Source organism: Cyphomyrmex costatus, unplaced genomic scaffold (assembly GCF_001594065.2).
Source record: "Cyphomyrmex costatus isolate MS0001 unplaced genomic scaffold, Ccosl1.0 scaffold330, whole genome shotgun sequence".
NCBI lineage: Eukaryota > Metazoa > Arthropoda > Insecta > Hymenoptera > Formicidae > Cyphomyrmex > Cyphomyrmex costatus.
Genome location: NW_017277451.1, coordinates 1,461,257 through 1,533,345, shown reverse-complemented (window position 1 = coordinate 1,533,345; position 72,089 = coordinate 1,461,257). Strand labels below are relative to the sequence as shown.

Below are 72,089 nucleotides of genomic sequence, written 5' to 3'. Positions count from 1 at the left end.
CTTATAAAATTGATCGCAGTATATAAAACAGCTAAACGCGAGGAGTTCCGAAGAAGATTCCATCGCGCACCTTGGCCTTACGGTGACATTTCACGAAACATAAAAATTGTGCCATTCGCGACCGCGTGTGTCCATTAATCGCAAGTGCTTATCTCTCGTGTATACGACATACTGTGCTTATAAAATTGAAATATCCTTCGCGTTGCAGCGACTAGAATATCGATTTCTATCTCTTTCACAAACGCGTCGTTTCTCAAAGTATGCCACATCGTCGTACATCCGAAGAATATTAATGCACGGCGTAGCGCCGTAGTGACAGAAAGACAACACGTTCATTAATTTAATAAAGCTTCGCGAGTAACGAGCGAAGACGGGAGAGACACATTCGACACAATAGCGCTAGCAACGAGGCTCTACATTCAATCGTTATGTATGCCTCGTATAATTTGGCGGTTACGCGGTAATCTTGTGTATCTCAATTACACAATAAACTTCTGACTTTAGTGCTCTGCTGTTCAACAGGATGGAGTAAAGCAACCGACTCGGAAAGCAATGTTCCCCAATGTGAAAATTAATAATTATAACAAATAATTATAACACGCGTGTAATATAATTTGTATAATAACTAGGAAGGAATATTAATTCAGAATTATCAATGTAATTATCGTACTACTTCATTTATCTACTTATAACCCCTAACGTGTAAGGTACGTGTATTATTCGTGCTGCAGTACAATCAGATAAATGCAGAATAATGTGAAACATCAGTAAGTCGATATCTCATTTTTATCTGCGATAACGAAGTTACACGCTGTGACTTTTATATGGACTTCTTTGATCTCTAAAGTGCATCAAGGGGTTGATACTCAATTTTCTCGTCGACAGTAATCATCGCATAGCCAATTTGTGCTCTTTTATGTCGACGTCGCGGCACAACATGAGCGCATCGTGAACGTCTGACACGTGTTACAGCTTTACGACACAGCATTTTCATTCGCGTAATCGTGAAGAAACGACGCGATCGTCTCGATGAAAATTAAAAGCACATTTTATAGGATCGTTAACGCACGCAGCTGTTATCAGGAGCCGCGCACCGAATAGAACGTTTTCCGGAAAATAACGCCCGGCTTTGTGAAAACACGCTCGGTATCATAACGGCGATTACGTGACTCCAAGTGAGCATTGTTTGCGTCGCACCGCTCATATAATGAATATACGGTATTATTAACGCGATGTAATGGTACCGCGCGATAATGTAATCGAGACTCGCCTCCTCGACACGAATACCCGTTACAACGCACTGTTGTAATTTAATCTGACTATATCGCGTCGTCCCGCGCGAAAAGTCAAAGGCACGTATGTAGGTAAAAATTCAGCCTGTCGGTCCCACCAGAGGGGTGGCTGTCGCCACACCCTGTAACCCACATACCGAATACGCACGTGTAACACATGCGGTCTGCGTTAACCATCGCTGGCGACAACCGACCGCTGACATTTGTCAGCTAATTAACTGCGTACAGTACGCAAGATGATTTCGCATATATGTAAAAATCAAATGTTAAATTTATAATACGATATTATCAATGCCACGGCGTCATATTTGTTACGCAAATTGAAAATATGATAGTTTCAATTATTTTCTATTAATTCTTCATACATACTATATGTCATATTATTGCATTGAAAAATTTTTATTATTTAATTATCCTATACAAAACATTTGCAATATGACGCATTTTTCAAAGTAAAGTTTATATAAAACACGTTTCTGCGCTTCCTATGTATCGTGATACGATAATACATATATTTATCTTTCGAGAAGATAAAAATTCGGGTGTGTGAGTATGATAAATGTATCACGAAGCAAGTAAATATTTTCCCGTAAGATGTCTCGTTACGGGAAATAATCGAGTCACGTACAGCTTTGAATAGGTATCTAAATTTTTTGGCTCGGAATTTCGAATTAAGCAAATGGACGTTGTTAATGGTTGCAGATACTGCACGATATACGTATAAGTATTATTTAAACAATGTCTACATCTATCGGTAGAAAATACAGTAACCTTTATTGTCTCGTAACATCTAACCTTTAGCCGGACATTTTTACTTTAAATGGAACGTCAGGGAAATAAATTGACAAGTTAAGACGCAATAAGAATGTACCACTGCGAGACGAGCGATGGAATTTTTGTAGACGATCAATAGTCTATCGTAAGCGGCATTTACATGAAAAATTAATAGACGAAAATAATGGACAAATAATAGAAAATGCTTCTTTATTACTATATATCTGCTCAACAAATATTGTAACGAATGTATTAAATAATCGAAAGACAATAAAATACAATTAATTAAATATTGATCTAATGTTTCATTTATGTAGAACTAATGCAACAGATTATAACAAATGCAACGCGTTTTAACTGTTAAAATATGCGGGATGATCGACGACAATGAATTGTAATTTAAATTCATCCCAATCTAAAAGTCTGATATGAATCGGGCCTGTAACAACGGAATAGAAAGTACGATATGCAAGGAAGTGTGAAAATGTATTCGCAGCTGTATTTTTCACGCGCTGGCATCTATGTAAATGCCGAGCGGACTAAAGAGGCAAACAGAATTTCTCTCAATGTTCCACCTGGTGCTTCTATATGGGGTAGTCAAAACGCAGATCATATTTAAATACAGATTTTTATTAATTTATAGCTACTTTAAATCTTTTACTTATATGTGAGTACTGGAGTTTGGATCGATAAAGGATGTTGCAGCGCTCAGTTTTATAAAATGATATACTTCTTTGTATAATATCTCAACAACTTTTGTAAGACACGAATTACATTTTGTTTCGATCACCCTGTATCTTGCAGGCTCTATTCTCAAGAATTTCTACGCTAAATCCGCTTAAGCCTCAAATGTTCACGGCTGTGTCGCGTGCTTCATAATAGACTATTAATTTCTTCGTTAGGCTTCCTCAGCTTTTGCTGTTGTCGCCCATATCACTCTTATTGCACGGTTTTCCCAGCGGAAATCATCCATTTTCGCGCTACTAGAACAAGGTGCAAGTCGTGGGTCTCAACTGACACACGCATGGTGATTAAAAAAGACACGGTAACACTTCGGTGACCTGATACACGCCACGAACAAAGTTTCGCGTAATCTGGGTTATCGTCAAGTACACGAATAAAATACAGCAAGAACAGTAATAATGAAATAGTGATAACATTGACGTAGAAATTGATCAAAATTAATTAATTGTAGATCCCTCCCCATTCAAGATCAATTTAATATAAGAATTGGGCTCTTTATCAATTTAATATCGCTATGAATACATGATGAATTCGGTAACAGTTAACTATAATATTATAATAATTATATTATCATAATATAAATAAATTTGCCACGAGAAATTCATTTAGTTTCAAATGAATTTAAGCTCAACACAGAAAAATTTCAAGCTATTTGGAAACGCATTTCTCTACCGACGGGAATAATTTTCACAATCATAACAGAAGGAAGATAATAATCACAATAACTGTTAAATCTCTCCCTTTACAAAAGAAGAATTTCTAGCATGCCGAAGGAGTCCTCGATAGCGACTGTTTTGGACATCTCTGAGGCGTTAAATCTCGTTCCTTTTAATGGAAGGATTTAGCGTGCTGGAAGAATCCGCGATAAGCCGCATGTATATAGCCAGTGTCGTGGCTATATGTATAGATATAACGCAAACAATTCGCGCATTTCTCTAATATTTACGCAGGCAATATCGGAGACGAGAGCAGCACTGTACGTCCGATCGAAGATCGACTCGCACCACTAGCGACGAAGAGATATATAAATCCCGTAGCGCGAATGCGAGAGGAACAGCCGAGGATTAATCTCATTTGTAAACACGGATGCTCGTCCCTGCGGGAACGAGCAGACATGAATCATGAAACGAGCAAAAATGTTCGCACCTTCGAATGTCAGAGAATGCAAGAACTATCGCACTCTCGTTGCATTTCGGTGAAATAAAAGGAGTATAAAATTAAATATGAATATGAAGCCTGCCGTGATTTTTTGAACGCAACCGACGCGCGGAATATTTAATGTATTATAAATATTAAAATTTGAATGTTGAAACTTAAGTAAACTCAGCTTAGTATATGGCATAATAATGATAAAGTCTGCGTGGAATTATTTATTTTCATGTAAATCCGTCTATATCTTTTTTTCTCTTGATTTCTGAACTTTTTCGTTGCAACTTTTGTGTGCGTTCAAGAATTTTAATTGGAAAATGTGTTCTGTTAAAATATTACATGTTTTATGGCGTGTTATTAAATTGCGATAACGGCGAGCACAATGGAAAAATATCGCAGATTTTGATCTCTGATGTGTAATCGTTGACCATTCCGATATCAGCCAATCGCCCTAAATATCAATTGTCGACGCAGATACACATTATATTACTGTTTGCATCGATAAGCTACTATTTATGACTCAATCGTGAATAGAGTTGAAACGAAAGGGCAAAGGTTCGGGAATGTTTAACAAAAAATAACTAGAATGATATATAATTACGTGTGCATGAGAAAGAGAGAAAAAAAGAGAAAAATTGTGACATTTAATTAAAAATTACAAGATGTTATAACATTGTTTGGAAGATATTATGTAATTTAGTTTATGCTCTGTTTATAAATACAGTGAGTGCAATAAGAATTCATCAAAAAATTTTTTTTATAAAAAGTGCCTTATTTGTAAAAAAAATAAATATTAATTAGCAGTTTTATACAACGAATACATTCTGGTTTAACAAAAACAAACTTCGCATGTATTTTTAATTTTAAAAGTTAATTTTTTTTACTATACAAGTACTTTTTTTGAATGTCTAAACAATATAATTTTTAATTTTCGCTTATTTTTTAGATGATATATTTTTCTGTAATTAATACACATCCTTTTGGTATAATTAATTTTGAAAAACATACAGTTTATTTTATTATTTATGAATAAATTGTTAATTACTCAACAAAAAATGATCGCCAATTAGACGTCGAATCGATGTCGAGTTCCTTTTCAAAAGATTGGGTTTTTTATACGAATTTTTCTGTACGAATATTTTTTGTATTCATTATATGTCGTTATACAGAAAGAATTTCTCTCCACAAAAATATATTTCGCATCGATTAGTCTTGAAATCCGGCACCAAAAGAAAAAAAAAAACTGTTAATGGATAGTTATCGTTCGTCTGAACGTTGCAGAAGATTGAGTTCTAAACTCGATCGGTGCGTCGACATGATGTTGACGAAATTAGCATGGTCGTTGTTGACCGTATCATTTTCGCAACGCATCCGCGACATTATCGTGCGAAACGTATATGCCCGAGCAAACAGAAAACTGTCGCAAGCATACGTTACCCCCGGGGTTCTGTCAACATTGCTCTGCCACATATCCGTCCACCTCGATATATGTAACTACGAAGAGGACGGGTCTGCGTCCGCAAACTAAATTCTCCGAAACAACACGCTTGTCCACGTTAAAGGATACTGTATTAGGACGCAAAGTCGGCATCCCTACAGACGGCTTTCTCCCACAGATTAATGCATCTCGGCGTCGCAAATGTTCTAATTACGAGAAAAGTGTCGCGGCTCTCGAAACCCGATCGAAAAGGAAATAATAGAGAAATCTTACCCCTCTTAGATAATTTTAATTATACCTTCAAGTAACTCATTAATTTCCAGCAGAAAAAAATAATCGTAATAATTATCAAGAAATAAGATCTTATTCCTGTTTTGCAACTTTGCGACATTTGCGTAAATAGCATAATTTTTACGTGTACTTATTTCAATCATATTGTATAACAAGAAATATGATTATATTTTTTATAATTATATAAATGAGAATTATTTCAATGAGATAATTATTTTCTACTTCAGATTAAAGATTCAATTGCATTTGCATGGCACTTAAGGTAAAGTAATAGGACTAAATATAAAATTCGTTTAATTTATCCTTGCATAGTTTCTCTTGAATTTATGATACAATTTGTCATTCCGCGGATACAGGGGGATTAGTCTTAATACCACAACGAACTAACGACTCCTAACGAGTGTCGAGAAATTCAAACGACATCGATTGTTTCCATCTGTTATTCTGAGAATGAGCAACGTTTTGTTTCTCGACGCCTACATCATGTCTCGAACGAACACGGCGTCGAGACGTTAAAGATCGGAAGGTAGAAAACGTTGCGTAAAAAAGTCGGTTGAAGAACACATAAAAATGTCACTGTAAAATATCTAAAAGACAGATTGCAAAATTTGTTGAAAAATATATTTCGATATTCTTCTACTTTTTCTGTGTGTTTTAAAAAAAAAATACGGAAATTCTATATTTTTAAAATAAATCCTTTTCCTATGCATTTTTTTGAAATGTACATATTATTAAAATATACATAGCGCGAAATACAAACGATGTTCAGAATGTGCTTGAAAATGCGATAAATACTGAATTTGATTTGAAATGTAAAATACACGTGTAATATACGTATGTGTGTATGTATATATATATATATATACATATGTATGTACAAACATATATTCTACTTTAAATATCCATGACTACTACATATATATGAAATAATGCTGAAAACTTGTTTTCTCTCTCGCGTACTGTCTCTGCAGCAGTGAATTAATTTAGAGGAAAGATATGTTACATAAAATAAAGAGACGCAGGCTTTATGATTTAATAATCGTAAAAACAGCACCAGTAACGTCCTTACCGAAACTGGTAATATCTATTTGTATTCGCGCTTCAGATGAATGAACATAGCGTAATTGTAAATATTGTAAATTTAAGAGAGAGTAAAAAGTATAAATTAACCGAATCTCAAATATTAAGAATATTTTGTATTTAAATTGTTCGGAAAATAATCGAATTCAATCTACTCAATTTTTAATACGCATTATTCTATAAATTAAATTTACTAAATATTAATTTCATATAAATTAATTTTAAATATTGTGAAAAATTTTTGTCCTTTCTCATAACTTTCCAAGATTTTATGTTATTTATAAATGTTTATATTTTATTAAATGGCTAATTCCATATAATTAAAATATTTTTATAATATTTCCTACAATATTTTAATCTTACTTCACTTTTTACAATATTCATTATGAATAAAATAATAATTTTATTCATTAATGTTACTATTTATTTTAATTTTTTCTTAAAATGTCTTAAAATACTTTTAAGTCACGTATCTAAATAGTATAATATCTTTTTATTTTATTAATTTTGCTATTTTTGCTTTGTATTTTTATTTCTCCCCTTAATATCTTATAATATTTCTAAGTCACATACTAACCACGTATATAAATGATACACCTCTTTATTATTTTTGAAAAATAATGGGTGGCTATTATTTTCCGAGCAACCTACATCAATAAATAAACTCACTCACCAGTCGATGCACTGCACTGCTCTGCTGGACCTCTCCTCTCTCTCTCTCTCTGCTCCATCTGGCTGCTTTGTTTTTTCTTGCTAAAATCCACAATTGATCATGATTACACACAAATACTTCACTATAGATACTAATAATACTCAAATACTAAATTTTACTACACAATTGTTCGTCATTCTATCCAGTACTCTCAACCGATCACTATTTATCGTATTTCAATGCAAAGCGATGCTCAAACTAATTTTACCATCAAATGTGTTCAATTTCCATCCTAAATAGGACCTTATGTCTCTCTCTAAATTCTTCGAAATGAAATCTGACTCTAAAAAGTGAAAATTTAACTAATCTTGAGAAAGCCTTTTGTGTCCACGATGTTAAAAATCGATCCAAGATCTCAGACAGCGAAAGAGAGACTCGACAATTAATCACATTTGAACAAATCGATCACATAACCAATGCGACTGGTCAGTCTTTTCTCCGCCCAAGATTTCGGAGCGCAAGACTAGACGTGCATCGTAATCTGGATCTATTCAGAACATTCTCGATTTATCACGCGCGCCGTCCTTTCAACCGTCAAGATTTGAAAAGTGTCATGGCGGACGCGTGCACTGACCGTAACGCAAATATCTCGGGCGAGTAATGCATTACCTGCTTTTCGGCGAATCCGTTGCAACAATCCGTTGACACTCCACCGTCGATGTTCCTCGACGTGATGCTGACGCTTGCCGGCGATTAACACGAAATACGTATTAGAGCGACAGGGTCCGCTTTTAAATATCGACGGACGTGCCAAGGCCAGGATACGATCCCGCGCGCGGGTGGATTATAATGTCTCGAAACAACGCGGCCCCGACTGAATTCGGCACTCGACTGACCTGCATACAATATCCGTCTAATCGCGTCCGAGACGATATTTCGATCGAGAGGGATGCGAGGACGCGGAACATTCGCGATTGAATTCGACTCCGGGGACGCTCCGTCGCGAACTGACCGGCCGCGTTACGATGCCGTGTGACGTCGCACTGTGCCTAATTTCACGCTGCTATGCGGCAAACGGACGTCCTCTTGCGCGGGAAGAGATTCTCTTGGGCGAACGATCCGTTATTGCCAGATTCAGCATTTCTCCAAATAGCAAACCGACGTTTTGTTTGTCGTTAAGTAATTGTTGTGTTTAGCAGAAAAAAAACAATTTTGCAGCTGTTGTAAGACCGTTAAACTAGAGATCGAGGATGTGTAACGTGATGATACAAATGTTTCTTTGTTGTGTTGTCAATTTGTAAAATTCTTTCTGTCTTCTAAATCTAAATGATTATAAGCAAAAAAACGTTTCAAAGCGTTTATAGTGAGACTTTACTACAACCTGAGATTGAGATTAGATTGAAATTTAATCAATCAAAGTAAAGTTCACTAAATGAGATTGCGGTTTTCTTTCTTCTGATTAATTAAATTCTAATCTAAATCTTGTGAGTTTTCTACAATAAGCCATTACCTCTAATCTTTAAATCTTAAGTCATAAGAAATTGAATATAGTCAATTATTCTTCTCACATTTGACTAATTGATCAATTTCTTATGGCAAAAATTTAAAGCTTAAATAAACTTATTGTGGAAAGCATATCAATTTTATTCTCTAGTTTGATCACGATTTAATAGTCTGTAATAATTATTATTAAAGAATCTTACAACAATTGTAAAGTTGTTCTTTCTGCTGAACACCAGCCATTAGCGACAATTAATAATCAATTGCTTAATGACTAATTAATAAAGCATCTTACTCTTCAAATTTTTTGTAATAAAATCTCACTCTTAAAGAGATAACGAAACTTTCAAAAGTGACAGAATTTTCACTTTTTGGAACGAGATTCCACTTCAAAGAATTTAGTGCAAACAGCAGTTGCAAAGCTCTGTTTTTCCGCTACTATTTTTTTTTATGTCAAAATGACGAAGCTCGCTACCTGGATCGGCACTTCCAACGCTCGCGAACGATCAACGCAAAATATGTGCCAGAGGTGAAATACATATCCGATAGCAGAAAACCCGCTTTCGCCGAATGTCGAATGGACATGCCAGAACGCGATCCGCGTGGCCGAGCAATAGATGGATTGATGTCACGACAGCTCGTCGCCGCGAATTCGGCACTTCTGACCTACACACAAATACATATATAATATCCGTCTGCGACGATCGAGGAGAACACGAGGACGCGCAGCGTTCGCGACAATCGCGACTCATTACGATTCGACTCGTCTTCGGAAATGCTCATCGCGAACTGCCGCCGGACGGTGTGACGTCAAGCTAATATGACTAATTTCACTCTACTACGCGGCGAAAACTATTCCCCGCGCAAACAGAGATTTCTTTCGACGATTTTTTACGTTTTATCAATATACCGACAGAAGAGACAATTGTGTGTGAAAATTTAATTGAAATAAGCTGAAACAGGATCATATTCTGTTTTGATACAGAATACGAAATTTAACAATATAAAAAGACTTCAAGAATCGTGGAACGATGATATGAAATTTCACTACGCGAGTCAAATTTTAACTCACTCCGGTAGAAATTCTTCGACGAGATGCAATATTCTACAGGAATATGTAACTTTTATAGGAATACAAATTCTTTGGCGGTGCTTTATTGAAATATTAATAAGAATATTAAATATTAGAATTTGAGCCCTTCGATATTTGCTTTTAACAATTTAGGATACGTAGAAAGAATCGCACTCTCATTTGCGATCAAATAAATTATACTCGACTAACATATGTAGACGATTAAAATGCTTAAATAATTATTTCCATAAATATGGGTTAATTGTAATCTTGATTTAATTTACTTTCATCTTTTTCTAATTTTTTATAATTAGAAAAATGAAGAGTAAATTAAATTAGAATTAAAGTTAATCTACAATGGTGGAAAGGATTATGATAATGCAAGCTTTGGGCCTCAGTATTCTTCTTCAGCAAATCACGCGAACTGAGATAATACCGAATGTCGTGCTTTTTTTCATCAAGATAAATAGAGATAATAAATTATTCGAGATATGTCTTAGCCTTTAGATCACATGATGATTTTTCGGTCCTTTACTACACGGTGGATCGTGCATGTAGTAAAGAGATGTGGAAGTTGTTAGATAAACGATTCTTACGCGTACTTTTATTTCCTTAAAAAGTTGCAAAGTTGTGTATTAAAAAAAAAGACTAGAGATCATTGTTTAATTTTATGCTCCTATTATACTAATTGTAGTATTTAAAAAAAATGAGCTTCCATACGCACACACAGAATTCGATTATTAGTTAATATAAATATAATATAAATTATTCGAGATGTATTAACTCTTTAATGCATAATTTTTCACTTTTTTACTGTTGTGTTTCATAAGATTCCCGCAAAAAAATGTAGTAGAAATGAGAGAAATTTAAAGCAAAACTAACTAAAACAAAACTAGCAACTAAAGCAAAACTAATCTTTACTGTTTGAAGGACAAAATACAAATTTTTAAAGCATCATAAAAACTTCGTACAAAAATGTAGATCTTTATTATTCACTGTTTAAATTTCAATCTAGTTTCCCGGATACCCGCCGTGCATTAAAGGATTAAAGTAATTAATCCGATATAATTTGCAGCATTCGATATTCTTTACGACGAGTCGTAACAGGGAAAGCTTTCTCAAATTCAGTGAACCTATCGAAGTGAGACGACGTCTTGAGATTATTGCAAATTTAAAATTGCGGCAAGACTTTTCACGACACGAGCAACATGAAATATCGTTTCTTGATCCTCGCAGATAACGCGACACAGTCGAGCATTCACCTTCCTGTGACACGTTCAAGGTTACACGCCTCGTGCTCGAATTCCGGGAAAGTCGCGTGACAAAAACAAGGTGCGTTTTCCAACGAATAAAACGCCATACAACTCTCCTTGTTTTCAAATCTCGAACTCGACGTTGAATTTTTCATGTGTCATGATACGTAATAGTTTCTTCGATATTCCGCGCTTCCGATTTCCTCGACGAGTAAAACGTATCGTCTTTTCTCACGTGCATCTTACTCGTACATTACAGATATGACACGCGACGACATATTCATATATCCTTCGTGTATTAGTCATTTTAATTTTAAGTCATTTTAATCAGTCAAAAGGTTATTGTCCTATCAGTTAGAGACATGGATACTGAAGGAACGAGTTCAATTAATTATATAATTTAAAAAATAAAAATTATTGACACAATATGTTTTTATATAATTGACTTAATTCTTTTGTTGGTTGTCTTTTCACTATTGAGTGTAACGAATGCTTTATGTCTGTTAATTTGTAAGTGGCTTACTTTCAATGGTGATAGACTTTAATATTGGATTTCACTGAGGATGACTCCAAAGTGAGTTGAAACGTTTGAAAAGGAAATATATACGAAGAATTCATAAAGAACTTAAGTACAATGTTTATTTAAAAACTTCGCCATTATATTTGCGGTGTTGAATCTCATTAGCCGTTGTATTGTTGTAACATTATTTTTGTCATTCTAATTGTTTTTCATTTTATGAACGTTTCCGCAGAAGCATCAAAGGACATCGTATTTGCTAAATTTTCCGGCATGGATTTTGATAGTGGTACATTTATGTTTTCTCTTTTGATTTATATGGGATAAAATGTAGGCATAAAGCATATGGTCATCAAATATGTACAGAGATACATATTTGTGAATAGCAAACTTGTTAAAATTTGTCAGGCTTTAAAATTTTACATTAGTTTGCTCATATACTATTTACTCTGCACATCGTTTGAATTTAACTGGAAGTTTTTGCATCAACGAAAAGCATAGAAATAAAATAGCGCGTACGTTGAAATATCGTTAGGGAATATTGAATCCATGCGGTTACCAGGCATCACACTGCATGATTGCATCTCGCACCGGTGGCTTTTATGTGCACTCGTTTCGTTTCTACAAGCCTAACATTGCAATTGGAAGACGTAATACTATTTTATAGATACATAATATTTACAACGTGGAAAAAGTTCAGAGCTTTGCTCGAGAAATTATAATCTGAAATTTTTCGTGATGTAAATATGATCAATTGTGATTACAAGTTTCTTTCTATAGACGTTAAACTCGATTATAATAAATTTGACAAATAACGCATTACTCCCCATAAATTTAATATTTTACAAATTAACATTTACCTCTCAAAAAAAGATATATTTTTTGTTAAAATTTATTTCATGCTTCTCTTAGTTTTTGTAATACAATTTTCGAAAAATTTATACAAATACAATACAAATTAAATATCTACAAATATAATTTGTATAAATATTTTTGATGTATGATATATATTTATTAAAATACTTTATTATATTAGCTAAATAACAAGCCATTCCAAATAAATCTGATTATATGAAATAGTGAAATGTAAAATTTAACCTTTCGCCTGCGTGAGTTAAATTTTTTTAGAAAGTCCTGCAGATTTCAACAGTTTTTCTGTATTTTGTTTTTTATAAAAAAGACAATACCTATAATATTTGAGTTCAAAAACGTTTAGAATATAAAGTACCTCGAGATGTAAAACAATAAAGAAAATTTCCAATTTTTCACAATTGATTTAGTAGGAAAAATTTAGTACTGGCATGAAAGACGTGCAGACGACGTTAGTGAAAAATAGCGATGCAAATGAAGAGTTAATTATTCGAAATAAGAGCATTTACACAATTAAGGAGAAAGACCACTAAATGGTCTCGACTAGATCTTAATGCCTGATATTTTTACACCTTTTTAGTTCTTTAAATTACGCGCCGAATGTGGTCGGACTTGCAATCATAAACTGATTAATAATTTCACAAATGGAATTGATCATCAGTTTCGCGATGCTAATAGGAACTTCAATCTGTAAATCATTTATTACAAAAAGGTATTTATTTAAAGAAATATTAATTATCGGTGTTTGATGTTAAAACGTTGATGTTAAAATAAACATAATGTTAATGATGATAAGCATTAATTAACTATCGTCCACCGGGAAGAGGCAAAATTAAGGAAGCAGTTGCGTGTGTTAGTCGTAGAACGATTGCGATATGAAAACTGGGCCATGTTTACCGAGACTTTGATTAAGTCTTCGGCACCTTATTGCCGGTAAAAGCGCGCCGTTGTGCGGTCGGGGTCCGTGGGTAAACTTAGCTTAGCTGTGAAGCCAAGAATTGAACATAAAAGTCGAGTTAAAACCAATTATATCAGTCGTTCATCAGAAAGATGGGCGAGGGAAAAAATCAATGATCATCGGGGCACCACCTGCGTATCGCACGCGAATTCTCATCAACACGTTATTGCCGCAACCCAATCGATATCGTACAAATTAACGTACCGCGAGAACAATTGTCCTTGTACATAATTTATTTGCCTAATTTATTCGTCCTGGCGTGGGAAAGGAACGCACCGCGAATTAGTTCCGCTACCGGGCGCGCAGAGAAATTACGTCCGCCGCGTATCTAACGAAGAGCGAGACTCGGCTGGCATGCAAGTTTAATCGCAAGCTCCTAAAGCTGCCGTAATCATCTTTACGACTATTAGAAGACGGCGCAATCTCCCGTTGTACCCAGATACCTGCTGATTTGAAATTACGAGTAAAAATTAAAAAATTATTGTTTTCAAACTTTGATTAAATGCATTTTCCAAGTCTGAAAAAAATCATCTCTGCGGTGACTGCGCGATGACCAATCAACAAATTAATATTTAAAATATATGTTTTTTTAATATGGCTCAATAAATTTAAAACTAATAAAGAGAAACAGAGCTACGAGCCAATGAATTCGTTATAATCTTTAATTTATTCTAATACATTGCGAAGAAATATATTAGAATAAATTAAAGATTTTAACGAATTCATTGGCTCGAAGCCCTGTTTCTCTCTTTATTAGTTTTAAAGTTATAATATTTATTACATCTATCCATTAAATTAGTTCGCACCGATCCTGTCGTTTATTTCGCAATATTGAAAATATTTTTAATGTATTCATTTAACTTTATATTCTTCTCGCTGTTAATAATACAAAATGAATACATTGGAAACGATAAATTTTGAATGATACGTTACAAGCAATATATTTTTTAATCTAACTAAAATTGTATCATATACATGCGAGTTTATCTCTCGTCGGCTGAAAATAAACGTCGCGAGGTGTTGGCGAGGAGCAGCGAGATGGACATTGCGAGACAAAAAAAGAAGGAATTTCATTTTAATGAGTAGGTAACTAACTCGCCGTGCAAACAAAATTGAGATGAGTCGCGTCGGAAGATGAAGAAATTGTGTGACGTTCACGGCTCATGCTCTACCGGAGGAGAATATTTCTTGAAGGAACTCTTTATATTTCCGGGATGATTTTGTTACTTTGTGATGTATATAATACGATTCTTAGAAAAGTTTGTTATATTTACTGCGAAATGCAACCGGGTGCATTGTTGCGCGCCGCTCCATTAACATGGCTTGCCGTATACCATAAAATTTAATGTACATCTCGTACACGGTAAGCGAATTACTTAAGCGCGGCATTACGATACCGCCCGCAGTATTATTCACCACGGATGATAAGACCGATTACCTGAACGCGAATGTAAAATTAATAATATCTTTTGACTCTCTATTCTATTTAGCAAAATATCGTAATGACTACCATTAAAATATATCTGTATAATAAATATTTTATAAATATTACAATATGTATACAGTTCTGTACGTAAAATATACTTCTCTAATAAACCAATGATAATTTATAATATTTATATTATATTAAAATAGAAATATACTGAATCTAAAATTTAATTTATTATAGAATAAATGTAAAGTATTTATGAGATCATTATCATTTTTCGATTATTATTCGATACAAAAATGAATTAGATTTTAATTTATGTATCTATAATATAATCGCCACGGAAATAATTGACCTCAATTATAGAGACGTATGCAATTTTCGTTACCAAAATCTCAAGGTAGCTATAAACTCAAATTTATGACGAACTAGTTATTTGTTAGGAATGTATTAAACAGAGTAATATATCGTGCCAAATCATTAGGGTAATGGATGTATATGCGAAATTTATTCATTTCCCGCATCCAAACTCGCATGACTTCTCGTGAATTCGATAAACTCGAAATTATCGGTTTCCGCAAGAAATATCATGAATACGTAATTAAATAAAGTTAATTATGAAGAGAATGATTTGTCATATAAATTCTGTTTTTATAATACACACATATATTAAACATTCTTTTAAAATAATTCTCCCTCCAACGTAAAAAATATACGTTCGCGACCAAATGGAATAGGGCCGTAATGCAATAGCAAGTCTCAAGTGTTTACGATTTCGTTTCTCACCACATACGTTGTAGCACGTACAGCATTAACGCACTACGCCGGATATTACCGTGTCGATGTTAACGAGGCCGTAAGTTCGTCTCTTAAAAGGTGCGGATACTCGACAACCGCGGAGTTTTCCCGTAGAGCCGCGTGTGTCGAAGTGTCCTAAATATAGTTACGGCTATTTCGGAGTACGGGAGATGAGAAGAGAGGTCGGCCATCGGGATAAGAGCGGGAAAATGAGGAAAATCCAGGAGGGAAAATAAAAGTGGGATAACAGGCGGTCCTCGTTGTTATTTATCGGCGTCGCATGTACGCAGGTGTCTCCGCTTCGGGATCTATAGTGCTCGCCAGTCGCGTGCACCACGCCAGGATCATCTTCTTCGCCAAGTGTCACGACAATAAGCAGCCGCTCTTTCCTCCCTCCCACCTCGAGACCTATTGACACACGTGTTTCATATCACATCGGTCTGTCGCCCGTTCATCAATACGTCAGCTTTAACAGATCGCCAGTATTAAATATCAGAATGTTCTCTGTGTGTGCTTTTTTTTTTTTTTTGCATACACGATCGACGGCGTATCTTTCACATTTTGTGAAGCGAAAAATTCGCGTGAAATTCTTCGATAATGCATTGTATAAAAAGCAATAATCTATATATCGATCTTTATGAATTAAAATAAGTACGTTATTAAGGGAATGTTGTGGAATGTCCGTTTTACCAACAAAATACTATTTTTATTCCATATTAATTACTTCGTATTACCTTTCAAAATTCCTCTTCCACGATTTTAAAATACACGTGCTAATATATCTGATATATATTTTGTGTCCAAAGCAGAAAAAACAAAGCAATTTTATAGATTCCTTTATTCATTTTTTATATGGCGACCAATGTTGTCAATTTACTGCAACATTTTACTTTGTGAAAAAGTTATGCAAGCTATTATATACTCAAAATAAAGAACAGAGCCAGATATGAAATAAAGAAATAAATCGTTAGAATTTTTAGAAATCTAAACAGCAATAGGCAACAAATTATGTATTGTACATGTGTGCGTGCGAGTAGTATATATCTCGTAAATTGTATGTTTGTATTGTAAATTGTATGGTAAATCGTATTTAATCGGTAAAACAGCGATGCCATCGGAGTTTGGCCATCACATCAACATCCTTTACCTACGAGATTTTGCACAGCTTGGAGATTTTCTTGTATAAATATTTATTATATTTTAATATGTCTGAGGAGGGCTCAATCTGAGAGCCGAAACTTGTAACTTATTTATATTTATTAATTATCATAGTTATTTGTTTGAAGGCGAATTAGCGCTAAGTAATGTTTATTAAATTAATTATTGAAATTAGTTACTAATTATATGTATTTTATAGTTGAACAAAAATCTTTTTTTGACTCTTATATCGCCCTTAACTTCATATTGTTTATTTTTATATAACGATCCTTATTCCTTTTTCTATTAATTTGTTTATTATATTTATTATAATCTCTTCATATCTGATTTGTTGGAACCGCGTTGAAAAAAATTTGTTTAATTTATACTTTAATAAAGTAATTTATATTAAACAACTAATAGTATATAGTATTTGTAGTAAATAATTAATTTTTCCAAATTTTATTTTTCAACATATACGTTATTATATACGAATATATATTATACATTAGTTCTTAGACGATATCAGGGGAATTAAATAATTTCGATAGATAACGTCTTCAAAATTTTTAAGTATATTACGCAGAGTCTAAAGGGATTAAAAATTTACTAAAAACAAAGACTGTTATTTTGTGTCGAAACTAACGTGTTCATATTAGAACATCAATCGGCACGATTGCATGTATAGTTCGGGGCGAAAAAAGGGACCTTCTCTCGAGATCGAGGCGCTAGGGCTACTATACGCCTACGCGTTGTATGGCTGCTCGTATCGTGTTCACGTTCTCCATTTTCGGGAATTGTAACTCGATGTGTAAATACGAGGTTTCTACGTATAACGATCCTACGTATACCTGCGTTCATGAATGCATACGTGCGTTAGCATTACGAGCGTATCGCCCGCATGAACTGCATTGATCGGCCCGGACAGATTCTCGTCTCTCTATCTCTTCTGCATTATGCACGAGGCTTAAGCCTTTTCAATGCTCAGCTTCGACACGCCGTAATTATTCGACACGATCGAACTTCATAAAGTCGGTTGTACGAGCCATTAGCCGGAGATTAACTGATAGTTTGCTGCCGAAAATTCGTACAGCGGTTTATACCGTTTGCTGTATTATATTATTATTAGTTCTTAGTCCGATTACACCATCAATTAGCGCCTTTGCTGAATAATTTAATTTTTCTATGGCTATTTATAAGGCTTATACAATCCAATATTGCATGTATAATTTATCTAATGTACCTAAAGTCACGTGTTTAAATATTCAAATAAATATTTATGATTGAATTGTTTAAACATATATTCAGATAAAGAGATAATATAATAAGTTCATTTTATTAGTAATTTATTACGTTAATAATTCTATGATTTTAGTAAATTAAATTATTCTCATTATAATACAATTTTAATATTTTTAATACGAATAATGCGTGACATTTAATTGCAAAATTATTGTAATATTTAACTGCAATATTAAAAATGATTGCAAAATAGTGAGTTAATTTCTTCACAGTAGCAGAAAAATTTGTGTATTAAGATTGAAATTTATATATAGAGTACTTAAGTATCTTCTTCAAATATCTGTACCTTCTATTAAAATTAAGATAAGGTGATAAGACGTTTTTATAGCTGAGCTTACTTCATTGTTGCGGCGTTTATTATGACATCTTTATAGCGACACTAGATGAAATGTGATAAGAGTAGCAGAACAGTAAAGAAGACGTAGTGTACGAACGTTAGGATGTCTCTCATGGGATACGTACAATATGAAAAGCCTCGAGTGATGTGTAAGAATATTTGTATTGTACGTATTTCTATACAGAAACTGAAAGATTTATTTAAATAGTATTCTCTGTTTGAATGAAGTTTCAGGAAATAATATATATTTATGTTACAAATTATATCAACATAACATATTTTACAATTTTATATGTATAATATTACGAACAACGTAAGAAACGGAGTTCAGAAAATTGTTTTACAAATTAGACATATATTTTAGGATAATTAAAATTAAAATATATATATAAAAGTTTAAAATTTTCTTTTCTTTTAATTTAAAAGAAAATTTTTTCTCTACCTTTTGGAATGTATAAATTTAAAAAAATATGAATTAAGGCAAAATTTACATTATTATAGGATTTCAGACAGTTTGGAAACAAGCTCTTCAATCATGCCCCACTGCCTCTGAAAGAAAAATCGTCCAGGAAATTTTCTTGCCAAGTCAATAATGGTGTTTGCGTTGCGTACTTCAACATAATATATATTTCATGAATCCATCGGAGGTTGGTGTAAAAATCATACGAATGAATTGGCGCTTAATATACGGTCTTCCGACGTTATAACGAAGTGTCGTGATGTAGAAAATTCTATAAGTGGCATGAGCCGAGCTCATCCGCCACTTTCGTCGTTTGGCGTCGAAAGCCCTAAGCGCTACCGTCTCGTAAGTCAAATCGACAATCCCGCACTTAAGGATACGAGCGTTGCAGTGTTCTTCTTTTCAATGCAAAAACTTTTTTAAGCAGAAAAAGCCTTCCATGAATATGATCGGCTTTTTTTTTTCACCACGATAACATATCATCGCGAGCGTTTAAAGCCGGTACTTTAAAGCGTACGCATTATCCCGACACGTTATTAACGCGCAAAGTTTTATATCGTATAACTTTGATATCTTGAAAGTTTAACGATATAATCGCATTTAAATCTTACTTTATAAAGATTATCATATAAGAAAGATATTTTAAATAAAAAAAAGCTTATCCTTCAATTTTTAATTACAATTTAGATGTTATGGTCGCCTCGCTATCTTTCTTGCTTAAACTTCTTACTCTGGTATAATACAGTGAAACCGTTCTAGGGCTTGCACGGCAATATACACGTAATTCATTCCTGATCCCCGACGAAAGTCAGGTGGATCTCGGTTTTCCAGAACAGGGACGAGCTTGCATCGAGAGACAGACGACGCCATAGACACGTCGGGCAAAATGGTTTAATAAACGACCCGTGGTGTCGTTTATATGTCTCGGGGTGGGCTCGGACCGCGGAATAAACAATTCTGGGCATCCGAGGAGAATCCCTGGGATTAACGTTCCGCCGTCGTACCAATAAAGCGGGGTTATAGAATGTCATTATGGTAGACAAGGCGGCAGAAATACCACGCTACCTACTTCATCTACTAGACGAAGCCCCTTTTATTTTCATTGCCACCTCGAAAAATTACACCGCCGACCACGCTATTTTTACGACTCCTCGAAGCTACGTCCGCTTTTACCTAAAAAGCGCGAGGAGCCTCTGAGAACGAACGGTGCGGTAATCGACAGTGCCGGAATTAAGTTTAGGCTCATAAGCAAATATCACACTTTGTCACAATTTAAAGATTATAATAAATAAGATTATCGTTGTAGATCGAATTATTTATAGAAAAATCGCGCATGTTAGATAAAAAATTCAAAAAGAAATCGTATTTGTTCTAGATATGAAAATAAAGTTTATATAATAATAATTCCCTTTTAGGTAATATTTGTGTGGAATGGACTTTGACTACCGCATTGAAATGCAAATTAATAGCCTTAACTCGTCCAATATTACCAGAAAATATTGAATCGATCGATCGAAGAGGATAATGAGAAATGTGGCAGCCGAAGTCCATTAGGCTTTGTTCCACGATTACAACAGAAACCTGTAATGAAATGGTCACTGTTAGGCCTAATGCAATGCACTGTTATACTTACTCGATAGCGTCCGGTTATTAGTGGACATTTATCAAGAAAGCTTATTTCGCACAGCTGATTCCCCAAGATCCGCAACTGATTTACGACTCGCATAAGCGCAAATCGAATCCATCCATTGCGAAAATTATCGTACGCGGAATTCTAGTAGTATTCTCAGAACTATTTTACGTAAACCACGTCTAAAATTCGCATATTTAATAGACTGCCGATAAACATAAGTAAAGTCATTGCTAGCTGCAGTAAATCTTCCTGACAATTTTATTTCTATCTAAATGGGGATAATATACAAATTAAAAGGTACTTTTATTCTTATTTTATAACTTATTTATTATTATTTTAAAGTATTTGTTTTATACATATATTATATTTTTAATTTTATATCTTTAGAGCTTACAATATTATTAATTTTGTTTATTATATAAAATTTCTCCTTTATACAATATATAATATACATATTATGTAAAATATTTTCTATTATAAAATTGTATCTCGAATATGTAAACGTTCAGGTCTCCAAATATTCCAATAATGCAGCCTGACATTCGGTGCGCGAGAATTCAATTACAGGAAAAGACACAGAAGGAGACGTCTCCGAGACGTATCTGTCTTGGCGGTGTTATCCACTCTTGAATATGCAAACGCTACTCCGTGCGACGTTTAACACGCCAAGAACTCCCCTACGGTCGATCACACCTAGAGTACAAACGGCCTGCAGCGGATGTACCTAAATGCATGTGCAACTTAGGTACGTGTTTCGTGATACAGTGGGATTTATTCGACGATAAAGTACCGTAGTATATAGTATCCAAGATGGTATCTCACGAGTATCTTGAAATGAAAGTGCTAGAAGTTTCATTCACCATATTTTTTCTTTTAGATTTCATCGGTTTTTTATTTATTATTATTTTATAATGTATTATTTTGTGTTTTGCTGTTCCACAGATTCTAGAATTTTATAAAGTTATTAATATACTTCTTTATAATATATATTCCAATTTTGTTAAAATCTATGTTCACATCTTGGAAGAACAATATCGAGTTCATTTTATAATTCGAGAATATAATTGAGAAACTATTCGATGTGAGAATATAGAACATCGGTTCTTTGTTTCCGTGTCGCTGAATTAATTGTTCTCTTTCCAATGAGAGATAGGAAATTACTATTCAAATTAAGAACCCATGCTAAATATGTCTTATTGATAATGTAGTAGGAGGATAAGAGGGAGTACAAATGGTAATTTACACACTTGCTACACAACAAATTAGCATCTAGATAGATGTATTAAATATGAACACGTGCAAAACATTTAATTGCTTCAAAGAATATTTCGAGACTAACCATTATATGTCATATATATTGATTTTTGATACTCGGTGAGAAGAGAATAGCTTTTAAATAAAACTATAAAATATTTTTAAAAAAATAAATTTTGAAAAATGTATACATCTTAACAAATAATTTTATATCTTTAAGAAATTCTTAAAAAATAAATTTTATAAAAAGAGCGTTAAAAAGTTCAACTTTTGAAAAAACTTACCTGTGAATGTGTGTTATCTGTAAGATTATTTGTAACAGTGTAATGAGATCTTGCAATTAAATTGTTTCGCGGTAGTTTAATTTACAAAAAAGCCTTATTTTTTCCAAATGTAAATCATTGATTATATAAATATTTTAATGGCAATAAATTTTCTTTCAAGTTATTAGTAAATCTATATAATTAACATTGATGGGTTTTGGAACACATTGTACTCTCCTGTGAGCGTCCAAGAAATATCTTTCGAGGGTGGTGTGTGTCAAGGAACTTGCGTGGGAGGAAGGGCGGGTTGTAAAAGTGCTCGTAATCGTTCCGTCTGTATCTAACCGCACACGCGATCCATGGATTAAAATTAACAACTGCTCCGACATATATTGATTGCACGCTCACCTTGACATCGAGCGGGAGGTTCGTTCCTCCAAGTCAGCAACGATAGTCGCACGCGAAGGTTTCGGTGCAGAGAACCTCGGTAATGTCTCCCTCTCTCGATATTGAACCTGCTCGCGTAAATACCGAAATTAGCCACTGGCCATCGGAAAATAGGATCGTTGTGTTTCAGTATTTAAAGTGACCTCTTCGTAACAATCTCTTTTCGGATGAGCTTAAACTAAAAATCTAGTATGGCTCATTGTTAAGATCCAAATTGAGACAGTTCTTTAATAATTAATCCCTCGATTAACTCTAACTTTATGTTAAATGCTCGTGTAAAATTGTGTTAAGAAATATGATGGAAATGTAACAAAATTATAAATGTATTCACACACACAAAAAATCTAAATTTTTATTTTTTTTATAATACAACTTTTGCAGAAGCGAGGCTTATGAGATAATTTATTATGTTAATTAAATTAAATTAATAGCAGTCCTTTATATTGTCAGAATTCTATAATAACTTTTGCATAACAAAATAAATACATAAAATATACATAATATAAATATATAATAAAATATATTGTATTGAATAATATTTATGTAAAAGAGAGTTTAGATAGAGAACAATAAAATAGAATATCTGAATACCTATGTTTTATCAACAATGTAGTTGTTTCTACAATACGTTTTATATGTTATGTATATCTTATATTCTTATACTTAATTATATACAAAAGACATTAATCCTATCATTATAAAGGATCGCTATAAATATGTAACGGCTGTACTATTTCTTAAATCCCTCGATCCTCTTTGACAGTTGCACTTAGGGGAGCAATATCATCATTTCACAAGAGCGACGGAATATCTCCTGGCACGATCGGGACGATACAGACTCTTATCGTCAAGTATATAGACTATCGTCGAATGTCCATTCCAATAGAAATTGGAAACAGTCGTCGAATAAAAAGAAATCCAATCATACGAAATAGAACTGAAACCAAAACATGCTTTCTTTCGTTGTTTCTCGCATAAATATGAACCAAATATTTTTTTATTTGCAAAATAAGATGTTTGCGATATTTTTTTACATAACACGTATTACGTAGACATTTTTTTAATTTTGTGATTGTAGATTTAATTTCAAATTTGCTAAAATAATATATCGCATTATGTTTCTTTACATTTACATACATTTTGTCTGAAATTTATACACACACACGTTTTAAGATTCATTAAGATTAGACTTATATCGCTTTTAAAACAAACAACTTCTATTACATTGTTATATTTTTTCGTATCTCAGATCTGAAATTACACACGGTAGAAAAGAGTTTTTCCTGTGTCTCGTGGGCGCTTATCGTCATATAATTTATAACGTATGACAGGAAGTATGAGAGGAAAAGTCGCGTCTCGACGTATAATTTATTCGCCGGACGTGGCGGCGACGATCTCAAGAGCGTGCTCGACGTAAGCTCAAACGTAGAAACCGCCAGACGATCGGCTTCGACGTATATATCGGTAACGTATGCCTTACGCCAGACGGCCTTTAGATCGTCTCGTGGCATATTTTATTCAGCAGAGTACATTTTTGCGGCTGAACACGTTTCTACCGTTTAGAAACGCAAGACTTGCATGCACATACCGGAGTACTTATCCCACAGCTTGCAAAAAGAATCCTTGTATCACGAGAGAAGATAGAAATAGAAAGGAGGCTTGACCAGCCTCCATTCTACTTCCATGAAATTGGTTTCGTAATATTTCAAACAAGAACACGAGAGCTATTGAATATTCACCTTTCGGCAAAAATGTAAATTTTCTTACTGCTATGAAATATACATCAGAGAGATAGACTTTTCTTCGATGTCATTTATTTCTTTCTTTCTCTTTTCCTCTCTTTTTCTTTTTACACAAAACAGTAAAACTGAATTCAGATTTTGATAAACAATAGTATTCGATTATTTATACATCAAGCTATCTTTTTTTGCAGTATTATTAAATTTCCATTAATTCGATGACGGATTTTACTCTCGCGTTTCTTGCACTTTTTTAATCGAAAATTAAACGCCCTCAATTTCACACACAGAAGACTCCTGACAAATACTTATGGTATATAATAGACTCATTTGGAAATATTCTTTGCAATTTGCACGATCTATTCTTTGTGATTAAGAGAAAAAGTGTTGCAAATATTATTTTCAGAGAAACAGAATTAATAATAATAGTTAATAAAATCGTTATCACATTAAGTAAAAAAAAACCAAGTAAAGAAAATGTAATAGAAGTTATTCTTTTCATTTTTATTCGATTTGTTGATATTTCTGCGCTGTCACCTATCAACTTTTAATGCGGCAACGATGGCAAACAGCGGCAAGGTGTACGTGACATTTCCAAGTACTAAGTAACTTGTGCGACGTGTGCGTGAAATTGTCAGCAAAATCGGTGGAACTGAAGTTACTACATCACTATATAACATACATACCATTACTACTATATTCGCTTCCCGAAATTCGGCAGTACTCCTACGCTTTCGGCGAGCCATTGAGTTCGTTTTGCGGAAGATTTACGAGTGGAAGGCCATTGTTCTGGGACGCGACAACTTTCAGGAACGATATCCGATATAAGTCAGCCTAAGGCAATCTGAAAATCCTATCCAGAAAAATTGCAGACGAAGAGGCTACTGATAAGAAACGAATAAACGTATTTCCTTTTGTTTCAGGACTTTACTTCCCGCAATCGAATCTCACTTTAAAGCTCCCGTACTTGGCTCGACACGACAAGGTCAAATTAATCGGCCTTAGGACCCTTCGGAACGATTCTACCGTACCGAAAAATGTGGAGTACCAGATCCGCATGCCACGGGAAGAATCCATAATTTACCTTAGGAATTCGAGCGATGTTGTACTACGAAATTTTCCGAAAAGTGGTAGGAACATTTTTACTTATTCTCTCTTTCTCTCTCTCTCTCTCTCTAATCTTATTTAATATTACCATAAAATAGAATAACTTTGACCCATCAATCGGGATAACTTTAACTTAAATTGTAAAAGTAGCCAGAACAGCAGTATGTTCAAAATCAAGATATAAGTAAGGAGTCGTTAAACTTCTTTAAAACGTTTTCAAAATGTCTTACGTCCCAATTTTTTGACGTGTGTCTGGACATTATTAAAATTTGAGCTAAAGTTATCTCCATTTTGAACCTAAATTATTTTATTTTATGATGTAAAAAAATAATAAGAATATGTAGATAATCTTAACTAAAATAGTTTTTATTTTTTATATTGTAAGGCGCATTTAACATCGTTATCAAAGCGAAGGAAAAAAATGTTGACGAAGCAGTACTCGAAATAAAAGTACAACCAGTACCAGTAAAAGGAAAAACAATCAATTGTGCAGATTTCGTACAGGTAAATTCTCGTAATAAACTACTTCCTTCTGAATATTCGCACGAGTCCCATTTATAATAACCCATTAATCATCGCAGTTGTCGTTTGGAATTCATACGATGCGCATAAATAATAAAACTAATCTGGTTAATGAAAACATTGAATAATAACCTATTTATTATTCAGTGAATATAAAACCGTCACAAGTAGTCGTAAAAATTTGTTTCATGTGATTGTTTTGTAATACAAAAAAGATAAACGACCATTAAAGCGTCAAGGTATAGTTTATCTATGGAGGTGTTAGTCTACAAAGTTTCCTCGTGTTGTAGGACATGTGCTTCTGGAACACGTCAAGATACAAGATTTACGAGAATCAACCAGTCACCATGATTGGCATGTTCGGCCCAGAGGCATACAACTACGTATGTCCCGAATTTCGCGTCACCAGATATGAATTATTGAATGGCAAGTATCTTCAGTGACATTTCAATCCTTTCAGTTTCAATCCTTTCATATCCAATCTCGTATAATTCCATTCGATTATTTTACTTATATGAATAGAAATGGTTCACGTTTTAAACATTAATTTATCTACAAATTTTCAACGAACTTGTAACACAAATGATTTTCTAACATAAAACGTCAAACGTAAAAGTAAACTCATGATAAATTCGGAATTTGGAAACTTAATTCTTCTCGCATTTGAGATTTTCATTGTCCTTCATGTCCTCGATAAATCGTATCATCGCCCTAGCGGTCTTCGTTAAACCGTCAGGTTCATGTTTACGAGAGATAAATCCTCTATCAAGGATCGAGCATTTTTCACTGACAATGCCGGGAAAGCAACCAAACGGTGATTGATTGGAATCATTCGACGTAAAATACGAATAAATCTTGCCGCTGCTGTTCACGACAGCAAGCGACACTATAAAGCCGTCGTTGGATCAGAGCAAAACTGTCATCATTAAAATTCGCTGAAGACGTCGTTACTATTACAGTGATATAATACGTAACGGTAAAAACCTGTGGCCGTCTTTGTGTGCGTCAAATCATATATCAAACCCCCGAATCTCTTCGCCAACGATTTAAATTTTATTTTTCAGCCGTTGAAACAATAGAAGTGGCTACCGGGAAAATGTTGCAAGCGCCATATTTCAAATGCGACTTTTTGGGAGAGAAAGTTTAATCTAACAATAGTGGGATATAAACATTAAACTTTTATATAAAATTGCGAAAAAAAATACACCCACGTATACAAATATATACACACATATAATTTATACATTAAAATGCTAATTTAAATATTTTGTTAAGATTGTATATTATTTGTAAATGCATCAGTATTGCAACATTGATTAATATTAACATTGATTGATTCCAAAATTAAGCATATAACAATAACGAGATAGGAAATTAAAAACAACAATAAGGTTTATTAATTTTTTAATAGATAATAATTTAATATTTTAAAATCATATATGTGTATTAACTTTTTGTTATTATTATATTACAACAATATTGTTTCATTATAGATTCTTATCTAATAAATTTGGCGATTGCAGCATTGTTCCTGGAATCTTCGATTATGTTAATTTATGCTAATGATGTAGGTGCTTTGCTAACATAGACCACTTTTGAATAACGTTTTCACTATACTACTTGATATTGATCATAAATCGTGTTGTTATATAGAAACAATAATATAAATTTTATTTTTATCCTTCAGGAACAGACTACTTTCACGTAGTCGACGGTAAATTATTTGCGAACGCGTCCTTAGATCGTGACGTTATCGGACCTCCGGGAGGACCCGGACCTTATATCAAGATCCAGGTGAGATGTGTCATTTGGGAAGAAAAGACCGGGATGCAGCACGTGCAAACGGACGTTCTCACCATCGACGTCCTGGATCAAGACGATAATCCTCCGACGGTGCAAGGCAACACTTCCATCGCTATAACGCTTCAAGAATTCTCCAAGGTAACTTTACAATATCAAAGAACGAAATCGAGCCAATCGAAATCAGACCGAATTAACGCTTGCCAAGATCGTTCGAGTAGCTTAGGACCAATTAACTTCCTGGTATTAAGGAAGTCAGATTTATCGTCATCGGAGCATAAGGGCGCCACTGATCTACATCGAAATCCCACCCGGTTTAATTCTAATCTAACTTTATGATCCTGATAATATTCACTTTTCGTTACATTTTCCTGAAAGAAAAATTAAATTGATATTAAACTGAACTTTAAATGGCGCTTTTATTTGTAAATAAATATAATACAAAATTTAAAAAGTAGTATAATATATTTATCTAAATTATATACATTTTGCAAAAATATCATTCAAAAATTGATTAAGAAATATAAGTAAAAATCATCGAATAAGGATTTACCTTTTAGCATGAACGACTTTAACTGTCCTTATTTTTTTTACTGACACATTCAACATCGGGCATTTTATTTGGCAAATTCAGCGTTTTTTAGTGAACGAATTGAGCTTCCTAACCATGGTGTCACTACGCTGAAAACGAGACTTAATCAAGCGCTCATTGTTCGTATAATTACTGCGTTGTTTTCAACGTGACGTACATAATAAAACGGAAACGCCAAATGCTCTATGAGTATTACAAAAGATATGCGAGAATGATGAAGTATACTATATATATCTATGACGAGAGAGGAATAGCTTCTGAGATTGAGCCTGATTAAACCTCTCTGAAAATGCTCTTTTCTCTCTCTCTCTCTCTCTCTCTCTCTCTCTCTAACTCTTTCCTTTCAAATTCTCTTTTTTCTTTTTTACTCTTCACAATCCTCGGTAAACACCTTTTTTTTCTTTCATTTAGCTGTTACTTTTTATTGTTCATTTCACTTCATTGAAGAAGTAATTGTTTTGTTCAAATACCGAAACACCTGAAAATTTTCTACGAACCTAGTTGGAGAGTTTTAATGGATGAAGTTCGATCGGTTAATCGAAATCTCTAGTCTTTTTACTAAATATAATAAAACTACTTAAAACTATTAAACTCATCAGTAAGGCATTGTAATGGAAGCCTACCTTATACGCCTGTGTTAAATATTAAGTCGAAATTCTATATGAAGAGATATACGCGTATCTTACCACTTACGAGAACGTCGATAGACCTCTGATGGCGGGTCGACGTAGTGATATTTTTCACAATGTTTATTTTAAGTAGGAATAATGTTTTTTTACACGTAATAATAAATACTAAATTATTTTGTACGACCGTATATTGTCAAACAAACAAAGAAAGAACTACAACCTATAATGGTCAAAGCTGGACAAGGCTACAATGCCTTACTGATGAGTCCAGTAGTGGAAGCCGAGACGAAACGCCAAAAACTATGTGATATTTTTCGCAACATATAAAGAATAAATTATAAGGATCTAATTATTTACAAAATTTTAATTTATCATCTTCATATTTAATATGTAATTAATCAAAGTAAAATTTGTGATATTACTACTGTAATATTTATGCGTTATGCCTGAGAGTTATCAGCGCGCAATTATGGGGGGACTACATATGTAGTATATAAAAATCACGCATAATTATAATAAGCACTTTGATCCAGCTTTGACCGTTATAGGCTGTGTTTTCTTTCTTTGTTTGTTTATAATTTTATTGCACATCAAATATATTGAAGTAGTATAAACATTTCTTTAAAAAATATTTAATGCATGTACATACGTAAAATGTTCCTCTACAGTAAATTTATTTCTCTTCTCGGAAGCCTTTATCAATTAAGATTATATTATATTTTGCGTCACTACGTGCCTTTGCGTAGTGCGTGCTGGGACTACTTGGACATGACGAGAGATGGTTCACATTGTGATCACCATAAGACGAGTTCCTTTTCTTTAATTATAAACAAAACGTTGTGACAAAAATGTTAACTATAGTGTTGTAAAGTATATATACATATAGAGCTACAATAATCTGAACTACGAAAATTAATAATCACGTTCTGATAATTATAAAAAGCAATTACTTACCTACGAAATATTATAACACGATCACGTCGTATCACTTTCTTCTGTTTTGCACAAACAGAATGAGTAATATGACTTATAAATCGATGCAATCGAGTCATAGGGATCGTCTGCACGATTTATTACTGCCATCTGTAAAATTAATCGTATAATTATATGCAAACAGCGAGTAGTCCACATTAGGAAACTGTCCAAATTGGGTCCGATTACCTTATATGTATTCAGTTATAATATACCATAAAAATTACATTTTAGTAATAAAGAGCATTATAAAAAGAAATATTTATTTTAATGAACGAAAAATGCCATATTTAGTCGAGCCATTTTAATGCCTAATAATATTGTAAAAATTTTTACAATTTCTAGTTCAAACAAACTGTGTACGTTGATTATATTTATTAGTCTTGAAACACAATTTTAGACTAAAGTTGGAGTAATATCACAAATCAATTTAATATTATTGAAGTTAATAATCTTTTAAGTACTGTAAATAATTTAATGTAAAAAATATTACCTTAAGATTTGAACCTGAATCTTCCGAAATTCCGTGCGAGCATTTTATTTATTAATCCTATAAAATATTTATTTCACAGGGTTATTTGCTGGTAGATGAGAATTATTTAGTCCTAAGGGACGCGGATGCGGTGACCAGCAACCGTTACAGCGTTCGTCTGCTTGACGATACATCTAAAGCCTTGAACATCACTTACAGTATTCTGCCGATCGAACATCACATGCGTCCGGATCAAGTGCCTTCTACCGGCATTTTTCCCAGTAAGTATGGAATATTCGTTCCAACGAAGTACCATCCTGATTTTGCATTTTATTTCAGTTGACAAATGCTGGTGTGTACATGCTGCGTTCGTAATCGGAAACTTGTTTCGTGTATTTTTCAGGGATCATTACAGAGAAGACGCTGCTACCGAAATCACCGTATCGTGTAGTCCTTCAAGTCAAGGATGAATCACTTCTCGCAGGATATGGGACAAATTCGGTGAGTTAGTATCGATTCTACGTCATCAACACTCATTGGCAAGATATTTGAAGTACTTGCTCCATTTGCAATGTGTCAAAGGACAGTGGCCAAGTTAACTTAACAGCCGATTCCGAGCATGGTAGCATGTGGTAGAGTAAAAGCCTAGTTCCTTAACTTTCCCCGATGCACTTTAACGATCAGAACACTCCAAAGTGCTTCGCTTCCATAATCTCTCTGATAGTTTAGAGACCTAGAAGGATATTTTTTATTTTACTTTACTCGTATTCAAACAGTTTATTTGAAAATTAAAAAAATTAAATTTTCATAGTATTCCTACAGAAATTTCATCGGCCAATTAATTATTGAAAAACAGTAATTCATTACTTATTTAAAGTACTAAAAATGCTGCGAGCGCTTTTAATACTTGAACTAATTAATTTAAATACTGTCTTTCAGTATTGAATTGGCCAACATTATATTTCTATTACAGTAACAAGACGAGTACTGGCATTAATCGAAATTGCAAAAAAGAATTATGTATTTGCAATTCTGCTTGAAAAAAACATTTGTTAAAAATTAACTGATGTATACCAGAGAATCAAATCAGAACTCTTCGTAATGCACTGGCTATTCATTCGAAATGAACGAAGCACATGTGCAACGTGCCGCGTTGGAAATCTATTGTTCGATTAAAAAAGTTCGCGCCGATAAATTTCGCAATATCGGCAGAGGTCCCCCGATATCTCACCGCCGTATGTCATTTGTAAACGGCATTGGCAAAACTCGAGGCGAAAGTGCACCGTACTGATGTCATAATTCGCGGAGAGCCTGGTTTAATATATAGGAAGACTAAGACGTCCGTGATATCTCAAAATAAGATCTATGACCACTTTACGTGAAACGTGGAGCTTTCATCCATGAAAGATGATTTCCATTCATTTACAGCAAGTATATAAATCTCCAATAATCATAACGACTGCTGAAATTTAAGTTTGATTGCTGCAACGAGATAAAACTGGAATATACTAAAATTTCCATATATATATAATATTAAACTGCAGTTAATTTAAATCCTCTCTTAGATATTCTTTTTTTAAAGCACCCTTTTTGAAATAAAAGTATTTATCAATCATTTCTTAAGACTCGTCCCCACTGAAAACGATCGATATACTATAATATAATAGTTTCCTTTTTTATAAAAAGCAGAAGAAGTCGGTAAACAGCACGATCGATATTTTAGTAGGGACGAGCCTTTACTTGTTAATTTCGTAACTAAATTAATTCCAACGTATTCTCAAAGATGTACTCAATATTTTCATAAATACGAGCGTTCTCTTTTAAATGCAAATTTCCTCTCATTTCTGTCGAGTCCACTCCCAATCGGCATAAAACCGACGTCAATCTAAGCTTGTATCGAGGAAGTCGAAAGATAAGGACTCATTAATGGCCATTAGTCGTGTGCCTTGCATCCGTAATCCTCGCTTCGCCGTATAATCGGAGGCCATTAAACAATTAGGTGGTGAAATCTCGCCTTGTTAGAGGTTCCTTTGGGGTGCGGCATTGATTTCGCGGAGGCGGCTAATCGCGGATTAAATACCTGCGCCATCTGAAATTGGCGTGTGGGTGTAAGTCACTTATTGCCGAGCTTCGTTTCGAATAATGCGAGTCGTTAACGCGGCACTCGATGTTCTTCTTGACAAACGAATGAACGGTCTTTCTAGAAATTTTTCCGTCCTCGAAAAAAAAAAAACATTCGCTGGATCGAGATAATCTGACTGACCGCTCGACGTGTCGAAATTTCCAACGAAACTTCCGAAATTGCGACATAAAGCGCAATATATGCACGAAATGCATTGTCCGAGTAGAATGCAATCTCTAAATATTTTGTCTATTTTATTTTGTTTTCATGATGAGAATGCTTAACCATTCATGTTTAGCAGAATTTGTATAGTCAATTCGCACAGTTTACGTGATAACTATAACATCAAATAAGAAAGCTCCTTAAATCTCTTTAAATCTTGATGAATTCCAAATTGCAAGATTTTTTTCTAGTTTTCTAACATAATTAGGTAATTGCAAAATTATTTAGTATATAAGTTAAATATGTCACGTTGAAAGATAAGATTTTAGATTTGATAGAATAAAAATAGAGAGATTTGATTTTTGTCTTGATAGAAATATATGTGTAACACTATTATATTTATTTTTCACTATATATACAATGATGGATTCATCAAGAATTTTTAAATTCTGCTCGCACAACAGTGCCACACGTGTAGAACATATGTCACTCTGATATGTAATTGAAAAGAGGACAATAATTGTAGAACGGTATGCGAAAGCGATAATAATCGGATGGTATTCGTTCTAATTCGAGCCGTGCTCATCGTGCACCTTTAATGGATACCCTATATCATTCGCGGCGCGCACGACTAGCTGCTTAAATTGAAACCACGCGAGAAAATAAATCTCGACGCCGATATCCAAGCGACCTCGGCGACCTGCTCTTGATATATCATCCCGTGACCCTTAAATCAGGCCGTGTCTGATGTATCCTCTTGGGTAATCATGTCTTTTCTCGCGAAACGCGATCGCTTAACACTTTCGTAATTCAATGTTGATTTTCAGGAATGTGTGTGTGGAAACACATCCTTCAAATTACTGTAATTAAATATGCGTTCAGAGTTATGGATTTTCTCTTTACCTTTATTTCCTGATACATACATCGAATTATAAAAAAAATTGTAGCAAGGATCTGCTCACAATTCCAATACGCGTTAAAGAAAAGATTGGTAAGCGTTTAAATGCTAAGGAGGATTTTTCCCACTGTAACCGTTCCATGAGTGTACCAAGAAATGGACGATAAATTCTAATAAAGAGCGTCACGTAGCAATCGCACCTGCGGTGGTCATTAATATCGATTTTTTGCGGTAAGATATCGTTTGAATCCCTTTCGAGATCCTTTCTAGTCGTGACGAGAATTGTCCTAATCTCATTTTATGTAACAATCCATTACACATCTTAGACGTGTGATAAAAAAGTCTTTTTAAAATAATTACAATTTATAATATTGTAAAAGAAAATATTATGTCAGTTTTTAAAAAATAATAAATGTAATACGTGTGGAGAAGTATTATATTAGAAAATTATATAGACTGAAAGTTACATTGATAAAAATAAAATATTTAGGGCAATTCAAAGTAATGATGTTTCTTCTCATCTTTTTTTGAAATTCTCTGTGAGCGAGCCAATGCTTCTCGTATCATTAATCATTATGTAAGACTTCTATTCTATAAGAAAGGCTTCCAACTATACGAGTATCTATCTTTATATGATTAAAAAATATTTTAAAGGATTATACTCGTACAATAGCATTATAAAATATCGTTTGATAATAATAAGATAATAAATGAGTCAATTTAATTAGAAACATGGAAACTATTAAATACAAATATTAAATAAAAATAAAAATAATATAATAAGCATCTACATAATTTTTTTCTTTCAACATTTTAGTCGGACGTGCAGACAGTAATTCATACTTTTTTTTTTATTTAGGTGAATATCAGCATAACTTTGTCAGGGCCGGTGCATCAAGCTCTAACAACTTCAACGCCGTCAACTGTCGCGACGTTCTCGTATCCGGCGAATGCGAAGATAGCCCGGATTTCACCCAGATATCTACGCGTGGCGAAACCCACCACGAAGCCGCATCCTTCGATAACTTTCGTCCTGAACGGCTCCAGTGCTTTCAACGTCACTCAACGGGACGGCATCATTTACGTGTCGGATGAAGCTAAGCTGCGATCCGAGCCCAACACTGTTCAGTAAGTCTGTCCGTCTCCTGTAAATAACCCAATGTGCAAGAGTGAAACTATTTCCAATAGTCACGGATAGCCACTTCTACATATATAGGAGAAGCTACCTAAATGTTATTAGCGTTATTCCCGCAAATACTTCTACAGAACATATAAATGAAGTTATAATATTTTCTGTCGGTCGATTTCCTTTAAATACCTGAACTAAGTGCAATTAGATATTTTTGCTAACCTTTCGGATATTTTTACCAAAAGATCAATAAAATAAAACTTTAATAGTATACTTTATATTAGATTCTCTCGTCGCCTTAATTAAGAATATACTTGCTGTTAAGATTTTTTAATTAATTTAATCGAACATCGCAAAAATTATAAGCGCGTAAAATGATAAGGCTATTGGTGCGAGAAGATTTTGGTCTCTCGATCATGCCAAGTCGACGGGTATCGACACTTCGCTCGTGCAGAGCGAACCTTCTTGTCGTGTGAGCGTAATACAATGTATCGATGTGTTCACCAGATTGAAATTAAGATGGATCGGAGCAGATGGTAACACGACGACGAAAACGCTGCGAGTAAATCTAATCGATGTACCACAATCGAAGAACGACACGTGCAGACAATCGGCTCAAGAAAATATGCACACGTGTGCGAACGCGGAAACGCGTGAGGAATGTGAAAAATCTTGTGGAATCGGCAGCGGAGTCTTAAGGTACGTGCCATTTATTTTTCCTCAGACTGAATGAGTCTCTTTAAACAATATCCGTAATCCATTTAAATGACAAATACTATAAGAATCCTCGATAGAGTGAGAAATTTTCTTTAAAAGATTCAATGTTTTTAATAAATGCGATTGAAATAATTTATAAATTTTTGTATAAATATTATAATCAAATATTAATAATCTTGACAAAAGTTTATAAATATAAAACAATAATTGAATAAAGGCCGAATGACGGTCAAGCAAGATTTAGGTTGCTACAGTAATGTGTGAATTTTATTTACCACGTATGTAGTCTTCTTTAATCGCGCGCCGAAATATTTTCAGTCTTTTACAAACGCAACTCTAAATAACTACCGTAGTAATATCACTAGTTAAATTAACACGCAATCTAACAATATTTGATGCTTATAGCATCTTATTGGATCTTAATAATATGTTGAAAGACATATATTAAATTTTAATGATTTGTTATTAATTAATGTAAATTAAATTAATAATAAATCAAATTCTGTGAAAAATAAGATTGCGAAGAATATCACAAATTGGCGTTTCGTCCCGGTTTCCACTACTAGACTCATCAGTAAGGTAATTGTAATGGAAACCTACCTTAGACGCCTGGGGGAGATATTAGAAAGAAGTTCTATATAAACAGATACTTATGTATCTTAGCACTTGCGAGAGAAGCAAGCGTGTCAATTTAACTAGTGATATTACTACGGTAGTTATTTAGAGTTGCGTTTGTAAAAGACTGAAAATATTTCGGCGCGCGATTAAAGAAGACTATATACGTGGTAAATAAAATTCACACATTACTGTAGCAACCTAAATCTTGCTTGACCGTCATTCGGCCTTTATTCAATTATTGTTTGAAATTCCAACGGTCTTACAAATATTGTAATTTTATAAATATATATACAGTCAATATTAAAATCATCAAATAATGATTATATTGTATATGAACAATTAGTAAATCTTGTATGTAATGTTAATTATTATTCGGATTATATAATTAATTTTAATTGTTTGTAACTCTCTCTCTCTCTCTCTCTCTCTCTCTTCTCTCTCTCTCTCTCTCTCTCTCTCTCTCTCTCTCTCTCTCTCTCTCTCTCTTCTCTCGAAGATTATAACGTTTGCAGAACTTTCTGTTGAGCAGTTTTTCTTATTTTATACGAGAGAAACTTCTCCTTTAATTTCCAAGTGGTGTAAATTCATCATTAGTGAGTTTAACAGCAGAGGCGCATTCCACAAAGTGTTTACGTTCCATGCCGCATATCTTACTTTATAATTACACCTCTGCACTGGAAAATGCCGCATAGTCCCACTTGCTCCTATGTATCAAGAATTTTGAAAATGCTCTTGTGTTTAAATCTTCATTTTATAAAAATCTAAAATGAGATCTTACGTTGCTTGAGAAAAAAAATACGAAGGAACATGTTTAAGTCATTAGAGACTAATAAATTTCTTAAAAAATCACAGATTTATGAACAAAAGCTGATGAAGAATACTATCGATCGACGACGGATCCTTTATACAAAACAAATCTATTTTATATCGAATCCGTACTATCATTGTGTCTCGAAATGACGGTGATTTTCTATAATGAAATGAAATGGGAGACTGGGTCATTACTTTCGTTCTTTTTCCCGGAAAAACGTCACTTCGCCACGAGGCACAATTTTATCGTAACGACTATTTCGGATAGTAGCGCGTCCAGAGGTTTATGGCTCTTCCATTAAATTCCACTTGACTCGCTCTCTATGTCCCTCTTGACAATTATCGTTTTCTGATATAATAAGGTAAAAGATGTTAATCGACGATTTTTTGGTTCTCTCTTTCTTTTTCTTTGTAATAAAAAATACTTTTTTACATTTTAATTTATTTCTTGCATTAAAAAAAAATTTTTTAGTACTATTTTGAAAAAAAATGTTGTTTACTATTCTTAAAAATTATTAAAAAATTATCCCATGTCATTTAATTCAGTACTACAATTTTAAATTTTATACGATCCTTTTTTTGTCATTAATTTTCTTTACTAAATTAGATTCACATATTTTATTTTTCTGAAAATAAAGATTTGTGAAATAAAGTATTAATAAAATTTATTTTATTAATACTTTATTAGTTCGACAGAGTCTAAATTTATGATAAAATAATCTAGAATTAATAAATGTGTCAAAATCATTTTTTTACCCTTTTATACTATAATACAATAAGATTTGTATAATAGAAGCTACTTCTAGTAATTCTGAGAAGATAACATTTTATATATAAATCTCTCTCTCTCTCTGTATGACTATATTATATAATTAAGAGGATTTTAATAATAAATTTATGCACAGCAAGGGCAATTTTACTGATCGATGCGTTTGGAGGAATAGCAACGCTACTCAAATGTCGGAATATTATTCCACTTGTTCTCCGAATTTGTCGTATTGTCCGGACAACGAATGCGATGAACTGGAACTCAGCGTTCCGCACATATGTCCGCAAGACTGCATCTCTGAATGTGAGTCGCATGTATTGTTTTGTCGATCGGATTAGTACAGTAAAGCCGGTCGTGTAAAAATGTCACAATATCGATACGTGAAGGATCACTTTCATCATAGTATTATAAAAAATGAATGATCGAATAGTAAATCTTTTGCAATAAAAAATTAGAATATCTTTAGAAAAAGAGGAAAAATAGAAAAGTTCTTTCTAAAGGGCTCTTAAATTCAGAATCTCTAAATTTCTAAATGTTTCTAAGACTAAAATTTCTAGATACGTGTAAAAAAATACAAATATGTAGAGTCGTGGTTTAAATCTTCAGTCTTGATACACGGTTTGCTTTTGGTTCCTTTCGTTCAAAAGCCTTCTATATAAAAGGATTTTGCGTTGTCGCAGTAACGTCTCGTCCAAAGAGCTTAAGGGCCATTGAAGAAGGATTACTATACTCGTCCCCGAGAGGCATTCGATCGATCTAAAAGTGGTTGTATTCGCGTTTTTAGCTGACGTTTTTCTCGCTCACATGAACAGCAACGGCCGCGGCATAAAGAGCGGCCTGAATATCTGCACCTGCAACGATCTACTACAATGCACCTGTGGAATTGATTCCTTTTTACAAGGAAATGACGTGCTCGGAATGACAAGGGAGGAACGACTGGGTACCGGAAAATTACATAATCGAAGAAACGAGGTTGTGTCAGGAGCACGCAAAGGTCGGTCATCGCATCTTTTCCGCCATTTTTTTTCCGTGAAAATTATGTGTCAGAGAATATTAAATCACAGAGAAGAATCATTGATAGCCTAAACGTAATTATTACAATATTTATAGAACTATTGAATTATTGAAATTAAAAACTATAAAAGATATTATATTTTATTCAAATATTCCACATTAAACATTCCACTTAGAACGCTTTTGGTTGAAAAAATAAATTTGTACGATCTTTTTTCTTAATATTGCGATTTTATATCAAAAAGTTTATTTTATACTTTATCAAACAGTATTAACCTTTGTCCTTTACGCTTCTGCAGCGTCCAGCGGACCGTGCGGCCCCACGTGTATGATGGGTGTCATTGGAGCTAGTCTGTTTGTGTTGCTTGTGATTGTAGGATCATTTGTTACGTGGAGATATAGGTAAGAAGTTAAAAAATTAATTATATAAAATGATAAAATTATTTATTAACATGATTTAAAAAATACAACAATTATAAACAATTTTTGATCTAACTTTTTCTTAACATACAACTTTTGTCAAGCTTTATCTTGCACAAACAAATATTATACAATTTACTTATACATTATATATGTATGTATTTGACTTATTATTTATTAGTAGTTAAAATTAAATTAATTGTAAGAAATATTAAAGTTTGCTTGGAAAGATTTTATATATACGATATACTTAAGATGGTAGAACGTGACAATATCTTATTACAAATCTTTTCGTCCGTACGGATCTTAAAAGGATTTAGTGAATCGCTTCTGGACTAGTGGCTTCCACAGAGCTTATCAACTTGAATCTTATGTTTACAAGGAATTAAGGGCATTGCGAAGCTTGTAGTAACCGAGATTTAAACATGGTTCATTTAATCTCGGCCTTTCTGGATTATAAAACATAAATATAAAATAAAGATGGTGTCATTCCTAAAGTAATGCGCGGATAGTACGAGTTTATAATCCATGAAATTTTTATTGTTATCTGCAAGATAAAAATTTACCGCTTTGCGTTAATTCCATTTAAAATTTCTGCAATTAATTGATATATAATGATATTTTTTTATATTATATATATATAACTAGAAGTATTTTTAAGTTTTATAACTTTTTGACATTTATCAAAAAATTTATTGCAGAAATATAAATCGAAAGAATTTTTCACAAGAAGAAAGAATATATTTGTTTAACTCGTCCAGATAAGGTCGAACTCGAAAGTTTCTCGCAAAGAGTGGAATTGAGAAAGTTTCAATGATATGTACGTTGCAATGGCACTTTTTTTTACATTCGCAGCTTGCAATCGGTTACCCTCACCTCTTTATTCCTTTTGTGAATTTTGAATAATTTGATTTGATTAGTTTATGTCAGTACGTGTTTTTTTACCATTTTTTTCCTCGACAATTTTAAACTAGAAGAAAATAAAGTTAATTCGAAAATTTGACGTTTAACTTTTTTACCAAAATAAATTTCTGTTAAATTAACGAGAGGTTTTACGGACACTGACATACTTTGTATATACAATTCAAACTCACAAACCTGCATGTTATCTAAACTTTCGAATTTGGGTCAATGTCTACCAGAATTTCTCTCTCCGGGTAACTAGTGACCACAATGGACCAACTTTTGCTAAGCTGCATTAATATATTTTTAAATGATTCGATCAAAACGAAAGGATAAAACAAAATTAAGTATATTTTATTTTGTAGTAAAATATTTATTGTAATATTTTTTTATTTAAAAAAACATAAGTTTTATATTTAATTATGCAATCACATTATAATTAATAATTATTGGCGTATAGAAGTGTAAAATAATTTCCAGTGCTGTAATTGATAATGGCACGGAGAGTTAGCTTAACTCCAATTATCCTATTTCACTCCACAAACCAAAATAGCTTCATAAGCCAACATAACTCGTCTTCCGCATCGCGATGCTCTGCGTTCCAGAATGGCGGCGAAGGGCGCTCGACGGGAATGCAAACACAGGGCGGATGATGCTGCAAATGGTATTGGTATTTTGCCGTCCGACTACATCGATCGCGGCGATGGTCTTCTGATCGGTCTGGATACGTTCACGGCGGCGAATCGTCATCTATTGTTACCTAAGACATGCCCGGTAAGAAATCTGACTCGTTCAAAATATTTATCGATACTATCCACTAGAAATAGAAAACTTAGCATAAGGATGATATATAAATCCAAGAGAGAATTATATAAGTTTATTTAATCCTTACACTAGAAAATCTTTAATTAAAATTTATATAATTTTAGGAAAATTTTCGTATACTATAAGATCTTTATATTCCATGTCGTAAAAAGTCTCATGTTTACAAAAAAAAATATTAAATAATGTTTATTTTTGATTATAAAACAACAATTGGTAATAAGATACATATCTTTACGTTTATAACAACTATTAAGATCACTGAAATTATAATAGATCTTAATTATATTCTGATCCTCGATATATTACTTGAATAGACGTTATCTAAGATATAGAGTCTGCAAAGTTGCTGAAACTTTCTTATTACTTTAACGCAAGTGTTATCTAACCATGGCAGACTTCCCAGCAAATGATAAAAAAGATAAAAAGGCATTCTTTAATAGTTCTTAAATAAAATTATTCTTTAGTAATATCAAAATTTAGTATAATTATTCTATAAGCCGCTTCTATTCAAATTATCACGTCTCTAAATTCATAAATTAATCTTTTAATTCGGTTTGCAAGTAAGTTTTCGGACATAATTTAATAAGTATTTCTTATTAAAAAAGAAAATTTAAATTTAATATTAAATATTTATTTTTTAATTAATATGTATGTTTAATATTTTATCAATATATGTAAAAGTATTTAATTTTTCTACCAGTTTGTTTTCAAGATACACACATTTGTATTGCGCTTAAAAAAGAAAGAAAGTGCCAAAAAGGAAACAGACCAAACGAATTATATATTTCACATATGAATAAAAGGCTTCTATTTTTCATTCCTTTTATTCATTTTTTTCTAGTCACGTACATTGATATGATAAATAAAATCAGTATTTGTGCGAATAAGGCGATCATATTATAACTTCATCTTTACCAAAGAGCTTTGCGTTATAGAAGATTTTTCTACTGAAACATAAATTTCTCATTTTATTTATTTATTTCTTTAATAAATTTTCTTCTCGCGAGAGAAAAATCATAAAAATTGCCCTTTTCCACAGCTGTGTCTGCAACTGCACGACACGATCTGGAGACTTCTCCGTGCAGTTGCCTTCCGCACGTGATACGTCGTACGTGCGTGCTCGCGTGTTGGCGTGCATTCTCGTAATCCTGCAAGCAGCGTGCTAAAGCGCGTAAGCTCTTTTCAGCTTTCCGCACGGAGAAGCGCGAGACTTCAAGAGGGTTGGTTCTCGGAATCTAAACGCGTCTCAGAAACTCGGTCAAGCTTCGAGGTCTTCAAGTTCGTCCAGGATATTTGTTTAGTAATGGCGTTGTTCGTGCTTGATCGCCCATTTCTTAGAATCAAGTTAAACCGCGGAAGACGCGTTTCCGCAAAGTAGATGTTGCGTATTCTCGAGAGAATTAATTTTATTGGATTCTCTCTCTTGGAAAGATATAGTACTCCAGCTGACTACTGATGAGTGAATAAGAAATCGAGATTGCTTCAATTTAAGAGGTTTCCTCTAAAATTTTGAAGAAAATCATCCAAAAGTCTTGGATATATCTGTGAGAAATGTAATACTTTGCGAATTTTGTGAATTATATGAGGGGTCATATAGAAGATGAGATTCGCACATTTTATTATTTCTCAGAAATAAAAGCTGGTAGTTTTTCATTTTGTCGTTTTCTCATCGTCGCTTTTTTGTATCTCGGGCGATCGCGTGTCCCATTGCACTCTTCTCACTCTGCAATCGTGCGGATACCGTCCTTGGCACGTAGAAACCTGTAATTTACTTTGAATGCACAGGAATCTTAACTAGTCTGCACTCACCCCCTGGTTGCAAAAACTTTTTAGCACCACTCGTATTTGCTCCGAGAGTTACACCGGAATTAAAGTTCGATTCGGCATCTCCCGCATCTGGGAACAATTTCTGAAATTGTTTGTCGCAATTAACATCGCTTGAGGTTATGAGGGCTGCTGGAATTTTTTTGCAGAGAACCATCAAGATTTTTTTTTAATACAAAATATCTTACTTTAAGCGAATTCTTCTTATTTCATAAAAAAGGTCTGGTTAAAAAGAATTTTTTAATTGAATTCTTTCTTCCTTTCTTTAAAACGGAATGCGAATTCATTTTGCGTTGTATTTCCTTTAAATATCACAAAAACTGAAAATATATATTGTAAATAAACTGAAATACAAAACGTATATCTCGTAAAATAATAAAATTCAATGAAATCTACATCTTATTATACTCGTAATATAATTCAATTTATCGTTTCTTTACGATATCGCATTTTAAATTAATGAAAATTTATTAAGTAATCTCTCTTGTGCTCTTCTTTTGAATAAAAAAAAAACAAAGAAATATGCAAGTACATTGAAGTACTTGAAGCATCACAATTGAATGAAAGGACGATAAAAATACCGATGAAAAAAGACAAGTGAAACCGCGAAATGTCGGTGGAAAGAATTCACGATATTTCTATTCTTTGCGAGGTATTCTTGAAACGACACTAGCGAGATAAAGTCACTTTTATTCAATAAAGACGAAACGAAGTCGGATCGGCTCTAACATGACATATGCGGCTCAGTGAACAGTGGGTTTACGGGGTAAACCTTTTTGTGACACGCAAATTTATCGAAAGAGCACTTCTACGTCATATAAATTTCATTATCAATCTTCAGAATAAAGTGATTTTGTAATTAGACTTTGTATTATAATTAGACTTTGATCAAGAAGTAAATTTATCTGCTTAATAATTAATTTCCTCGTCTAAAATAGACACCGCGTATCTTTGTCCGCTAAATTGCTAACTTGCAGTATCGCCTAATTACATTTAGCTTCTTGTTTATAAAAACCGTGATTTTCTCACCCATCTTACTTAAAAATTGCTCAATTGAAAAAATCAAGACTGAAGCCATGTTATTTTACAGCAATAAGCTCTCTATGAGTTTTCGTCACTTTAGTAAAAAAAAAAATAGTACTAATCCTTTTAGAAAAAAATTTTTCGAAGAAAGAAAATATCGTAAGAATAACGTGGTAACATCATTTAGAATACCACGGATTTGGCGCATTACAAAATTTATCAAAAATACATCGTATTCCTTTCCAAAATAGTTCTACAAATCACATTGCTGGGAGAAATCTTCTGAGTTTGATTCTTTGTAAAATAAAACAGAATGTAAAATACGTCAAATCTCTATAATTGGTGGATATGAGAATGTTTCATTCGGGATCTTGTAAGAAAATTCTCAATGGATAATATTGTATTGGTATACACAGATACTATAATTTAAAGTGACTATAGTTCATGGAGGTATTTCTCATTAGCTACGTGATTCTATTATCATTCTTGAATCGTCGTTTAATTGGATATCCACTCGCATCCTTTGCAAAGCAATTCGTGCGAAGTAATGCTGAACAGATATCGTCTGACACGAACCTGGAAACACGTTTCAGCGAGGCGTAACGCTGGATTAGAGAGTAAAGCTCTTATCGTAACAAGCTCGAAAGGATTTATTAATCGGTACATGCATTCTCCATCTTTGTGTCCAGGATTTCTCAAATTGTATTACACATGTTACAAAAAAAGAAAAACAAATAAGAATTAAAATAAGATAATAAATTAGCACTATATACATATATTAATGTAAATAGGTAAATAGCTTACAAAACATAAATGTCAAAATGTTAGCTTATCAATGATTAAGAGTTCTCTACGACTTCAAGAAGAGAAATAGAAGTTGTTATCTGTTAATCTCTCGAACTCTCTGCGGTAAAATATGAAGTTGATTACGAACGTACTTAACTTTGGAATTTTCGCATGAAATTTCAGCCGGATCCAAAATGGGAATTTCCCCGGTCGCTCCTGAAGATCGAGCAAGTACTAGGCGAGGGTGAATTCGGGCGTGTTTTGCGCGCTAAAGCCATGAATATCGGCGGAATTCCTGGTCCCACGACTGTCGCGGTGAAGACTCTGAAGGAGAACGCGTGTACCTCCGAACTAGCAGATCTGCTGTCCGAGTATCAGCTCTTGAAGGAGGCGCAACATCCGAATGTGATTCGGCTGCTGGGTGCTTGCACGACACCACCAGGCGCGCCTGTCTATCTCATCATCGAATTCGCCGAATTCGGTTCCTTACGGTAAGTGCGCGCCGTGATATATTCGACCACCGCTGTCCCAACATTATTTATGACCTTTCCGTTTCATGAGCTTCTAGTCTTATCGATAAAAGTCCTACTGGTTGGAAGAGAATTGATGCAATTCGTGCGTCTTGCTTATCGAAATTGAATTTAACTCACATATAGATATCTTTATCTTTCATTGTGTTGTAAATAAAAAAAACACGCAACTTTTCAAATTATAAATTTTTGTATTTATATGTTATTCGATTTTATATTTTTGTCATTTCTAAATTTTCTATTTCAAACATGTAATAAATGTATAAGTATATAATTTATATTAAAACAGAAATGAGCATACAGCTATAACGCATTTTTATTTATATTAGTATTATAAATATAGAGGATGAACTGTCAAAGTTTTAACATACGACAATTTGAGTTTTTTCTATTATGCTTAAATGTGTTTTAGGTGTTTGACGAGGGAAGTCCTTGATCACCTATTTTTCTAATTTCATTTATTTAAATGTCTTTCTTTTTGAGGGTATATCATATAGTTATATATAGATATATATATATATATCACATAGTTTTCTCTATTAAGATGCTAAACGCAGATACCTTACACAATTGAATTGTTAGTTATGATGCCGTCGATCGGCGTAACTAACATGATGCACTTGGCGTGAAGTGGAATACTCTTTCTCTTTTTCTCTAATATCTTTTATATTACAACCTCCAGTGAAAAATAAAAACGTACACATACTTCTAATTCCTTTAAAGGGTAACATCTAGATGAACGCCTGAAAACATAGGGTAACTTTGTGAATGTTTTATAGTCAAATAATAAAATGAGTGGAAATTCTGATTGAAGACCTTTAATGTACATATATCCAAGTACACAAAACAATTTTTCTTTAATTTTTTTGTATCAAGATGGCGGCGCAAAAGTTCTGCAAATGAAACTGCATTTTTTTTTTAGGGCTTGCAGTAGACGTGCCGTACACTTTTATTAAGAACAAAAAGCAAAATTTTTTCATAATCTACATTAAATTTGTTAGGTACATATGAGTTAAAATATTGATTTTTGTAAAAATGGTGAACGTGTGAATACAAAGTTTCATTTTCACCCAAAAACTTCAATAAAAAGATATTTATAACAAAAAAGTTTCTAACCGATCGTAAAAATCATGTGTACTTCTCTAGAAAATTTAATTTAACAACTGCTGTAAAAATTTCAAGTGGATCAGATAAAGCTTGTTAAAGTTATGCTGCATGCCAATTAGGAAAACGTGGTTTCGAGAAAAACGTGTTTAAAGTTTTGAGTAACACATTATTTCATATTTAAATCATTCTAAAAAAACTATAAAACAACTTAAAAAAATTTTGTTCTTTATAAGACCAATGCACCTTATTTTTAAGTCTCTAAAGCATCATTTCAGACAAAAAAATTTTCGGTTTTTTGAAAATTTTATCTAGATATTACTTACTCTTAATTATCGTAAAGAATTTATTGCAAAAAATTAAAAAGGATTCAAAGAAACAGCGTATAATAATGAAAATTCAAATGTTTTATTGTATATATTTGCTTTATATTTTTACATCTAAGGAGGGCTCGAATTCGCAGCCGAAACATGTCATGTGAATGATTTTATTAAATTTTGCCTCGCACATATATTATATTGTTAATTTTTTCTTTTAATTTTTGACACCTTTTCTTTAGTTTACAACGTTTATACATTCTTATTCGTGGATTCCTAATGGATTTTTATGTCACACAATTTTGTTGTACTGAAAAGGGTTTTTACAAAAAGTTATTAAACTTTCATATGTTACCAAACTAAACTCCCAGATGAGCATCTTTGGGAGTTTGATAACGTGTGGAAGTTTGATAATTTTTTGTAAGAAACTTCTTCAATTGTTCTTTCCAATAAAAAAGTTAGAAATATATGTGTGTGTCCAATTTTATATTTCATTATTTTAAAATGATGTTCATATACATTCTAATATAATAAATATATTTTGAAGAATCTAACTAAAATTAAGTATTTATATAGATAAATGTATGTATTATTCCAGAAAGCTAAAAAGAAAGATTTCTCTTTGTTGAACATAAAGAAATGAATAAATAACGCGCGTATATTAATGCTTGGTATCCGTACTCCGGTATTTTCATTGTCTCGCATTGTCGAGAGATAATATCAAAAGTCGAGCAGTTTTGTCTTCTATTTATGCCAACAATAGTTCTATATATATATAATACATATCTAAATGAATGACATTGCGCAACGCGACCGACTTACAAACGCGGAAATAACTCTGAGAATTTATCGCGATGCGGAATTCTACCACATGGAATTCCGTCATTGTCGGGGGTAAACAACCTTTGTGAAACCAGTTGCTCTCGGTAATTAAATTTTTCCGTGGATGCAACGCACATACCTGGAGATCCATTACCGTCCTGACAATCCAAGTCTCTCAGAAATTAATGGATTATTGACCACCAATTTCTCACAATAATGCTCACGACGTATAGGATAAATTTACGCGAAATTTCAGTAACTATCTGAGGCGCAGCCGGCACTTGGAGTCGGAGAATAGAATACCTGCACCGACGTCTCTGCTTTCCACTTCGCCGATCAATGTCAGCGAGGAATCGCAATGTAGCGATAATGCATTGAACTATACCATAACGCCGCGCGATATTCTCTCGTTCGCCTGGCAAATAAGCAAAGGGATGACATATCTCGCTGATATTAAGGTACGATAATATCATTTCAAAGTACTCATACAATTGTTTGGATTTTTTTCCCAAATTACTAAACTTATTAGAAATATCTAAACTAAAAATAATTAAAATACGTTGCATAATAGAGAACTGAAACTTACTTTACTAATAGTGACAGAATGACAGTATTCAAATTGACTTTTCTTTCAACTTGGTTAATGAAATTTAAGATCATGTGATTGCAACTTTCTGGTCAAAGTCGTGAAATGCCTCAACGGGACTTGGTCAAGTTATTAGCAATTAATCAAAGTTTCCTCCGCACTGCAGTTGGTGCATCGGGATCTTGCGGCGAGAAATGTTTTGCTCGCAACCGGTAGGGTCTGTAAGATCTCGGACTTTGGTCTAACTCGTGATGTATATGAGGATGATGCGTATTTGAAGCGAAGCAAAGGACGAGGTAAAATTATCTATTAATTAATAATCTGTACTTTGATTCAAAATAGTCTTTCCGTTATATTCTCTCATTATTGAAAAGCAAATTATAGCAACAAATTTTAAAATTTGAATCAATCATTAATTAAATTCATTCCCGATAATGAAAATTACAACTTACAAATATAATGTATATTACACGAAAGTATTAAATAAATCTTATAAATTATAATCTTATTTTTGTTACACATTACAATAATAAATCTAAATTTTTTCACAAAAAGTGTCGTAATTTAGTATCGAAAAGTGCAATTTTGAGATCCGCGGACAATATTTTAACATGTTTAATGCTAACGATCCTAATTCCAACCACGACGGAGTAAATCCGGTCGTAACTCTTTCGGGCGTATTCGCGAGAAAAACACCTTTAATGACTCGCACGAGCCCGCCTGTTACTTCGCGTTATCCAAGGTTTTACGGTTCCTGCCTGCAGTGCCCGTAAAATGGATGGCGCCGGAATCCCTGGCCGACCATGTGTATACCAGCAAATCGGACGTTTGGAGCTTCGGCGTGCTCCTGTGGGAGTTGGTCACGTTAGGAGCATCTCCGTATCCTGGAGTCGACGTACATAATCTCTATAATCTACTAAAGGCCGGCTACCGTATGGAGAAGCCGTCTAATTGCTCGCAACAGTTGTAAGTGCTTAATTCTCTTCGGTGATTTAGAGCGTCAAACATTCATTAATCTTATGGCTCGTCAATTTTAAATCCGCTTAGAAAAAAAAATTTAATGACATTTATTAAATAAAATCCGCCTCTTGTAATGGTCTTTTACATAAAAATTACTTCTGCTAATCCGCCTTCAACATAATTATTTCTTTTCATAGTTGTGTCTCTTTGTATATCTATATTAAAATTATTCTTTATCATTATCTTTCGTATCACTCTTTTTCTTTTTCTTTTTCCTACTATTCTTTCTAATTGTCTTTTTAGAAAATTGTAATTTATGTCCATTGAAACTCAGCTTTTTCCAAGTTCTATGTATAATTGAAAGTTAATCCTGCTGTCTGTTCAAAAGTGTTATGATAATATTACTTGCATCAATATTAAAAAACTCAAAAAATTACAAAAAAGATCTTACGTTATTAATAAATAAAATCATTAAATACCAGAAAAAAGTTTTTAAATAAAATATAAGTAAAAACATAAATTATATTTTGAGTCAAGTAGACCCGGAAACAGACCAGCAGGGTTATGTATTTCAGGCGATTAACTAACGCAGATAAAATCAAAGGGCTTAGAACTGCGTGTAACTTACATGATGCTCATAATTACGAGCGTAATTATCATAGGAAATTTTCATGATTATATTAGCGTGACTTCATATCATATGTGAAACATTCATCTTCCGTGAAGATTAGATCGCTATACTGCCAAGTCAGCCTCAGTACATATGTTGTGTATATACAAATTACTAAATTAATAACATAGCAGCAAAACAAGGGAAGTAAAGGGATAGGAGATATAAATATATAGTAATAATAAACAGAGATATGACTGAATTTTTGAACGTGAGGTGTGACCACATTCTTTTCAATTAAACTACTGCACTGCCAAAAGTTGTATACCTTTAAAGCAGCATTGGAAAAGTGTCAACAGTTAAAATAAAATAGGTCAACTATTTCTGCTCGTCATAAAGTTCGTCGTAAAAGTACATTCTCTTTTGCGCGCAAGCGGAAGATGAAAGTCATTTCCTATCTTTTACAACCTCGTCTGAGAAAACATCTTCGTTTTGATTGTAACAAGTGATATTTGTTCAGGTACAAGTTGATGGTGTCGTGTTGGCATCAAGAGCCCGGTATGCGACCGTCGTTCAAGGAACTAACTAGTCATTGGGAACGTATGCTGGAGGATGGTGTCGAATATCTCGATCTTAATCCACGTACCGTCCATAATCAAGCCTACTTTGCATCTCTACAAGCTTTGGACAGCGCGAATGGTAAATAAAAGAATAAGTTTATTTGAAATATCACTGTCTATAAATAATTGCAATCACCTTTGATATTTTTAATTAATTCAGAGGTGACAAATTTCTGGGTTCTACAATAGAATCTTAAACTATTAATGTCACTACATTCGACCTCATTCAATCATTATCAATAGTTTAACGATTTCAGATAATATGATTTCAAATTATCTTTAATTTAACTACTGTTCTAAAAATATGTTACACTTCTATCGTCATGGACTCTTATTTTTCGAAAGCTAATAAAATTACATTTTAATTGATATAATTATTAGAAACTCATTTAATCTTCATTAATCTGAAAACATTTTTATCATCTTTTTGATCTTTGGACCCATATTTTTTACATACTTCGAAAGATCTGATGGATTCAATAGATCCAGTTCATGCTTTGGTTAAAGGATCTCTTATCAAATCTTTTGCAGGTTCTGGTAGCGATCAGGTTGATAACGAAACTGTCAACGGGATTCTAAGGACAGATACCGTCAACTATCTCGGCCGAATATCTTCTGAGCCAGTTACAAAATGCGACAAAATAGATAAGCTGCAGGCGCTCTGGCAGCCATCCATAGCATCTTTCCCCGATGAACCTATGAAGTCGCCTTATGTAAACGAACGACCTCCGAGCTTGAAAGCCAATCATTACGAAAGCCCGATAAAGTTGAGAAATACCAGCCTGATCAGCAATAGCGAGAACGATCTGAGGACGCCTCCTAACGAACGTCCTCATTCCTACATTGATATGCAGGGAAAGAAATCGTCGGAGACGGAGGATCTTCTGGTGTTTAGGAGTTTGGACGACGACGAAAAGACTGACAATAACGTGACGAACTGATCGACGTAATCTGACGTTGAACATTTGACAAATGAGAAAAATCCAAAATAGGGAAACACGTCAGTTTTCTCAACCCCGTCGAGTTTTCCTAGTCTTAAAACGAATATGGCTGAAAGAAAGTAAAGGTAACTGATTGAGGGAGCAATTGTCAATCGCAAATTATATGCGAGAAAGAGAAGAATATTTATTTAACAAGGAAGTGTGAGAGAAAATTGTGTGAGAGCAATTGGAAGCGAATGATTCGCGTGGGATGAGAAACGCCATTCTTTATGGCAATTTATAGGAATTGCGCAGAACGACGATGACATATGTAATGTACTGGATGAATGCATATTTGCGTTTGTAAAAGCAAATATTAACTCCGAGTTGAATAAACCGCGATTTGAATTGTATCGTAGAAAGAATTCCTGAAAGAATTTTTCATCGAACGAAATGCTCTATAGAAAGTTAGGGGTAAACTATACCGCGCAAAGTGGTTGCTAAACCAAATATGTATAAATTAATAATTAATTTGCCGTGTTTTAAACTCATACGGCTATTTGTCGATCATCATTGGTAAGGTCGCTTTTAATACTATTAATAATAATAGTTACATATTACAATTATTCGTGCGATTTCGTAAAAAAATCATCGTATTTTCAGCATTTAAAAATTTTCTGTCACACCACGTAACTGTGATGAAGTTTGAAAATAGTTGCTCATTGAGAACGTCAAACTTTCCAAACTAAGGGCCATAAGTTATTTCTTATCTAGCATTAGCGGTTTCTGTTACAAATACAAGCTTCAATAAGTGCAAATAAGTTGAGAAAACATTTTCACGCAGTTAATAAAAAAATGTTCATTCGTAATTTACCGAGCGATGTACAGCGTTCAAATTTGAGAAGTTGCAGATTTGGTCTTCCGTCAAATCTTTCTTGATAGATAGATCCGTGGTTGTGAAATTGTACGGCACTCTATTCAACATGAAACTTAATCACGCTTCCTTTCGTAACGAAATACCTTCTATTGTCGCACTAGCTTTTGTGGCTTTCGTGTGTCCGACATAACGAAGCAGCAGATTGCACGCAGACCGAGGTGATACGACCGAATAAAAGTAGTATTTTTTACGATACGCGTGTGTGGATTCCGGTTGGCGCGACGTCATATCCGAAGAAGACTGTGTTTCGCCGTACCTCACAAGGAACGGAATCGTCCCTTTTGTATTTACATATAAGATGCAACATTCCACCCACGATTAGTCTAGTTATTTATCATACGGGTTTTGTAACACGACTGCGTATGATTTCGACTAGTATCACGTTCGATGTTTTTTCCTGTTTCCTTTTTGAACTCTCTGGGGCATTAACGACAACGATTTGAAGCACGCGCGTTACGAGCCGATTAATATTGTGCCATATTATTTTCTTGTAATTGATATAACACAAAAACATATAAAAGACGCTTCCAAACAGAGTATTTCCTTGTATTATTCTTACCTGATTCTCAATAGTGCTTGCCCTCTGTTACAATAATGTACTTCTCGAAGTTAAAAAAATGTTGTGTGGAAGAAGATGATAAAAGAAATGACAAGGAAAAAGGAAGTAAGGATCAAGTAAAATTTCTCATATAATTATCGTTAAGCATTACAAAAAATTTATTTAACGTGTATATGTTTCCGTTTTATATTAAAAAAAAATTTTTTTATAAATTTGGTATACAATATAAATCGTAATAAAGATGGTTATATATTATGGTTATATATAATTAATGATGGTTATATATAACAAAATAAGGTTTTATCAAATTACAATTTAATTATATAGATATATAATTTAATTATATATTGAATTCCAAGAACATTATTAAAGATAATGTCGATAAAATTGGTAAACAAAATATTCTTTATGTCTCGTCTAGTCGCATACAAAATTAATAAAAAAAAATGATAAGAAAATACTCTACTAAAAACTATTCATATGCATACTTATATAAAAAATCACAAATTTAATTTATCTATACGAAACTCGCAATCGTCTCTTGTGGAATTAATGTCGAAAGACTTCTCATCTTCAGTCTCACCGAGTAAATTGAGCTCGTCGATACGTGTTGTGAAAGACTGAGGTATGACATCGCTGTCTGGCGTATCAGGCCTAGGAATCTCGTTGGATTGTTCGGTGTTGCAATTAGCAGTCTCTTGTACAATGATTGGTATTAACAAATTGTCTAAAAAAAATTCAAAGTGATATAATGAAATTGCAACCAATATAAAATTACTGATACAATAATAATAAAGGTATCTTTATTAAATACAAAAAAATTATGCTGATATAGGAATCGAGAAAAAGTACACGGAAGAGAATGAAGCAAAATGTTGCTATGACAATTAAAATCGAGTATCTGCGATAACATCACTAACCGGTCTCCTCGGTATTCTTTATCACGCTCGAGGTCTCATCTTCGGATATTTTTGCTGTGGCAAATTTGATGCTCTCAAGCAGCTCTCGATCAGATGGTGTAAGGAATCGCAGACAAGCGATATCGTGGATCGTTTTCACGAGTCTAGCTAGATCCTCGGGTATACGGAACTTCTTGAAAAGTCGTGCCTCCTCTGGTATGTGATCCGACTTGCAATACGGTAGATGTATCGCATAATACCTCTTATTTCTCCGAGGATAGTTCTCCTTCAGTAACCGCAACAGGTGGTTGTCTACGTTTCGATAAATGATTGTCGCATCGAATTTTGCGGATGTCGGCGGGGATGTCACGACCAGTATAACATCCGCTGTCTCAAAAGCGGTATTACACCAGAGTCCTGGATCCTGTGATCGCATTATACGATTATTTCGCTGAACATCACACGTTCGTAAAAATTCATATATTATAAACAAGAAACAAAATATTAAGACTTTAAAATTAACGATAAAGGAAACGTTCGCAAAGACAATAAAAATAAATAAATGCGGTACTTAGTGCGCAATCATTTATACATATAGATAATGACATTCACACTTCTTAATATGTAAAAATTGATCGTAACGAGAAATAAATATATTTATCATTATGAATTATTGAGCATCAAGTATCGGTTTTTTTGTTTCTTGCCCAAGTAAGCATATTGTATGGTAAATCAATCAAATTTGTATTATCGAATTCTGGATTTCTATATCTCTTCGAAAGCCATTGCCGTAATATATTACATCGTTAATTTGTTCGATTACTCACTTTGCTGGCAGTTTCTGCAATATCAAACACGTCAATCATTGCATTAATATTACAATATCGTAAATATTTTGTTAACTCCACCATTACATTCACGTGCGACGGATGCGTCGGTGAATACACTAGCAAGCAGTTCGGCTTCATCGCTACTCTTTTCAAAACTATATTTAAAAAAGAAAACAATTGTCAAAGCAAACGAGTTAGTATTCCGGAAAGAAAATAGAATTGATAAAATTCTCACCTTTCTTTCTATACAGCTTATATGCGTGATAAGATGCGTATAACAATACCGGTGGTATCCATACTAAGCTGATTATCATAATTAACAGTTGATGAGACGCGTGTTCTGTGACAATACGGAATTAGCAGCGTTGATGGAAAGAACCAGAAATAAGAAAAAAAATAAATAAAAACTTTTACAAATTACGAACAAAAATTGAAATAAAAAGGGCAATTGAGAATCAACACGATAAACAATGGAAATTATTTTAAAAACGACAATATATAATTCGCTGGAAATAATTACATTGACGTAATAATAAGCCTGACTTTTGTTTATTAATTATATAATTACTTCTAGGAGAGAATATATTTCGTTTTTAATCCTCGATTGCAGTAATAAATCATTTGGATCCACCGTAAAAAATTTTGGATGATTGTACAATCTATATACACACGTACGATTAGTATTATAAAATTCTAAATTGTAGGTAAGAAACATTAAAATTTTTTTCTATCAATCGCCGTGAAATAAAGGTTTACTTACATTTTCTATTTCAAACGAAACGCTTTTAAACTTAAATGTAATTTTCACAGCTATATAATTGAGCTATAATTATGTAATAATTTACGCGTTGCTTACCGCACTGACTCTCAATTTCTCTCTGTATTTTAGTTATTTCGCTCTTAACCCTTACCGTGCAAACGGAGATAATTTTTATCCAGACAATTTTTAGAGAATTATAAATATCTTGAAAATAAATAGATACGATCGCGCCGTTCCGTTCCTGAAAAAAAACTAAAAAATTTGTTAAATTATGTATAAATCCTTCATTTAGAATAATTAAGGAAACTACATAAATTTTGTAATATCTTTTGAATCATTTAATCCACTAAAACAACACGTCAAATATTAACGACTCCAATTTACATTAAATAGGTACTGCAAAAACGTTTGCACGGCAAGAGAGAGATATGAGAAAAAAACTGAGCTAAATCGCATTTACTTATGTATACATAAGGCGATGTGCTGTTTGCACATCCGTGCTCGCCGCATTCGGGATGCAAGGCCGCGACTTTGACATAATAGACGCCGTCTGGTGCCACGAGGTTGAGCCGTACATGTACGTGGTCTTTGTTGGCGGGGACGATCGTGGTGACCGTCGACTTCGTATCGTTACTAATCAGCCACACCTTGTATTCCGTCACGTTGTACGTCAACGGGAGCGGTTGTATATACAACGCCGCGTTTGATCGATCAGAAATGTCAATGTATATGAAGGGCGTAAACTCCTCGATCTGGACACTATTCTCTGGAAGGGATTCGAGGATAGTTACAAAAAGATACAAAGCCGGAAAGGGAGATAAACCTACCAATAAATTCATGATACGGCACATAGAATACGTATTTTCTGTTGTACACAAAATCTTCCCCGGTCGCGATATACTCCAAACGATACGGTGATCCTTCGTATGCAGCATCAGAGAACGGACATGACACGTATAAGTGCTTAGGCGCTGGGTGACTGTCGTTCCCGTATAATTCTATGTGCCTGCATGCGTTTTCTGAACTCTCTATGATGTTTTGATAACGCATAATCAACCCTATTTCAAATAGAATTTCAATAAATGGCAACAAGAGATATTGGAGATATACTTATTTCGAGTGTATTATAAAATATCGCGAGTAATTGATGTCTCCTTACTATGAAAATTGATATCCGAAATCGACAAGTTGAACGCAGTCGCCTTCTGGGAATCATCAATTTTTTTCAAATTTTTATTCACATACGCGTGCAACGTAAAAATTGCGATACCATCCCGTTTCAACGACTTTCCAATATCAAATACTAGCTTCGCGCAATCTAAAAAATTATGTAGTATTTAACGAGTCTGAGAAATATTCTCCCAAATTAGATTATCTTCCTACCTTCTCCTCTTTGTACTGACGTTAGGATACATTTGACATCCTGTGTTAAGTTATCCTGAAAAGAAGGAATAAATTTATTGTAAATAGGAAATCTTGCGATTGTTTGCATGTGATATTAATAATCAGTCAGCTGAAGATGAAGAAAAAGATTATATCGAATGACACACAGCTAAAGATAATCTTTTGTTTCAGCTTTTATTATCAATTACTTACATAATGCGGAAAATCAGTATTTCATTATTTATTGATTTTCGTTATGTATTTGCCTACAATCATGAATAATAATCGAAAGATCAATCATATCCACACACACGTCTGTTTAATAAGAAACTGTAATTTTAAAACTATTTATTGTAAAAAAAATGAAAAAATTATATGAATGCTATACAATCGGTATACTTTTTACTACAACGCTTTTATATTAATAAATCGTCAATTTACTGTCATCGTTAATTATTATCGGCATTTTTTAGGGCATGAAATTTGTGTAAATTTTTATTTGGAAATTGTTACATCAAACATTTCTGAAGAGACGAAAGATTCTTTTCTATATTATTATGTACAGAGGATTATAATTCTTGTTCGATTTTACTAGAAAATTACATACTCAACGACGAATGTCGTGTACGTTAAAAGATTTGAAACTATTTTTCTTTATATACACTCGAAAGGATGGAAAAGATAAGAAACAACGACTACAAAAAAAAGCCCGATTGCACCAACGTGATTTTAAGTAAGACTTAAAACTGTCTACCTTTGTCTCCCTTTCTTCGACTTTAAAACGAGATAGGCTTCTCGCTTAAAATCAAAGTAACGTTGGTACAATCAGGCCTAAATCGTTTGTAAACAAATAAAAGAAAACGGTGAGAAACAACAAATACCGTTTCTGACAAACCGCGATAAGACACGAAAGATATATGTCGAAAGTTATATCAGTCACGCTTTAACGGACTGTACCTAGATAGAATTAAAAGTTATAATGATATCATCATCAAAGACGTCATCATGATTTCATTTATCTTTTGTAAGTTTACTTATAAATGGCATTGACGTTTTATTATTATGACTCTGTATTCTACTTTAGATAAATAACTTTTTTTTTTTCACGAAAATTATACAAGACTGTAACTTATTTCACTGCTTTTTAATAGATATTAGTCTAATTAATTTCCGTCTAATAAATCGGCTTATATCGATTCTTAACAGCAACATCATCTATAGTCATTTTCCAATTCTTGGCATTATATCTCTTCATGAATAAGCTTCAAATTGGAATTTTAAAAACTCATCATGCTTCTTCGTGATTTCGTCTTAAATTACAATTTTGTTAAAAATTTCGTCTAAAAATTAGCTGACAAATGTAATTTTGCAATCTGTTTAGTTTCTTAAGATTTAGTTAACAAAAAGCATTTAATTAGCTTTCTTTTTGACTATCTAATCTATAATTCGAAAATTATTATCTCAATATTTTCATCAAAGAAAAATCATAATCTACATATAAATTTAAAAAATTAATGTCAAAAAAATACGCGAGAAAAGAAACATCCTATGTATAACCTGTTGTTATTGTACATATAACGTAATATACGTCACTCCAAAAGTAACACAATGACATCTGAAACTAAATTGAAAAGAGCAATGTAATGAAACAATAAAAAAAAAAGCTTATATCTTCAATTTTATTTTCATCTAGAATTTTTATCTAGAATATAAACACGAATATAATTATTGACAAATAAATTTATCTGCGAATACAAAGAAAGCACGTAATACTCGAGACACCCTGTATACAAGACCGAAGTGACACTTCGAAGGAACAACTGGAATCTGCGAACAGGTGATCGGAACGAAGTGATACTTACCGATTTCTGACAGTATTCTGAATAACAATGTGAAACCGAGAGTCCAATTAAGGACCATAGAATAACAGCGGCGAGAAAGCCGTTGCGAATTGTCGGCCGCATATCTTCTGGGTTATTGCCCGCTCACTCGATGGTACGCAACATTCGGTGGGCATGTGTCGTCGACCTCGACATGTCAACCGCGCGGCGGAATCGCGACGGTAACTCGAATGTTCATTGTGACATTAATTACCATACCACAGCTCCGAATAGTATGCGCTCTACGTTGAAAACGACGCAATATACTACGTGCGACTGCGGGACGACGTCAACAATCACTTTTCTCGGACACGAGGTCGCAAAGCGACGCAAACTGCGCATCGACGCGAGGAAGGCTCTGCTGGGAGGACCAGGTACTGCTTGCATTGCTTGTCGTCGACAAGAACGGTCTCTACAAGACGAATCATCGATGACTCGAGTCATTTGAGTCATCCAGCATCGAACGGTATTGATTAAAAAAATACTAACGAATCAATACGTCTTTTTTGATCTTGAAATATGTTATATATATATTTTTAGTACGCAAGCACAGATTAAGACAACACAGATTAAACAGAAACTTAATTGCTGAAAGAAAGATAAAAAAATTTTCTGATATTTTGATAAGATAAAAAACAAAAGTGTATTAAAACGATATTATAGCATTTAAAGTGAGGGGAAATTAAACTTGAAATTTAAGACAAAAGAAGAGAAGAAGAGAGAAAAGTATTTTTCAATTTATAAATTTTATTGCAGAAGTATAAAACATTTGTTTAAAACAATAAAATTATGCACGCAGAACACACTATAAAATAATATGATTCATATTTGTCTTTAGTGCCATGAATGATTCCATAAACGTTTAGACGGATATCAGATCTTAAATATGTAGATCAGATCTTAGATTTATGATCTTATTGCGCAAATTATGAATTTCTTAAAATTGCATTACATGCAATGTGCTGCAATTTTAAGTCAAAATATTTTTATAAATTATAATATTTAAAGTTAATGTATCAATTTTTAAATAAATTTTACAGTGAAATCATTTACAAAAAAAAACTTTTTTTCTTTTAAAATTGAATACTTCGTCTGTTTAACAAAAATTCCGTATTTATTAATAATTATTTTTCTTATTTTTAACTAAATATTTAAACACATCAAATAAAAATTTAAATTAACAAAAACAAGAGTAATTTTAAATTGAGAAACATTAAATTGAAAAAATAACAAGGACTCTCTATATAAACAATAATCATAAACAATAAAAAGGGCGACGTGAGAGTCAAATCAAGATTAAATTGTAGAATAATTTTATATACATACATATGCATTTACTATATAATTTTTTTGGTCTTTTTTTACATTAAATTTAAATGTATAATGTATTTTAATATTTAGTTAAAACTATTTAAATTATAAAAAAATTAATTCAAAAGAATACATCTTATTTCGAAGAATTATACCATTTCCATAATAATGATTACACTGATAATAATAGTCAAAGTTACGCAATAATATTATAATTTTTAATAAACTCTCGGATATTATCAGCTAAATTATATTCTGATTGTCATTATACGAGTTGATTACTGTGAATTACATTTTAAATTCATTTACGCTTTTTGTAATATAATTTTTTAATACAATTCATTAATTAATTTAAAAAAAAATATTTTAACGTTTCAAAAAAAAGTCAAATTAATTAATTCCAGTTTTGTAATTTTTTAAATTATTTATTTACTAGAGGATACACTGCAAATTTTATATTATTTCGTCAACTTTTCCAATTTTTATTTCATGAAATTGATCAAATTTGACTTATTCATTCAACAATTATAATACACATGGCACGCTTTAAAAACATAATAACTAAGACTAATAATAAGGTATTATACAAATACATTTCATAGTACTTATACCATACAAAATAAATTTTAGTATTTTAAAAGTTAGTAGTGTGTGTGAGCATAATTTAACATAACTTCCCAGCGTAAAACATTCTAGTAATATTACATCGTGACTACTGCAATATTGTTGGAACATTAAATATTGTTGCGAATCGAATGATTTACATTGATTTCAGCAAATTGCATATCAACTTTGATAGCAGATAGATGCGCGATTAAAAGTTCCTTGCATTCAGTAATATTCTTCGAACGTACGAACACAATGTTGATGAATTCATAATTAAGACTAATGTCTTAGTTACACGCACCAGATAACTTTGCACGATATCTTCATGAATACGACACACCATAAAAGAAACGATCAGAAAAAAGAAAGATTATAGCGTGCATTTCTTAACAATAACATTAATACTTTTTTTAATAATAATAATAATAATAAAAGAATCTTGATAAGTAATTGTGATCGTTATTGCAAGAGAAAATCAAAGACAAGGTTCTGATGCTTGTTTTTTCTTTTCGTTAAAATAAATCATCAAGATAACTTTTTCTTTTCTTAAAGATGGCGTAAAGCTATAATAAAATAGACTGTCGCCTAAAATTAATGATCTTAGTGATTTTTCTACCTAGAGAAGGAAAAAGGGGTATGAAAGATTGATCTTAAGAGCTGACTATATATATTGCTTTTCTCACGAACGCGTTCAGATTTTTGTTGGCATTGTGGACGTTTTATCACAGTGAAATGTATACAGCAAAGTAGTAATAAGCTTTTATTTATTACACAACGAGCTTTATATTCTGTGGTTACGTGATACTAAAAAGAAGCAAGAGAAAAGCAAGAAGATACATGGCAACAAGATAAAATTCAAAATTGTAAAGCTCTAGCATTTAATCTCTCCAATAAAGATCGTTACATTACGCAACTTTCGCTTTCTTATCCGTATGCTCAAAATGTTTCTCTAAACTCTGCCAACATTTGTAATACTCATTGTCCTGCTTATTACAAAGCTTACTAGCCCATTGTGTCACGGCCATATTATACGAAGTTTCGAACATAAATGCCTGCGTACCATCAGCTATCCGTTCTGGCCCCAGTCCGCTCTTAGAAGCAGCTTCGAAACATTGTTTATCAGGACCGTGCGGAGTCATTATGGAATGTAGCGATGCACCACCAGCAGAAAAACCATCTTCTTTTGCCTCGTAGCGACCCTTTATCAAGCCCATAAACTCGCTCATGCAATTTCCTAAGAATCCAATAGTACAATGTCAAGCTTATTTGAAAATTGTGTTATTCAGAAATATATATATATATATAAGAAAAAGGGCAGAAAATATTGTAAAAGAAATGAGAGATAAAAAATGAACAAAAATATAATACTTGGTATTTACTAATTATCAAGAAAAAGTTATTTGCATATATTTGATTTCTATTTTATTGTATTATATAGGTGAAAAAATAATTTATACTGTCATTAAAATTTTATGGATTAAATTTAATAAAACAATTTTTATGTATTTTGACAATTCTAAAAAAAATTAATTATGCATAGAAAAAAATATCGTAGTAAATAAACTGTTCTGTTCGAACAAGTAGTATGTATTGTAAACAGCATTTTATGTTTATGTGTAGATAATATAAACATTCGAAAATATAAACAGTTGTGTAAATGCAAAATAGTTTATTGCATACGTTTTTATCACCTTCTTTATTTTGACTACTCAACAAAAAGACCTTATCGGTTTAAACTGGATCTTAGTGCTTAAATATTTCGCGCATGAATTCATATTTGTTTCTATAAATTGTGTCGTCAACTATATCAATAGTGTAAATCAATATATCCGTTCATATTGTTAAAAAACATACAAGAGAAAGTTACTATAATGTAACTCGTTAATACAGATTCTAAGTTATCGAAAAAATTCATTATAAATAATAGCTACATTTGACTCTTCACAAATGTTAAACTCGACAGAATTTCCCGCATAACACTCGATGTTGCAGATGTCTCGTTTAGTACTAATAATGTACCGACACTTGCCAACGTTAATCTTCATCGTTGGTGGATACCATCGACAAGTCAACATGCGAAACGAGCGCGTATGCGTCACAAGCTATTCGCGATCGCGCAACGAGACGCAGTGGCCGGATCTGCAATGGAAATTACGCGTATTTTGCATATTATCGCTCTCCATGCGCCGCCGCCTTATTCATTAACGTGGAGAATGGCCCGCATTGAATAGGCCGCTATACTGGTTATCAAATCTCGGAGAAAGCAGCGAACGGCTACTCTTACTGGTACTCAAATGTATTCCGAGATACATATTGCTCCTTTATACATTGTTGCGCAGTTTTACATTAACAAAATAAAATTGCATAAATATCAACGCGCAGTGTATACAAAGAAATATGAAGAAGATTAAATTAATTAAATTATAATACTATATTAAATTCAAGTATTTATTTTTAGGTTATTTTGACAATTCTAAAAAAAATTAATTATGCATAGAAAAAAATATCGTAGTAAATAAACTGTTCTGTTCGAACAAGTAGTATGTATTGTAAACAGCATTTTATGTTTATGTGTAGATAATATAAACATTCGAAAATATAAACAGTTGTGTAAATGCAAAATAGTTTATTGCATACGTTTTTATCACCTTCTTTATTTTGACTACTCAACAAAAAGACCTTATCGGTTTAAACTGGATCTTAGTGCTTAAATATTTCGCGCATGAATTCATATTTGTTTCTATAAATTGTGTCGTCAACTATATCAATAGTGTAAATCAATATATCCGTTCATATTGTTAAAAAACATACAAGAGAAAGTTACTATAATGTAACTCGTTAATACAGATTCTAAGTTATCGAAAAAATTCATTATAAATAATAGCTACATTTGACTCTTCACAAATGTTAAACTCGACAGAATTTCCCGCATAACACTCGATGTTGCAGATGTCTCGTTTAGTACTAATAATGTACCGACACTTGCCAACGTTAATCTTCATCGTTGGTGGATACCATCGACAAGTCAACATGCGAAACGAGCGCGTATGCGTCACAAGCTATTCGCGATCGCGCAACGAGACGCAGTGGCCGGATCTGCAATGGAAATTACGCGTATTTTGCATATTATCGCTCTCCATGCGCCGCCGCCTTATTCATTAACGTGGAGAATGGCCCGCATTGAATAGGCCGCTATACTGGTTATCAAATCTCGGAGAAAGCAGCGAACGGCTACTCTTACTGGTACTCAAATGTATTCCGAGATACATATTGCTCCTTTATACATTGTTGCGCAGTTTTACATTAACAAAATAAAATTGCATAAATATCAACGCGCAGTGTATACAAAGAAATATGAAGAAGATTAAATTAATTAAATTATAATACTATATTAAATTCAAGTATTTATTTTTAGGAAAAATAAAAATAACGAAAATAAGATAAAACTAAATACGAGGTGAAAAAAACTAAGTTAAACCATTAAGTAAGAAATAATTAATAGAAAATCTACATTTAAAAAATCTTGATTTATATTGAAATTAAAATTATTATTAAAGAAAAATTATTTTTAAAATTATTATCGAACTTTATTTCACGAAATACTTGAACTAACTGCAGTAACAAAATATCTCACAAGGATACAGTTTTTGGTCACCTTCTTTCGTAACCATTTTTTATTGGTTTCATAATAATTACCGAGTACTTGTATACATAACTTTTTTCACGAATATACGTTTCCGATATTCACCGATGATAAAAGTGGTAATTACTTTCTCCACTTATTTGTCGCAATTATTAAACGATCGTCAATTTTTAATAAGATCCCCGATAATCAGCATTAATTTAACGATCGAAAAATACCACCACGCGCGTCCATCACAATTACTCCGACCGATCTTATAACTTCGCACGCGCGTAACTTCTGCACAACGGAATAGACGTTGAAGACACGGATAATAACCACTTCTCGTGGCTTTCAATTACTTAACTCGTAAGGATGCATCCTCGTTGATAGGCATCATGCCTACGCGTCTTTCTCTTTGCACGCGACGGACTTTCTCAATAAGAGAGCGCGATAATGCAGCGAAATACGACAGTGACGACGAGGACAATCGTCGAACGAAAGTGGCCCGTCCCGTCTCATCATAATCGATCGGATCGTGATCGCAGTGACAGGAAATCGGTGAAACGACCTATCGAAGAAAGAAAAACGTTGTGCGATCGGTCGTCGGGAAAAATTTCGAGTTTTCTCCGAGCTAACTCGGTTGCACAATTTTCAGGAGCGCTCTTCTGGAACGAAGACACCGCTGAGTTCGACAGAGCACTCGTAACTCTTGCCGCGTATAATCGACCCCACGAGACCCCCAGTGACAGGAAAAAAAAAGCCGCAGAATCCACAATTTCTCAACAATATAACAACCGTGTCTAATAAACGTGTCACAGACCGACGGATGGCAATTTAGTCAAAATAGCTATCAAACTACACAAAACGCACCGAAAATCTAAAGGATGCCTAAAAAAGATTTAAAAGATACGTCCAGTATCTCTCTTAAATATCAAACGTCCATTAACTATAATTTAATATGTAATTTTTAATATTAACATTTCTATAATTTTTAATATACTTCTATAATTCGAAATAAAATATTTATCAAGTTCGCACTTACTTCTTAATCATAAACGTAAACGAACTACTAGAAATTGTATGCATTCATAATACGCGAGTAATGTTCCAATAATCTTGTTGTTTAATAACATAATTGGCATACATTTTGATTTCTCTTGCACGTAAAATCGCGTTAAGAAAAGTTTACGCGGTTTCATTTTTGCATCGGCGCGTAGACGAATGCAAACGATATATACTTTCTAAGAATACTTACGGTGATAGTAGGGTGGTCGGAAAGTATGTTCTTGCACGGACCATCGGGGTGGAAAGATCACAAAGTCGGCTGCAGCGGTTCCAGATTTGTTAGTGGGGCACGTCAGCACGGTGAAGATAGAGGGATCCTGCGGAATTAATTGAGCTGCTTAACATTTCGAGAGTGATTATGATTAAATCCGAAAAATTCAAAAAAAAAATAGACATGTAGAAGAATGAAAAAAAAAAACATCATGTATATTTACTCGCGTTAAAATCTAAAATACATATTAAAAGGAAGTCATAAAGACAGAAACGCAAATTATCAAAGATAACACCTATATATTTAATTGTTCACAAATTATATATCTTTCGCGCGGCAAAAATTAAAAAAGTTATATTTTATTTATATAATAGAAAATTTCACTGTAACTCGTAGAAGTTTCGCTTCAAATCTCAATGCGCAGTTAGATTTCTGCATATGGTGATGTTTACTTACGCAGTGATCAAAGGAGACAGAATTGACAACCATGAATCTACCAAGATCGTATTTATAAGGCACGTAGTTACCATGCCATGCAACCACGTCAAAGGGACTGTGACCTTGATTGGCCACAAATAGCTTTCCCTGATATTTACATATGATCTCGTAATCAATCTCATGATCCTCGTACCAAGCCACAGGAGTTTGAAAGTCTCTCGGATTCGCCAAACCGTTCGCTCCTATACGTGTTAGTTCAGCTCGTTAATTTATTCATTAAAGAAACATTAATTTATCGAATTTTCCCAATAAAAGAAATTAATTGTCACAGTATAGTCGTACTATGTTGTTTTCCAATAAGTTTTAATTTTTAATCTCAAAGATGAAATGTGAACAACTTTTCGAATTCGGATTAGTTTTCTCAAGTTTCAACAGAAGATATGTTAGAGATATTTTCATAATTCTTTTCGTATCGATGATTAGATTACCTATCGGTCCTAATTCTGGCAACTGAAAGTGATTGTCGTAGACCTCTAAGATGTAACCTCTGCTTGGACCAAAGACGGTCACGGAGAATCGCATTCCTTGCTGAATGACGCATATTTCATTCGGTTCGCATTGCATCTTACCGAACTCAGTCGTAATCTGCAGTATACCCAACTGTGGCACTATGAGAAAATCACCATCGGCATTGTAAAAAGCCCTATTCTTCATGGAAGCGTTGCACAAGTACACGTGTATCGCAATGCCCTGGCGCATCTTGGGATCGCCGGCACCACACAAGGTGTGAAGACCTTCGATAAAATCGACTTCGGGGTCTCGTCGAGTCGGGACATCAAAAGTCTTCCATCTTAGCTAAAACGTGAATAATTAACATTTCAGAGAAGCTATCCTTCCGATAGATTAAATAGGATTATATCCGTTCCATTTTTTTATAAACTTAAGAAAGTTGAAAGAGAAAGAGAGAAGTTTTTCATAAAATTTTAAAAGTTGTATTTATGTTAATCTTGATTTTTAGTTAGATCGTTGCACTTAAAATTTTTAAATTCGAAATTACCTGATTGGGATTTGGGTACATCTCGTTCCAATCATTTTTTACATAAGATTCGACATTATCGCCTCTAGTGAAGGGTTGAAATGGGTTGTGAACGACAGAGGGTCTTATTCGATAGAGCCACGATCTTTTATTTTGACTACGTGGAACTAGAAGATAAAAATTATGGTAGTAATAACGTCTGGCATTATATTAGGAATAAAAGAAAATTTTTATTACTAATGTTATATATTAGATTACCTCTACGATTTACTTTATATTTTGTATTATTATTTTTTTACTTTTATTACATTTCTGATGTGTTTTTCGACAGAAACAATTAATTCACTAACTACATGTTTTATAATAATAATGGACGATTTACGTTATTTTTGTGGACTCTTGCTGACGTTCCGAAATGCGTTTCAATGCGAGTGAAACATACAATTTACATTATATATTTTTATATTTTTATTTTTATACATAATTTGTTTTAATAACCGTTGTAATGCTATAATATCCGTACATCATTAACGATTCTCGCGACTTTTTAAACATTGATAATGACCTAACAAAGGTCGAAACGTTTGTTTTTATTAATTTTATATATTTTTATGTTTATATTAAATTTTATATTTTAGCACAATGACATAATTAATTTATCATCAATATCACAATTTACGAATTTTTAGGCTCATAGCTCTGTTTCTTTTTATTATTTTTATAAAAAAAAATATTGAATCTTTGATTCACCACACACATTGTTATGATAAAAATTCCAAGTCAAGAAAAAATGATATTTATGGGACAAATTTTGGAATTGCTTAGAATTTATAATATTTTAAGACATTTTTATATCTAAATTTAGTAATTTAATAAGAGATAAGTTAAATCTACTGTAGTAATATGAACTAACAGTAAGTTTATTTTTTTTTTAGATAAAACGAAATTTTTCTCTTACTTTATTACATTAATTTATACTTCAGTTGATAAATTTGCTTAAATTCAAACAATTATAATGCAAATTATATTTTTTAAGTTGTAAACGATTGATTAATTTTTTATTTGACAATCGCGTAAGTCGGAAATGTGTAAGAATCAAATCGAAACGTATAATCAAAATATCAAATATTTTTTTGAATAAATTACTTCAAGAATATTAAAAGGATGAGTAAGGAAATGATTTATTAAGAAATAGGAGTTAATATTCCATTATTTTTTCCGTCACTTTTTATAATAACAATTGAATAATGACGTTGCAACTTTTATGATTATAGTAATAACTAATCGTTAGTAATCGCTAAGTTGGAAAAGTCACTTTGGAAAGTAACTTGTTACATCGTTACGCGTTTTCCTACTGAAAAAAGTAATTTGTAACAAGTAACATTACTTCGTTAAAAGTATATGACGATTAAAAATAACAAATTACAAATGACGAGTTAATTTTTTCAGTAACGAATGATTTATCCAACTCGTTGCAAAAGTAACAATTGAGTGACTTTAAAATTCTGATATTGCCGTTAGTCATAAAAAAATTTGTCATTGCCAAATTATTATTAACAGAATAACGATAAGTAACGGCAATACGAGTAACTAATTACTTCCGTTTTCTGGATTTTACTTACCTGTAAACGCTGTGCCCGATAATTGTTCGGCATAAAGACCATATGGACACTTCTGTGGATTATTTTGCCCAATAGGCAGTGCTCCTGGACAGCGGTCATCCTCACTGGAGAACTCACAACCGAATCCCGTGAGATACTGAAAGATATTTCTCAATAGGACAAGCGCGCTACCTTTTTTTTTTTATTAAATTAACACATTCTCGCGTACACACAAACACACACAATGTCAAGTTTCTAGATTTCAACGATTCCCGTTTTTTATATATTTTCAAAGTCTTCTTTCTTAACAATATTTAAGCTTCTTTAAAGCGAAAATATTATACACTCATTTAAAATGAGAAATGCTCTCCATATTAAATTCTAAACAAAGTTACACTTAAAATTTTAGACATTCACAAAACTTTTGTAAATTACTTAAATCAGACAATAATAGCTCTTTTTTTAACACAAACTGAATGAAAAATGTCTTTTAGAAAATGTTGAGCACTAAATTAAAAAAAAAAAAATAGGTGTGTTTATAAATTGAAACGGTTTCGCTACCTTGAGCTGATCTTTCATGACGAGCAGCAATTTTTTTATCCAGAAACAGACCGTTTCTTTTCTTGATTAGAAATACGAAGGTTTTCGTGACACTCTCCCGTTTTATATGAACACCTAGTGACGTAATGAAGATAAGAGATCAATGTTAAATAAAAACATGTTTACTAACTCTTTAACCAATCGAGCGCGACTATTTGGATAGTCGACTCGAGTCCGCAAGGCTTCTAAAACCAGTCGAAGAACAGGAAATACTACATTATGCTACAGAATTTATTAGTCTACAACCGCAAGACGAGCCCCTCGTAATGACACGAGCCTCATCATACGATATACCGAGCTCCGTGTGAACCGTATTCAAATCAGTTTCCAACACCACCCAAGTATTTTCTGTGAGAGCGTTCGACGAATCTTGATTGTTTCGGCATTCTATATAATATAATAGCAATAAAGTTTCTTAAATTACTTATACAATAAGAATTCTATTTATAACCCATCTCACAAAAAAATGTACTTTATTCGAAGAACATCCTGGAGACGTCCTTTATGATATAAAACGTATTTAAGATATTAAAACATAAATTTCAATAATTAAAGGCGAATGAGAGTGCAGGGCTGCTATTAGTATACGTATATTAATTAGAAGTGGATTTATTCATATTAATCTTTTTTCCACAAATCAAATAAAATAATAGAACGTTTCGACTCTCTTTTTGGAGTCCTGTTCAGCTAATACAAATTAAATGTATCTCCTTTGTATTTGTTGTATGTCACATCAGATTTACATTGTATTTAAGATATTCCTTAAAATCTGTGTTAGACAACAATAAGATAATAGTATCTTTTGACATTTTTGTCTACTGTTATACAGAGTGAGACAAAAGTACTAAAATCTCTGAATATCTCAGAGAATTTTACAGAAAAGTGTTTCAAATAAAAGTTGTAGGATTTAAAAAGATCTTTTTACTGATCTCTCTCTCTTACTTTGACTTTGGATAGCGCCATCAAAATTAAATCAAGGTCAAATTGATTCTTTTAACCGTATTTTTTATTTTAGAATCTAAAATAGCCAAGAGATTTTCAAAACACTGCAATAAAATTCATTTTTATTAAGCATTTTTCGAGTTATAAGACTTGAAAGTTACAGTACCGCTGCTTTAGTATTTCCCAAGATATCGGCTGATAATTAAAATCTCTTAAATATCGTTTTTGATAACCTCGATAACATTTGTTAAGATCAAAGCCATTGAAGGTTGGTTTTCTTATTTTAATTTTTACGGAAAAACAAAAATTAGAAATAACAAATGTTATTAAGAGATTATTGAGAGATTATTAAGAAAATAATTTTAAGCAATATTCAAGAGTTTTTAGTCGTCGACCGATTCTTTGGATAATTCTAATATTGGCACTACTGTACTTTCATAACTCGAAAAGTACTTAATAATAATTAGCTTTTTTGTAATAATAAAAGGAAGATAAGTCAATAAAGAGCATATCATTACAGATCACAAATGCAAAATAATTTATTAATTCTTAAATATCAATTAATAGGGAACGTTTCTAGATTTAACTTACAAAACTTACTTTGTTAGTCTTCATCAGTCACGAAAAAATTTGTAATTAATATCAATCCATCTCTTCAATTTCAATGTTAGTTCTCCGAAACATAAATTTACAAAATTAAAATTAAACCCTCAAACAGCACATTTCATCCCAGCACCTATAAACGGCACACTAGTGCGAATTGGGATTTTGTGTGATTTCATTCACTTATTTAACCATAATAATATTCTTCAAAATGCTTTCAAAACCATACTTTCTTTAGGTAAAATTTCTCAGCAAAGGGATTGGTGCAATTCAAATTTAGTTAAATTACTCTTAAGTTATAAAAAAAATTGTTATTAAAAAAAGATCATTTTGAAAAATGCCAATGTTTTAAAAATTTTACTGGTTCGAATTCGCACCAGTGTGCCGTTTGAAATTTAAAACGATGGTATTTAATAGATAGGCATTTTAAGTCTTAAAATGCGTTCTAATAATTTATCTTTTAAATACCATCGTTTTAATTTTAATTTTATAAATTCATGTTTCGGAGAACTAACCACATTGACATTGAAGAGGTCGATTGATAATGAATTTTTTCGTGGCTGATGAAGACTAAGTTAAATCGAGAAACGTTTCCTATTAATTGATATTTAAGAATTAATAAATTATTTTGAATTTGTGATCTGTAATCATATGCTTTTTGTTGACTTATCTTTCTTTTACTATTGCTTAGCAAATTAGAGCTAGATATTCGAAATTTACTTTATTGTAATGTTTTAAAAAGTTCTTGACTTCAACTATTAGATTCTAAAATATGCCATTTTAAAAAGTCGATTTGATCTTCATCTAACTTTAGCGGACACTGTTCGATCAAACTGATAAGATCGGTAAAAAGATCTTGTTAAACCTTACAACTATTATCTTTTCTGAACAGCTTATATTTTTCGAGATATTCAGGTTCCAGTATATTTTTGCCTCACCCTATATATCCGCTAATGCATTTTGTATTTAAAATGAAATTAAGATTATAAATTAAATAATTGATACACACGTTTCTATAATAATACTTACTTCTTAATCGTAAGTGATTAATGTATTTCTTGTGTAAATCTTTCAAATTCCTTCACGACGATACGTTTGTATTTACATACTGATTAGACGCTCAATTGCCATCGTGTTTACTGGAAACATTCTTTAAAGGAAACTCATAAGCAGAAAAGGCGTGTACTAATTATATGTGTTACACTCTAGATAAATGTTTTATTGATTACTCAATGTCATTAAAAAATTTACAAACTTGACTTGTTTGTTACAGTCACACTGTCATATTAAAATAAAATACGTTTATGTCTTATATTTAAACAATATAACGTACTTAATGATTTTATCATTATATTATTTTTGTCAATAATTGTTTATACAAATAAATTATGTTTACTAAAGTAATAATCTTCTAATCTTTAATTACAAATTAAAGTTGTAATTAATCCACATTTTTTTATAAAAATAAATATTTTTTACAATGTCATATAATGCTATAATTATACAATATATAATAAAATATTACCAAAAAAATTGAAAAATGCCGATCGAGTCAGTACACTGGTTGTTCGTGTGATTTGAAATAAAGCTTTATTGTATCTTGATAATAACAACGTTTCGATCCAGATTCGAATCCTTTTCAAGTCTCAAAGTTCATATACTAAATTAAACATGTTAGCATTGTGCTCCCTAGAACACTGTACACACATTAAAAATAAATTAATAATAATTCTAAACAATAATACATTACATATATATTAAATTACTTACATGTAACAATCATAGAAAATAAAATACAAGTTGTCATGTCAAGAGTTAAACTACTTCTAAT

At 32.8% G+C, this 72,089-nt stretch overlaps 3 protein-coding genes across 3 annotated transcripts; 1 reads left to right on the top strand and 2 right to left on the bottom strand.

Annotated features, from left to right (window-relative positions):
- Positions 1–24,950: 24,950 nt before the first annotated feature.
- Positions 24,951–52,440, top strand: Ret (protein kinase receptor Ret oncogene). Its single transcript, XM_018542381.1, has 19 exons — positions 24,951–24,994; positions 25,251–25,519; positions 25,882–26,000; positions 26,309–26,444; positions 27,706–27,959; positions 30,584–30,764; positions 30,887–30,984; positions 34,525–34,793; positions 35,302–35,493; positions 37,845–38,011; positions 38,493–38,702; positions 39,022–39,124; positions 40,651–40,819; positions 44,687–44,994; positions 47,533–47,734; positions 48,029–48,158; positions 48,627–48,828; positions 49,953–50,131; positions 50,584–52,440. The coding sequence occupies exons 1-19, from the start codon at positions 24,951–24,953 to the stop codon at positions 50,991–50,993; spliced, it is 3,642 nt and encodes a 1,213-aa protein (XP_018397883.1). The 3' UTR covers positions 50,994–52,440.
- A 443-nt stretch (positions 52,441–52,883) lies between these two features.
- LOC108775972 (uncharacterized) lies at positions 52,884–58,544 on the bottom strand. The gene is made up of 9 exons (XM_018542450.1): positions 58,203–58,544; positions 56,341–56,395; positions 56,117–56,275; positions 55,785–56,015; positions 55,418–55,723; positions 54,433–54,537; positions 54,195–54,352; positions 53,389–53,791; positions 52,884–53,195 (listed from the first exon to the last, which is right to left on the bottom strand). The coding sequence occupies exons 1-9, from the start codon at positions 58,302–58,304 to the stop codon at positions 52,969–52,971; spliced, it is 1,746 nt and encodes a 581-aa protein (XP_018397952.1). The 5' UTR covers positions 58,305–58,544; the 3' UTR covers positions 52,884–52,968.
- Positions 58,545–60,774: 2,230 nt separating this feature from the next.
- On the bottom strand, positions 60,775–68,728 carry hgo (homogentisate 1,2-dioxygenase). Its single transcript, XM_018542451.1, has 7 exons — positions 68,675–68,728; positions 68,135–68,270; positions 66,534–66,679; positions 65,965–66,331; positions 65,495–65,718; positions 65,018–65,144; positions 60,775–61,371 (listed from the first exon to the last, which is right to left on the bottom strand). The coding sequence occupies exons 1-7, from the start codon at positions 68,690–68,692 to the stop codon at positions 61,043–61,045; spliced, it is 1,347 nt and encodes a 448-aa protein (XP_018397953.1). The 5' UTR covers positions 68,693–68,728; the 3' UTR covers positions 60,775–61,042.
- Positions 68,729–72,089: the final 3,361 nt, after the last annotated feature.

What these genes read in the sequence shown, in the direction of transcription:
- Ret (XM_018542381.1), top strand. Translation starts at nt 24,951, where the DNA reads ATGGCAAACAGCGGCAAGGTGTACGTGACATTTCCAAGTACTAA. An exon ending in CAGGATATGGGACAAATTCG is followed by an intron (nt 30,985 to 34,524) that starts GTGAGTTAGTAT and finishes TTTTTTATTTAG; the next exon opens with GTGAATATCAGCATAACTTT. An exon ending in TCCGAGCCCAACACTGTTCA is followed by an intron (nt 34,794 to 35,301) that starts GTAAGTCTGTCC and finishes TGTGTTCACCAG; the next exon opens with ATTGAAATTAAGATGGATCG.
- hgo (XM_018542451.1), bottom strand. An exon ending in GCCAGAATTAGGACCGATAG is followed by an intron (nt 65,719 to 65,964) that starts GTAATCTAATCA and finishes TAACACGTATAG; the next exon opens with GAGCGAACGGTTTGGCGAAT. An exon ending in CTGTCTCCTTTGATCACTGC is followed by an intron (nt 65,145 to 65,494) that starts GTAAGTAAACAT and finishes TTAATTCCGCAG; the next exon opens with GATCCCTCTATCTTCACCGT.
- LOC108775972 (XM_018542450.1), bottom strand. Translation starts at nt 58,304, where the DNA reads ATGCGGCCGACAATTCGCAACGGCTTTCTCGCCGCTGTTATTCTATGG. An exon ending in TTCGGATATCAATTTTCATA is followed by an intron (nt 56,016 to 56,116) that starts GTAAGGAGACAT and finishes TATTTGAAATAG; the next exon opens with GGTTGATTATGCGTTATCAA. An exon ending in ATCGCCTTATGTATACATAA is followed by an intron (nt 54,538 to 55,417) that starts GTAAATGCGATT and finishes GTATTGTCACAG; the next exon opens with AACACGCGTCTCATCAACTG.